Consider the following 72,089-nt stretch of genomic DNA (forward strand, 5'->3'; position numbering starts at 1 on the left):
AGAAGTCCAGTGACATTTTTTTAAAAGTATTGTATTGCCCCCCAAAAGTTATACAAATCCCCAATATACACTTATTACGGGAAATGCTTATAAAGGGCTTTTTTCCCTGCACTTACTACTGCATCAAGGCTTCACTTCCTGGATAACATGGTGATGTCACTTCCTGGATAACATGGTGATGTCACTTCCTGGATAACATGGTGATGTCACTTCCTGGATAACATAGTGATGTCACTTCCTGGATAACATGGTGATGTCACTTCCTGGATAACATGGTGATGTCACTTCCTGAATAACATGGGGATGTCACTTCCTGGATAACATGGTGATGTCACTTCCTGGATAACGTGGTGATGTCACTTCCTGGATAACATGTTGATGTCACTTCCTGGATAACATGTTGATGTCACTTCCTGGATAACATGTTGATGTCACTTCCTGGATAAAATGGTGATGTCTCAACCCGACTCCCAGGGCTGTGGCTGCTGGAGAGAATGATGGCAGAGGGATGCTCAGTGTTCCTCCAGTGCCCTGTGTCCCTCAGTGTCCCCCTGCCATCATCCTCTCCGGCAGCCACAGCTCGCACAGCTCTGGGAGTCGGGTCGTGACATCAACATGTTATCCAGGAAGTGACATCACCATGTTATCCAGGAAGTGACATCACCATGTTATCCAGGAAGTGACATCACCATATTATCCAGGAAGTGACATCACCATGTTATCCAGGAAGTGACATCACCATGTTATCCAGGAAGTACTATCACCATATTATCCAGGAAGTGACATCACCATGTTATCCAGTAAGTGACATCACCATGTTATCCAGGAAGTGACATCACCATGTTATCCAGTAAGTGACATCACCATGTTATCCAGGAAGTGAAGCCTTGATGCAGTAGTTAGTGCAAGGGAAAAAAGAACTTTATGTGCATTTCCTGTAATAAGTGTATTTTGGTGATTTGTATAAGTCTTGGGGGGGCAATACAATACTTTAATAAAAAATTTCGCCAGACTTCTCCTTTAACATTACCCTGATCTGACAGGAAGTGTTGTCAGAGGGGCACGTGTTCAGACTGTAATGCAATGGCTCCATTGCCTATCACTATTGTTTAGCAGAAATCCTGCAGCTGATTCTGAAGGACAGAGACAAGGTATCTGCAGAGTGGGAATGTTCTCCCTGTATTCTGCATGGGTTTCTCCGCATTACAAATACATGTGTAATTTCCAGTGAAACTCTCCCTGGTGGGCTGGTGCCAGAGAAAGAGGAATTAGACTGTGCGTCCCATCAGGGACATAGAGTGATGTGAATGGTAACAATCTCTGAGCAGCGCTGTAGAATATATTGGGGCTATAGAAGTATTAGCTCTTTCTACACTTAGAATGTAACTGATACGTTGATGCAGGAAAAAGATATTTTATTGCCTTAAAAGCCCAGTAAAGCGGCTTCTAGTCGTTCTCCATTATAAGAATTTACAGTATGTTACAATGCTTGGTAGATCAGGCCATAAAGGGAGCTAACACGCCATTTAGCGGTACGCCACAGCGGATGGATTCATATACATCATTGAGGATCATTGACATTGCAGTTTAATGAGATTAATATTCTCATCAGGAAGGACAATTTATCTTTGCGGCCGTTATTGGTCGTGAAACGTTACTATACAACTTCTGCATGAGGGCGAAAGGTTTTATGGAAGACATTAAATAAGTTTTATGTTTTCAACTGGGTTAAGGAGTTGCTGTTAAATAAAAAAAAAAAAAAAAATAATCTCCAGCCTTCCAGTACTTATCAGCTGCTGTATGTCCTGCAAGAAGTGGTGTATTATTTCCAGTCTGAAACAGTGCTCTCTGCTGCCACCTCTGTCCATGTCAGGAACTGTCCAGAGCAGGAGAGGTTTTCAGTTTCAATCTTTTTTTTTTTTTTTTTCATATAATAAATATTATAATTACAGCATGATATTAAAGCTGCATCAAAGATATTTGAGCTACTGTATATCATAGACAAAACAAGTCAGAAACAACAAATATAAAATAGCATGAGGTCTATATGATGTTTTCTCAATTGCATATTCCCTTAAAGGGGTACTCCGGTGGAAATCTTTTTCTTTCCGATCAACTGTTTTCAGAAAGTTGTATAGATTTGTAATTTACTTCTATTTAAGAAAAAGTCTTCCAGTACTTATCAGCTACTGTATGTCCTGCAGGAAGTGGTGTATTCTCTCCAGTCTGACACAGTGCTCTCTGCTGCCACCTCTGTCCATGTCAGGAACTGTCCAGAGCAGCAGCAAATCCCCATAGAAAACCTATCCTGCTCTGGACAGTTCCTGACATGGACAGAGGTGGCAGCAGAGAGCACTGTGCCAGACTGGAGAGAATACACCACTTCCTGCAGGACATACAGCAGCTGGTAAGTACTGGAAGACTTTTTTTTTTCTTTTTTTTTAAATAGAAGTAAATTAGAAATCTATATAACTTTCTGAAACCAGTTGATTTGAAAGAAAAAGATTTTCATGGAGTACCCCTCTAAGGGAATATGGAATTGAAACACCATAATCTTTTAAGGTATTTTAGGAATCAAGCAGGAGAGGTTTTCTTTGGGGATTTGCTGCTGCTCTGGACAGTTCCTGACATGGACAGAGGTGGCAGCAGAGAGCACTATGTCACACTGGAGAGAATACACCACTTCCTGCAGGACATACAGCAGCTGATAAGTAAGGGAAAACTTGAATTTTTTTAAATAGAAGTAACTTACAAATCTCTGGCACTTTCTGGCACCAGTTGATTTGAAAGAAAAACATTTTTGCAGAAAAAGCTGTTTTCCTATTATGCCCGTTTATCTGTGTATAACAAGACGCATGCTTGTCCTCAGAATTTAGAGAAGAGGAGATAAAGATAAGAGGTGGGTGCCCGTTCTATCAGGACATTTATCTTGTTAGATGATAGAGGTTGTAGTGCTGTCCCACTGAGTGACGGGAAGGTTAGAACAGATGGCAGCACATCAGGCTTTTATCTAGTGTTTTATGTTGTAAAGAATAGGGAGGGAGCAGACAGAAATCCCAGCGGTGGGGAGCGGCATGGGAAGAAGAAGAGAAGAAGGTGAGAAGAAGAAGAGAAGGAGGTTATAAGGTGAGCACAGACGGCACCGCTCAGGTTCTGGAGACCAGTGGAAAAAATAAGGAGGAAAACTTTGGATAGTAAAAACAAACAAACAAACAAACAGATAATAAAATGCAGCGATGTTCTGTGCTGAGATCTACGCAAACATTCAGTATTTAAATAGTAATAATAAAAATGCACATAAGAAACTTCAGATCTTCAGTAATGTTATCAGATTATTCAAATGGTATTAGCATCAATCTCTGTGCCCCATAGAGTTTTGCTGTATTACTGTGTTAGTCTATGCTTTGCAGTCAAGAGAATTATAATAATAATAATAAGTAATAACAACAACAATAACATAAATAATAATAATAATAATAATAATAATAATAATAATAATAATTAACAACAACAATAATAATAGTAATAATAATAATAATAATAATAATAATAAGAAGTAATAACAACAACAACAACAATAATAATACTAATTAGTAATAATAATAATAATAATAGACTAGTCACTTCTCTCCTCCTAGGTGTGGGGAAGTGGATAAACAAACCTGTTGGCATAAAATCATGGACTAACCCCATGCACACCATTTATAGTGATTGAAGCATGATACTGGCAACTTTTTCGCAACTTTTTATTTTTTTTTTTTTTTTTTAAACATCAGAAGATCATATGTAACTAAAAAAGTCAATGCATCTATGCCACCTAACATTCCTAATGTTCAATAGAAATTCATCTTTAGGCTATGTTCACACTACGTAAGTTTCCGGCCGTAGCACGCTCCGTGAATAAGCGGCTGGAGATTTACGTAGTTTGCGTACAATGGAAAGTATACGATGTACGGCTGCACAGTTCACACTACGTACGAACTTACGCCCGGATCGTATGCGGCGCCATAAAAAAAAAAAAAGGTTCTGTGGGGTGTCTGGGGCTAGCCGAAGATATCCAAGTAAAATACCGCTGTCAGATCGCTACGTACGCCGCTCGGGAAGCGTAAGTAGACTACGGGTGTAAGTTCGCGGACCGTACGTAGCCGGCCGCAACTTGCGTAAATCCCGGCCGGAGTTTTACACGTATATGTCCGGCCGCGAAAAATATGCGGTCGGACATATACATAGTGTGAACATAGCCTGAAGGTGCGTTCACACCTACAGGATCCACAGCTGATTTAAACACAGCATCAAATCTGCACCATCAAATCTGCTGCAGATCTGCTGCGGATCTTGTAGGTGTGAACGCACCCTTACAAGGGATATCCCAAGATAATTTATGACTTCTGGGGGTCCCACCACTGGGGACCCCATGATCACTACAATATAACTGGCCTAAAGCCCCCTATCCCCCCTCAATTTACAACCACAGATTAAATGACATTAACTCAGGCTGAACTCCCGGAAGGCATATGGCAGCGAGGGCGGACAGGGGAGGAGAGCGGCACACCTCCCCGGCAGGCATATGGCAGCGTGGGCGGACGGGGGAGGAGAGCGGCACACCTCCCCGGCAGGCATATGGCAGCGTGGGCGGACGGGGGAGGAGAGCGGCACACCTCCCCGGCAGGCATGTGGCGGCGGGGAGGACAGGACCGGAGGCAGACAGGGGAGCAGAGCAGCATACCTCCCGGCAGGCATACGTCGTTGCGATGGGGAGCAGAGCGGCACACCTCCCGGCAGGCATGTGGTGAGGTGGACGGGACCAGAGGCAGATGGGGGAGCAGAGCAGCACACCTCCTATTGGGACGCGGAGCAGAGCGGACAGACTGGGGGAGCAGGAGGCATGTTGCAGGGTGGGCCAGATGGGACTGGCAGCGGCACACCTTCCATTAGGTGTACGGCGGTGGGGGTGTATGGGGAGCAGAGAGGACAGGCTGGGGGAGCAGGAGGCGCATAGCAGGGGAAATGAGCGGAATGGGAAGCAGAGAGCGGAGGAGGCAGGCGGGGAGCAGAGCGGACAGGCCGGGGGGAGCAGAGAGGCGATACGGTAAGCGAACTCTATGTCGTAGGGGGAAATAATAAAGTTCATTCCATCATTTGTCTGAAAGGGGTCAGGCATTTGATCAATTCCCTAGGGAAATGATGGAACGGCTCAGTCATTTAATCATTTCCTGGGATTTGATCAAATCCCTGATTCTATCATTTCACTACAACATACAGTGTAGATCATATTAAAGTAAATAGGAATTGCTTAAATTGTGTCAAACAACCATTTGAACTTTTTTTTTTTGTTTCTTTCCTAACTACCTCTGGGAACCTCTAGATCTAATGATAAGGTTATCTAATGATAAGTTTGACTCCCAGAGATGGGACCTTAATATTTGGGTCAATTATACATATGCAGTGTATTTGCCGTATATGTTATGGATGGGGAAATTCCTATTTAGTGAAAAAAAAAACGACTGGAATTAAAATATTGTGATTGGTAGGTAACAAAAAAAACTGAGAATGGAATGACAGAACTTAAAGGGTTAATAAAAGCTGAAGGGATAAAATAATTCAAGAGGAATTATAGATCAAATTTAATATGGTTACTGACAAGTTTCATTCTATACACACACAAGTGACACAATAATTGCTTCTATAGCAAACAGGCAGCAATTAATACAGGTGGGATATCCACATACAAGCCTGAAGCTCAGGGCTCGGAAACACCACAGAAAATAACAATTATTGTTATTGTAGAGTTCTGTTGTTAGATTGCTTGGGGTTGTTAAAGGGTTTTTTGGGCATGAAACTGTATTCTTCCCCTTACTATTAGTGCTGTAAAAATAGGAAAGAAGTCATACTTACTCACCCTGATCCCTCTGCACTGCTGCCCTGTCCCCACTGTTCTCTGATTCTTCCTGCTTCCTATGACATTTTGTTCATACAGGAAATGGACACTCAGATACTCACTGGTTGGGGCGGGTCACCACTGCCACCACTGATTGGTGGAGAGGGCATATCCTACATGATCGGAACATCAGAGGGAGAAGGAGGATGCAGAGAACAGCAGAGGTCGGGCAGCATTAGGGAGTGGGACAAGCGAGTATGACTTTTTTTTTTTAAGCACCTTGAGGCATTTATATAATGGATCATCACTACTACCACCATACCCCCTTTTCCATCTCTCACTCCCTATACCCCTTGTTCATCATATGATCTTACTGATATTATAACCAGACCCCATCTGAATCTTCCACCTGCTGTGTCTGCTATAAATGTGTCATATTGTGAATATTGTAATATCTGTATAATGCGTCTGTTACTACAATAAAAAATATATTAAAAAAATAAATTGTGCCCAGAAAATTCCTGTAATTTGCCTTAGAATGTTAGTATGATTGGAGCACAGTATAGCAGTATCATGTGGGACTACATAGTCACTGTATAGTATATCTATGAGTTACTTGGCCAACCTATAGTTCGGTTCTTTGACCATATGGGGACACTACCGTGTTTCCCCGAAAATAAGACAGTACCTTATATCAGTTTTTGCTCTCAAAGAGGCACTTATTATTAAGAAGTCTTATTTTCAGGGGATGTCTTAGGCCGGGTTTACATATGTCCGGCGGTGCGGCGGCGTTTCCCTCCGAAAAGCGCCGGAGGGAAACGCATCATTGAACTGATCCCATTGTTTTCAATGGGATCGTTCAAAATGTGTGGCGGTGAATTAGTGGCCGCCGCATCGTCGGTGCGTTAGGACGCATCTTCAAGCGTCCTGGCGGACCGCCGCTCCGGCGATGCGGCGCCGCACCAATTCAATCGAATATAGCGCCAGGCAAATCTCTCCCCCTGTGTGCTCTCCCCCTCCTCTATAGTCCCCCCCTTGGTCCCCCAGTAGTATATCGCCACCCCTGTTTCTGCTCCAGTAGTATATAGCCCCCCTGTAGCCCCCCCAGTAGTATTTAGCTTCCCTGTGCGCTCTCCCCCAGTAGTATATAGCCCTGCTGTGTGCTCTTCCCTAGAAGTATATAGCCACCCATGTGCGCTCTCCCCCTCCCAATTAGCCCCCCTGTGCGATCTCCCCCTCCCATATAGGCCCCCTGTAAGCTCCCCCAATTAGTATATAGCCTCTCTGTGCGCTCTCCCCAATAGTATATAGCCCCCCATGTGCGCTCTCTCCCTCCCATATAGCCCCCCTGTGCGCCCTGCCCTTGTAGTATATAGCCCCCTGTGAGCTCCCCCAATTAGTATATAGCCCCCCTGTGCGCTCCCCCGCAAATCCCATTGAAAAGGACAGGAAAACTTACTTGGAAAAAAAATGTCAACTGATGAGAGCAACTTGTGGGAACTGATGGAAACTGATGGTTTTTAATGAAAAGAAGGATAGAAAAACTGATGGCAGCTGATGCATTTTTGGCATCAGTTGTGACATCAGTTGTGGTCAGTTTTTAGACATAAAACGCAACTGATGCAAACTTATATATGTAAACCCAGCCTTATTTCTCTCCTCCTGGTCTGCCCCTGGCTTTCCCCCCGGCTTCTCCTCGGCCCTCCCCTTGGACTCTCCCCGACTCTACCCCCTGCTCTCCCCCGGCTTTCCCTTGGAACCCCCCTGGCATACTCATCAGTGTAGGAGTACAGCAGGAGTGAAGCAGCAGTGGGAGCAGGAGCACACGGCGGGATGTGTCAGGTGACCATCTCCATGCTGCCTTACTTTTGGGGGGGGTGCCTTAGTTTAGGTTGGCGGGTGCCTTTTTTTTGGGGGGGGGGGAACCTTATTGTAGGCTAGTTGGGGTTTCTTATTTTAGAAGGATGTCTTATTTTCACCGTAACAAAAGGCATTACACGTGGCATCCAACGTAAGACCAGACCGGATGGCCATGAAGTCTTCACATAGTATTTATAAGACTCTATAACCCTCTTGTAATGCAGATATAATATGCCATAGATAGAATTTCAAGGGGCATACTGTAACTCTATTTATCCCTGAGTTCATATGATGGAGACAAAGGATAACAAATATGCCAGAAAACCAGCCTTGTTATTCTCCACCACATGGGAACACCTCTATAATATAGTTCCGTACAGAGACACCATAGAGCGGCACCCAAAGTTCTCAAGCATCCCCGGACCTCCATGAGGTGTGAGATGTAGGATTAGTGGCAGGCAGCATCTCTTCCGGCTATACAATACATTTGTCGTCAGTTTGCTTTGCGTATGCAGCTATTTTGATCAGGCGTTAATGAAATCTCCGCACCTTATGCTTCGCGAACAGCTCATTTTAATGAGAACCATACAGAATACTTATCTAACTATCCTTTGTGTTTAAGGCCATTGGCACAAAAACTTTCATTACAGGAGATCAATATACCGTAATTATAATTAACCCCATCTGTGCCCTGTGGTATTATAGTCTAATTCCTGCTACACACCAGTTTGCTTCCCCTATTGTCCAATACATACCTAGTGTTCAGCAGTATAGCACTCTAATGTCTGCTCCAGAGGTTTGGTATTCCAATCTACAGGGGTCACTTACCACATTTCTTTGATGTAACTTTCTTCATCACTGTCCTAGGCTTCTGTCTAGGAAACCCGAGGGCAGTAAGCAGCAATCCAACTCTTTGTACATTAATATTGGTTTGCTGTAATGCAGTGAGGAAGAGACTTTCAGGATCAGGTTCAGAGTGACTGGATCTGGGAACTCTCCAGTTCTCCTGAATCGGCTGTGATAATGAGTTTGGGAGAACTGCAGTGACAAAGGGGTTGCAGGCTGCCCTCTCTCCCTATTCAATTGTATCAGCAATCGCCAATATTAGTGAATAGCTGAATGGCAGGAGGGGAGAGCCATGTGCTTCTTCTCCAGCAACAACCTGTGTAAGCTCCGCCCCCATTACACAGGATGCAGACCTGACTAGAAGAGGTCAGAGCACCGGAGCACAGCAGGAGCCTGGACAGGTGAGATTACCATCATACCCTGTTGACAGGCAGGCTGCAAAACTACAATCCCCATCATGATGGTTCATGTTGGGAGTTGTAGTTTTGCAGCCTATAGCCACCCAGGTTCCAGAACTACAACCCCCAGCATAGACTGTTAGCAGGGCATAATAGGAGTTATAGTTGGGCAACCTGTAGCTTTCCAGGAGTTGCAGAACAACAACCCTCATCATGTCCTACTGGCAGTTGTGATGTGAACTGTAACTTTGCAAACTGTGGTTCTCGATGTTGTAGAACTACCACCCTCATCATGTCCTGTTGACAGTCCATGATCCGAATTGTAGTTTTGCAGCCTGCAGCTCTCCAGGTTGCAGAACTACAACCTTCATAATGCCCTGTGGCTCTCCAGGTTGCATAACTACAGTTCCAATCATGTTCTGCTGACAGTTCATGATGGGGGTTGTAGTTTTGCAACCCATAGCTCTCCAGGTTCCATAATTAGAACCCCAGCATGGTCTGTCAACAAAGTTGTAGTTTTGCAACCAGTGACACCAGTGTTTATTCTGCATTTGATTGGGGGGGGGGGGGGGGGCACAAGGATTTAGCTACCCCTCTGAGTGACAGTAATCTAGGGATGTATAAAGCATATCTAGCTTACTGTACTTGCTGCACTTTCTACTGTGCCCTATGTAATATAAGGCTGGGTTCACACTATGTAAAAAACACGGCTATTTCATACTAAAGGCCGTAGTTGCGCAAACTAAAAATAACGGCCATTGTTTGCATAACTACTCCCCTTAGTATGAATTACGGATGTGCTTTTTACGTAGTGTGAACATAGCCTAATAACGTTGCACGTTTTGGCAGAATATAAAATTGGCGTATGCGTTATCTGTATGCCTTCCTTTGTCAATGCGGCTTCTTTCAAGAAAACCCCAGGGCAGTCAGCAGCAAGCCAACTCAATATTTGTTTGCCGTACTGCAAGGTGTGCAAATCTAATAAAATACGGTAACACACTTTTCGTGGGTTGTATTGTGCCAACTTTATAGTTGTCATAGAATACATCTGTATAAAAGGGCTGGTAACTAAGACATTAAAAATATTTCCTTTTACTTCCATTTGAAGCTGGCCTAGTGTTGATAGCGTTGCCCTAGAAATCAATAGAATTGTAGGTAGGAACTGTAATATTGTGTAGCAGGGGTAGGGAACCTTGAAAAACTACAACTCCCATCATACCTGGACAGCCAAAGCTTTAGCTTTGGCTGTCCAGGCATGATGGGAGTTGTAGTTTTGCAACAGCTGGAGAGCCAAGGCGGTGGGTTTAATAGAAGGGCCCTTTAAGAACTTAATAAATATCATATCTAAGTATACTTTTTTAATGAAATAATTACCATAGAAGAAAGTATTTTCTTTCATTACAAAAACAAGAATGCTTTTCAATAGCAACCACTGTGTAATCGTCCGTACACAACACCATTGTCTTGTTAATGCTCTCTGAAGTCGAACAGTAGGCACTTGTTTTACGGCCCGCTATCTGGAGAGACGATGCTTCAATATCATTCTTTGATTGTTTAATAGGAAGCACTTTAGCTACTGGGCCTTTAATATAGAATAGTGAGAAGTCATTGTAACGTACCGAGCCGTGTGTGCCGCTCCGCTATGCATCAGCCCATTGTTGATTTGCAAACATATGTTGGATGAAATAATGGATTACGGCGATGTTACTCCCACATTTGTTCCATTACAGTTGGGATTTAAAAGACCTCCCGAAGAGCTCATTCTAAGCAAAGAAAATCTCACAAAGGTCGGTCGATGCCTTTTACATAAAAATAATGAGACATGACTAATCATTTATTCCCAGAGTCAGAGAAATTATTTTCATGAGTTTGCAAAGTTTCTTGATAAAATGACTGATTATTTGTAGAAGCAGAAGCAGAAGAAGCTTAAAGGGGTAGTTCACCCCAAAAAGTTTTTTTCAGCTTAACTGGTGCCATGAAGTGCCAGAGATTTGTAATTTACTTCTATTAAAAACTCTCAAGTCTTCCAGTACTTCAGCTGCTGTATGTCCTGCAGGAAATGGTATATTGTTTCCAGTCTGACACAGTGCTCTCTGCTGCCACCTCTGTCCATGTCAGGAACTGTCCAGAGCAGGAGAGGTTTTCAAGGGGGATTTGCTTTTGCTCTGGACAGTTCCTGACATGGACAGAGGTGGCAGCAGAGAGCACTGTGTCAGACTGGAAAGAATACACCACTTCATGCAGGACATACAGCAGCTGAAAAGTACTGAAGGCTTGGGATTTTTTAATAGCAATAAATGACTAATCTCTGAAATTCTGAAACCAGTTGACTTAAAAAATGTTTTTCCCTGCTGGAGTACCCTGGAGGGAACCTGTCAGATTCTATTCATGTTCCTAAGTGCTGACCGCCTGTCCATAGGCGGATATTGAGCCCTGTACTAAACCCTGCCCACTATCCCTGCCTACTTGAACTATCTACATAGTAACATAGTAAATAAGGTTGAAAGAAGACAAGAGTCCATCAGGTTCAACCTAGGGAAATCCTACTGTGTTGATCCAGGAAGGCGAAAACCCCCCACGAGGCAGACGACAACCGCCCCACCACAGGGAGAAACTCCCCCCCCCCCGACTCCAATGGCAACCAGAACAATCCCCGGATCAACGTATCACCGGAAATCTAATGCCCATAACTTGTAATATTATATTGTTCAAGAAAAGCATCCAGGCCTCCCTTGAACGTATTTAATGAATCGGCCATGACAACATCATGTGGTAGAGAGTTCCACAGTCTTACCGCTTGTACAGTAAAGAACCTGCGTCGATGCTGATGATGAAATCTTCTTTCCTCTAGATGTAGAGGATGCCCCCTTGTCATGATTACAGACCTAGGAGTAAGGAGACCACTACAAAGATCTCTGTACTGTCCATTCATATATTTGTACATTGTGATCAGATCGCCCCTAAGACGTCTTTTTTCTAGCGTAAATAACCCCAAGCTTGATAACCTGGTCCTGTAACCCACCCATTCCCTTAATGACCTTTGTGCACCCGCTCTAGTTCAGCTGTGTCCTTCTTATATACCGGTGCCCGGTGCTGTACACAGTATATACCATGTGTGGTCTGACCAGTGATTTATAAAGAGGCAAAACTATGTTCTCATCTTTAGCATCTCGGCCTCTTTTGATGCACCCCATTATTTTATTAGCCTGTCCTAGGAGGCAACCCCAACTGGGCAACATTCCCTGTGCTCAGGGCCGGCCTTTGGGGTGTGCGACCAGTGCGGTTGCACAGGGCGCATCACTCCTGGCCAGCTAGGGGGCGCTCTAGCAGACAGCTGCACATCTAACTGCTCTGGCAGACAGACGTTCTATCTGTCTGCCAGAGCGCCCCCCTAGCTGTCCGCTCACCCTCCGAGCACAGTGGTTGTTTTGGGGCGCTCCTAAAGTCAGTTCCGGGTAAGTCCCGGTAAGCCCCGCCTCCCGCTGATAAGCCCCGTCCCCGGCGCGTACTGCGAATACTGCCTCTCTCCTTGCAGAGTGCACTCTCCTTGAAGTGTGGCCATGAGATTATCTGGGTCCCCCTCACCATGTCCTCCTCTGTGCCTCCTCCTGTCTCCTTCCAGCACCCCATCAGTATCTCCACCTTACCGACCTCCATAGTGTTATGTGGACACTGATGTGGTTGGGGATCTCAGACATTAGGAGGATTGTACAGCATTAGAGAAACATGGCTGCTTTCCTCCAGCACACAGCGCCACCCCTGTGCACAGGTGACACCATATATTGCAGCTCCCTCCAGTCTCTTCTCTGGGGCTGAGCTGCAATATCACAAACAACCTGGAGCGGTGCTGTTTTATTTTTAAGCAAATTACATGAAATCCTTTGATGTTTCTCACAGCTGAGGGTTTGCTACCAGTACATGTACTCTATTCCCTGACAGACAGCAGAGACACTGGAAAGAACTGCAACTATTAGAGAGTTCCAGAACTTTTCATACAATAATCCCTTTAATTCCCCTCTGACCTCGGGAGTCTTTGCTGCAGTCACTCGTGACCCTCTCGGTGACTCTCCATTTAAATCAAAAATTTTACGTTAATCTCTGTCAGTGTGGAGTCATCTTCCTGTACGGCGGTGGCGGCTCCCAGGAGCTGAGGTACCGAGTAGCCAGGACGGTTCCCTGAGGAGCCATGAGGGGGCGATACTGAGAGCTCACTGATTGGTCACCAGGAGCGGCGATCTCCAAGGCCTGATGATAGACATGGAGGTCACGCAGCGTCGTTTCTAGGTTACGGGCTCTCTGTGTTATGGCGGGAGTCTGTGCGCCATGTTATTCTGTATGTGCTGAAGCCGCAACGTGTCTGCTGTGGTGCTGATACAGTATCTTATACTCAGTATGATGGAGGTCACCCAGCTTTCTGGCATCTTATACTCAGTATGATGGTCACCCAGCTTTCCCAGTATCTTGTAGTCAGTATGATGGAGGTCACCCAGCTTTCCCAGTATCTTGTAGTCAGTATGATGGAGGTCACCAGCTTTCCAGTATATTGTAGTCAGTATGACGGAGGTCACCCAGCTTTCCTAGCATCTTGTAGTAAGTATGATGGAGGTCAACCAGCTTTTCCAGCATCCTATAGTAAGTATGACGAAGGTCACCCAGCTTTCCTAGCATCCTGTAGTAAGTATGATGGAGGTCACCCAGCTTTCCTAGTATGTTATACTCAGTATAATGGAGGTCACCCAGCTTTCCAGCATCTTGTAGTCAGTATGATAGAGGTCACACAGCTTTCCAGCATCTTGTCAGTATGATGGAGGTCACCCAGCTTTCCCAGTATCTTGTAGTCAGTATGATGGAGGTCACCCAGCTTTCCCAGTATCTTGTAGTCAGTATGATGGAGGTCACCCAGCTTTCCCAGTATCTTGTAGTCAGTATGATAGAGGTCTCACAGCTTTCCCAGCATCTTGTAGTCAGTATGATGGAGGTGACCCAGCTTTCCTAGTATCCTGTACTCAGTATGATGAGGGTCACCCAGCTTTCCCAGTATCTTGTAGTAAGTATGATGGAGGTCACCCAGCTTTCCTAGTATCTTATACTCAGTAAGATGGGGGTCACCAGCTTTCCCAGCATCCTGCAGTCATTATGATGAATGTCACCCAGCTTTCCTAGCATCTTGTAGTAAGTATGATGGAGGTCACCCAGCTTTTCTTGTATCTTACACTGAGTATGATAGAGGTCACACAGCTTTCCAGCATCTTGAAGTCAGTATGATAGAGGTCACACAGCTTTGCTAGCATCTTGTATAGTAGGCAGTATAATGGAGATTACCCAGCTTTCCCAGCATACTGTATAGTACTCAGTATGATAGAGGTCACCCAGCTAGATAGATACTGTAGATAGATAGATATAGAGATACAAAGAGAGATAGATAGTCTATGTTACTATTGGGGTATCAACAGGGGGGGGGGGGGGGCGCCAAAAGAAAGTTTTGCACAGGGCGCCATCTACCCTAAGGCCGGCCCTGCCTGTGCTGACCAAATTCAGGGCCTGTCAGGGGTATAATAACCCATAGTCCTTGTAAGAACTAGCCAGGTGCGAATGAGCCATTAAAAAAAAAAAAAAAAAAAGAGAGAGAGAGAGATGTCCAAGAAACATGACCGGGTCAAAACCAGGATAGCAAGATTAGGAACCTAATCAGAGCCAAAGACAAAACCAATAAAGAAGCCGAGGTCAAAGACATACAGTTACACAGAGTTATAGAGTCGGAATCCGGGTATGGAGTCAGGTATCAGGTGAAGGGTCAGGAACACAGATTACAAGTACAGAAGAAACGGATTATGGAAAGAAGAGGAGGCTCACAAAGATGAGGGAGCATGGCCCCAGACTGCTGTTTGCATAAACCCTCTGATAGTTTTCCTTTAAAATCTCCCTGTGGTTATACCTTTAAAAATCTAAATCAGCAAGCTTGAAATTTACGTTCATTATTTTTTTTATTTTATCATGCTTTAAAATAAAGCTATACTTACTTGTAGAGGAACATACGGCTGACATCATACATTGGTGTTGCAACTCGGACTTTACAGTTTTATCATCATGAATAGAGATCTAACAAGTTTTTTTGATCACCACGTCATGGTCATATGGACAGCATTCACATGGTATATCATACTCACCTCTTATCCTGGGACCAGAGAGTGTAGCCCCCATGGAGGTCATCCGCCATTCACATGATGCGGTTGTTGCGGCATCTGCGAGGGTGCGAAGGAATCTCCTACAGGGAATGATTACGAGACCTATGTTTCCAGTCCCCGAGTCCGTGCTAATGGGACGGCTCACTTGACGATCCGGGTCCAGCTTATTAATACATCACATATCCAACGTGAGACGTACTCATTGATTTTTTCTAATTTATATGCCGTTCCACTTTCGTCTGAGAGGTTGAGATACTTTATTTTGCTGCCCATTACCTAGTTTGCAATGTATTACATCTATTAGATCTCTATACATATGTCATTTTACCAGTGGGCGTTCCTTTTATTGCCTGAGGCATTTCCATATTACGCATGCGCAACTCGTACGTACACGAATATACACGAGTTGCGTTCCATTCGAGCTTGCGTTCCACAACAACGTGGTAGTCTTTGATGGACTGAGCTGTATGTTTCCTGACACATCGGGTGAGCTATTTAACCTGATTCCTTTTAGACAGTTTATGATGCACTTTCTTTTCGTTATCTGAACACTTTCTGCACTGTTGTACATATATTTATTTGTATATACATACGGTAACACGGAGATATCGGGAGTGCCCTGCCCCTAACCACATGACTTTGTAACCTGTGTGATGTCACGATTGAATACACCTGATTATGATGATTTGCACTTTTTGCTATGTATAAATACCCCTATATGCACGTGTGTTTTAGTAGCTTGAGAAAAGACCACAGTTGTGGTCAGAAACGTCGCTGTTACTTTTGGGATGTGAATAAAGCACGCTGTTTACTTTTTGAACACTATACCGGAGTGCTGCTGCTTTTTTGGATTTATATACTTACTTGTATCCAGGTCCAGCCTCCTGAATCTTTTTAGTACAAAGAGTCACAGCTCAATATGTCAATCAATCACATGCCTTGCCTGTGACCTCAGATGGCAAGGACTTCCTGCATCTAGTGTCTTTTTTTTAAACCAGCACAAGACTAAAAAGCTTTAGGAGACTGGACCTGGATACAGTAAGTATAGCTGTTATATAACTGTTTTTAGGAGCCGGACCTGGATACAGTAAGTATAGTGGTATATATTGTATATATAGTGGTATATATAGTGGTATATATTGAGGCAATATGGTTTGGCCAAATTATATACTAACTTCTGATGTTGGTTTTAAATGTAGCTGAATAAGCTTCCTTGTCAGCCATGGGTGCGATGTGCAGCCATTTCTGTCTTTTTGACTTGTGCATATAGTATAGTGGTATATAGCTGCCTTCAGGAGACTGAACCTGGATACAGTAAGTATAGCTGTTATATAGCTGCCTTCAGGAGACTCGACCTGGATACAGTAAGTATAGCTGTTATATAGCTGCCTTCAGGAGACTCGACCTGGATACAGTAAGTATAGCTGTTATATAGCTGCCTTCAGGATACTGGACCTGTATACAGTAAGTATAGCTGTTATATAGCTGCCTTCAGGAGACTGGACCTGGATACAGTAAGTATAGCTGTTATATAGCTGCCTTCAGGAGACTGAACCTGGATACAGTAATTATAGCTGTTATATAGCTGCCTTCAGGAGACTGGACCTGGATACAGTAAGTATAGCTGTTATATAGCTGCCTTCAGGAGATTGGACCTGGATACAGTAAGTATAGCTGTTAAATAGCTGCCTTCAGGAGACTGGACCTGGATACAGTAAGTACAGCTGTTATATAGCAGCCTTCTGGAGACTGGACCTGGATACAGTAAGTACAGCTGTTATATAGCATGTTTTCAGGAGACTGGACGTGGATACAGTAAGTACAGCTGTTATATAGCAGCCTTCAGGAGACTGGACCTGGATAAGTAAGTATAGCTGTTATATAGCTGCCTTCAGGAGACTGGACCTGGATACAGTAAGTATAGCTGTTATATAGCTGCCTTCAGGAGACTGGACCTGGATTTCTGGTAAGTATAGGTGTCATATAGCAGCCTTTAGGAGACTGGACCTGGATACAGTAATTATAGCTGTTATATAGAAACCTTTAGGAGACTGGACCATGATTTTTGGTAAGTATAGCTGTTATATAGCTGCCTTCAGGAGACTGGACCATGATTTTTGGTAAGTATAGCTGTTATATAACTGCCTTCAGGAGATTGGACCTGGATACAGTAAGTATAGCTGTTATATAGCAGCCTTCAGGAGACTGGACCTGGATACAGTAAGTATAGCTGTTATATAGCTGCCTTCAGGAGACTAAACCTGGATACAGTAAGTATATCTGTCATATAGCAGCCTTTAGGAGACTGGACCTAGATACAGTAAGTACAGCTGTTATATAGAAACCTTCAGGAGACTGGACCTGGATTTCTGATAAGTATAGCTGTTATATAGCTGCCTTCAGGAGACTGGACCTCGATTTCTGGTAAGTATAGCTGTCATATAGCTGCCTTCAGGAGACCTGACCTGGATACAGTAAGTATAGCTGTTATAAAGCTGCCTTCAGGAGACTGGACCTCGATTTCTGGTAAGTATAGCTGTCATATAGCTGCCTTCAGGAGACTGGACCTGGATACAGTAAGTATAGCTGTTATATAGCAGCCTTCAGGAGACTGGTCCTGGATACAGTAAGTATAGCTGTTATATAGCAGCCTTCAGGAGACTGGACCTGGATACAGTAAGTATAGCTGTTATATAGCTGCCTTCAGGAGACTGGACCTGGATACAGTAAGTACAGCTGTTATATAGCATGTTTTCAGGAGACTGGACGTGGATACAGTAAGTACAGCTGTTATATAGCAGCCTTCAGGAGACTGGACCTGGATAAGTAAGTATAGCTGTTATATAGCTGCCTTCAGGAGACTGGACCTGGATACAGTAAGTACAGCTGTTATATAGCATGTTTTCAGGAGACTGGACGTGGATACAGTAAGTACAGCTGTTATATAGCAGCCTTCAGGAGACTGGACCTGGATAAGTAAGTATAGCTGTTATATAGCTGCCTTCAGGAGACTGGACCTGGATACAGTAAGTATAGCTGTTATATAGCTGCCTTCAGGAGACTGGACCTGGATTTCTGGTAAGTATAGGTGTCATATAGCAGCCTTTAGGAGACTGGACCTGGATACAGTAATTATAGCTGTTATATAGAAACCTTTAGGAGACTGGACCATGATTTTTGGTAAGTATAGCTGTTATATAGCTGCCTTCAGGAGACTGGACCATGATTTTTGGTAAGTATAGCTGTTATATAACTGCCTTCAGGAGATTGGACCTGGATACAGTAAGTATAGCTGTTATATAGCAGCCTTCAGGAGACTGGACCTGGATACAGTAAGTATAGCTGTTATATAGCTGCCTTCAGGAGACTAAACCTGGATACAGTAAGTATATCTGTCATATAGCAGCCTTTAGGAGACTGGACCTAGATACAGTAAGTACAGCTGTTATATAGAAACCTTCAGGAGACTGGACCTGGATTTCTGATAAGTATAGCTGTTATATAGCTGCCTTCAGGAGACTGGACCTCGATTTCTGGTAAGTATAGCTGTCATATAGCTGCCTTCAGGAGACCTGACCTGGATACAGTAAGTATAGCTGTTATAAAGCTGCCTTCAGGAGACTGGACCTCGATTTCTGGTAAGTATAGCTGTCATATAGCTGCCTTCAGGAGACTGGACCTGGATACAGTAAGTATAGCTGTTATATAGCAGCCTTCAGGAGACTGGACCTGGATACAGTAAGTATAGCTGTTATATAGCAGCCTTCAGGAGACTGGACCTGGATACAGTAAGTATAGCTGTTATATAGCTGCCTTCAGGAGACTGGACCTGGATACAGTAATTATAGCTGTTATTTAGCTGCCTTCAGGAGACTGGACCTGGATACAGTAAGTATAGCTGTTATATAGCTGCCTGCAGGAGACTGGACCTGGATACAGTAAGTATAGCTGGTATATAGCTGCCTTCAGCAGACTGGACCTGGATACAGTAAGTATAGCTGTTATATAGCTGCCTTCAGGAGACTGGACCTGGATACAGTAAGTATAGCTGTTATATAGCTGCCTTCAGGAGACTTGACCCCGATACAGTAAGTATAGCTGTTATATAGCTGCCTTCAGGAGACTGGACCTGGATACAGTAAGTATAGCTGTTATATAGCTGCCTTCAGGAGACTTGACCCCGATACAGTAAGTATAGCTGTTATATAGCTGCCTTCAGGAGACTGGACCTGGATACAATAAGTATAGCTGTTATATAGCAACCTTCAGGAGACCTGACCCCGATACAGTAAGTATAGCTGTTATTTAGCTGCCTTCAGGAGACTGGACCTGGATACAGTAAGTATAGCTGTTATATAGCAGCCTGCAGGAGACTGGACCTTGATTTCTAGTTAGTATAGCTGTTATATAGCTGCCTTCAGGAGACCTGACCCCGATACAGTAAGTATAGCTGTTATTTAGCTGCCTTCAGGAGACTGGACCTGGATACAGTAAGTATAGCTGTTATTTAGCTGCCTTCAGGAGACTGGACCTGGATACAGTAAGTATAGCTGTTATATAGCTGCCTTCAGGAGACTGGACCTGGATACAGTAAGTATAGCTGTTATATAGCTGCCTTCAGGAGACCTGACCCCGATACAGTAAGTATAGCTGTTATTTAGCTGCCTTCAGGAGACTGGACCTGGATACAGTAAGTATAGCTGTTATATAGCAGCCTGCAGGAGACTGGACCTTGATTTCTAGTTAGTATAGCTGTTATATAGCTGCCTTCAGGAGACCTGACCCCGATACAGTAAGTATAGCTGTTATTTAGCTGCCTTCAGGAGACTGGACCTGGATACAGTAAGTATAGCTGTTATTTAGCTGCCTTCAGGAGACTGGACCTGGATACAGTAAGTATAGCTGTTATATAGCTGCCTTCAGGAGACTGGACCTGGATACAGTAAGTATAGCTGTTATATAGCTGCCTTCAGGAGACCTGATCCCGATACAGTAAGTATAGCTGTTATTTAGCTGCCTTCAGGAGACTGGACCTTGATTTCTAGTTAGTATAGCTTTGCCTTAAAGCATGATAACAAAAAAAATACATCCCCTGCTGATTTAGATTTTGAAAGTTATAATGACAGGGACACTTTAAATTTACCCATACTAACACATAATACAACATAAAACTGAAGGGAAAATTATCATGATTATTTTTTTGTACAAATGCCAGATGTGATAGCACAATAGAGCTAAATCTGGTGTGAAATATGTTGTTTTCAATGTTTTGTAATGGAATATGTTCTAGAACCTTCTGGTTTCTCTTATAATTGCTCAGTGTGCTCCGTTCTCTTTTGATGGAGGAAAGGTCGATACAGATGTCTATGAGTAGGTGTTCTGGTCGCACTCCTCTTGTACACGCTGTGCTCTAAAAGCTGCGTTATACAGCTGACCTACAGCATAAAGCCCTGAAAGTGAAAGAAAGCGAACTAGTAACCAGCCTCACTACCGCGCTCGCTTAACTTCTCTGAAAGTCTCCAATCGAGAGGATATTGGGCCATTTGTCAGCTGCCTTTTACCAGAGTACAATTGAAATCTTCTTTCCTTCTTAGCATTATATAAAAAGCTCTTGTATATTCTTAATGCATCTCTCCCTGAATTATTAACAATAGACGCGCAGCAGACCTGACCTTGACGTCCCCCGGCTACTTTTATGGCTGACAACAATGGTATCCACACAAAATGGGGCTTTCTTTTTTATCCTTTAAGCCTGTAATATTGAAGTTGGCTTCTGTGTTACAACTTAGTTGAAAAAGCATCTCTTACAGCCTATCCTGTCTTAAAGGGGCTTTCTAGACCCACAACAATGGGTTAAAAAAATGTGATACTAAAAAACTTCACAAAAAAACAACAACTTGTGACGTGTCAAAAGTCATGATTGGTCGGAGTCTGAGTGATCAGACCGATACTGATCGGGACAATGAGTGGGGAGAAGTCCTCTTCTGGGTCTGTGTCATACGATGAGCCAGCTGCATAGTGCTATGGGGCAGGTCTATTTAGTCTATGTTCACACAATGTATAAACAACGGCCATTACTTGGCACTCAAAACAAAGGCCACTGTTTTCAGATCAAAAATAATTGACAATAGTTTTTTTTACGGCCATGGTAAACGACGGCTGTTGTTCAATACATTGTGTGAAAGAACGGCCGTTGTTTTTATTGACTTCAGTGCAAATTAATGCACTATGAAAAGAACGGCCTCTTAAGTGTGTAGAGGATTGCGGTCAACCTACTGATCGGTCGTGGTCTGAACACTCAAAGGCTATGTTCCCACAATGGTTTTTGCTCTCTGTTTTTGAAAAGAAAAAATTATATTTGTCACTTCGCTGTTTGGCCACCCGTCAGTGCAGTGACGGCTGTCGGTGCGTTATTCTAGGTCAGGTGGACCGATCGCCCTTTGTCTTTAAGTGAAAAGTTGAATAGTAAAAATGGCGAACGGATGGTGAATAAAAAAAAGTTGTGTGTGAACAACAAAAAATAATGTCCGGTGTTTAAAAAAGACATCTGAAAATAATTGTTTTGACGTCCGTTATTTTATATATTGTAAGCACTGGACATCCATCAATCCGTTGACTTCTATGCATTGCATGGAAGTCAATCAAATTGCGGCAAAACGGACGTCTTTTTACATATTGCAGTTAATAAAAAAAATTTAAACAGTATAAAATATAAATATATATTTTTATAGACTTTTATAGAGCATATGATTCGATTTTTTTTTTTTTTTTTCAAAGTACCATTTTGTAGCTATTTTACAGTCGTATTTTGCCTTATTTTTACTGTGTGTGAACAGAGTCTGAGGTGTATGGACTATAAGGGCTAAAATCACCTTTGAATACGTTTTTTTTAATTATAAAATTATACTGTAATAACAAGTACAGCAATACGTGCAGTTAACTAGGTAAAGAAAATGTTTCTTTTATGTTATTTTTTATAAAAATAAACCAAACACTGAATTTTTTTTTTTTTTTTTCTCATTTTTTATTTTTTTTTATTTTTTAATCTGAATCTGACTTTTATGCTGCGGCCCTGACTTGTGACACGAGCAGGGTCACCGCTGAGAGGAGGAGGGAAGCTGGGACCATCATCTTTTGTCAGTGGTTCATAAAGGCGGCCAAGGTTACTCTCGTGTCGGGCATTAAAGATTATAAACTATAGTAAAAAAAAAAGAAAAAAAGCCTGTTAATTGTTTTTTGTATTTTTTCATGAAAACCACCAGAAGCCAAGTTCTTTAATGTTGCTCACCGAATGCTCAATCAATCACAGTTTATTCCTTGAAAAATTCACAAAAGCTTCAGGTAAAGTACTAACTTGATTTTTTTTGTGTTCATTTCATAACTGTTTTCTTAGGTGTTGAGCGTTAGTAAAAAAAAAAATAAAAAAAATCTGTTCTTGATCTGGATAAAAAAATAATAAAAATAATTGCCTTTCATGTGTTTCAGAAAGTCCAACTATTAAACATAATCTTGTATCCTATCAGGGATTTATTAATTTGCTTTAAAATTTTTTTTTTTTTTTTTTTTTTTTTAAGTTTGGTGACTGTTCTCTAAATTTGGGGGTTCTATAATTTTGCCAGGGGTAGTATGTGTAATTTGTATTTGTGCTCAACCCAACAAGTTACCTGGTTTGGAGAACGTCCATTCCATTCCCAGTTCTAGGCAATGTTCACGAGACCGCAAAATGTTTGCAGTCTTTCTGGACAACTCTCAATGTTCATGATCATTATTTGTGGCCGCCATTGCCCATAGATGGCCGTCTTTTGGCACTAAAACGACGGCTGTCCAGAAAGACTGCCGTCATTTTCCTGATGTGGTAACATAGTTTTACACTTTGTAAAAACAACGGCCGTATTTCATAACAACTGCTGTTGTTGAGCAAACAATGGCTAATGTTTAAAAAAACAGCTGTTGTTGGCTCAACAATGGCCATTGGTATGATATACGGCTGTTGTTTTTACATAGTGTGAACTTAGTCTTAGGCCATGTTCACATGGCGCAAGAGACCGGCCGCTCTGTGACCCGGTCGGGTCACGGAGCGGCTGGTCTCTGAAAAGATCATCCTGGCCGGATGATCTTTTTGGCCGCAGGGTTCTGATGCGGGCGTACCTGTGCGCGCCCGCATCAAAACTCTTCACAGCACACTATAAAGCTTCCTGAATAGCGACCGCAGAAAACTGTCATGTCAGTTCTTTGTGGCGCCGCGAGGGATCCCAGCCGGAGTGTATACCATGTGTATACACTCCGGCCGGGATCCCATAGAAGGCAAGGCAACGTATGGTTTCATACAAAGTACGGCCATTGTTGCCTATTGCAACAACGGCCGTACTTTTACAAAAACATACGTTGTGTGAACATAGCCTTATTCTGTATCTTTTCTTATTATAACTAAGCTTCTGCCAGCATATGAAGAAATGAGCCAAGTAAATAAATGGATTGTTAAATTCTTTATTCCATTTCCATTTTTAAATAGAATTATTTTTTCTAAACAGCGCTAGCTTTATTAAAAAAACAAAAAAACAAAAATGATAACATGAAATTCAAAAGGTCAAGATTCAACTTTAAAACAAACTCTTCTTCGCGTCTCGGAGATATTTGTTCTTTGTAAAAGTCACTGTTATTTTTTCTTACGGGGAACATTAAAAAAAAAAAAAAAATGGAAAAAAGGCAATTTTCTTCCCTTTTACACTTGTAAAATAGAGCAATTTCTCCGAGAGACATCATTATTCACATCATTAAATATCATTACAGGAAATTTTAATCATAATCTTGGGCTTAATGGTATCATTACCAATAGGTGCTCTGATGTCCGACGCTTTGAATATCGGAGCCTTTGTAAGAGAAATAATTAGAGATGAAGAAATGACTTTTTGTTGCCAGAAGCATCAATTAGATGTGTTTTATCTGTTTATACCTCCTCAAGACTCCAACAGTTCTTCCCATAATGAATGATAATAGGAAAGCAAATTGATACAACGTAACCAGCAAATATCTAACATTTTGCCGACCACTTGAAATATAGGATTGGAACGGAAATTAAAAGGCTTTAGTCTGAACGCCGCTTACAGATCATATTGATCATATAGACTCATAGAACATTAGGCTGACCTATATTTCTACATGGCCGTGTTTTTATAATATCCAATTGTTGCTAATGGTTTATTCCACAAATTATCGCTATCGTTTTCTTTTGACAAATACATTTATGTAAAAAAACAAACAATAGGGCTGATTAATTTATTCCCCTCATTGAGAAGTAATTGTCTGGCGCATATTGATGGCCAAGGTCCCTTTTTTTCTGCATATATGTAAAATTACAATGGCAATGTTGTGCCTCACTTTCAATATGCATCTATGGGAAGACCTGGGACCCTTAAAAGGGTTTTCCAGCATTTAATTTTTTTTATATATATATATTGGTGCCCAGTTGGTAAACATAATTAACATGTTATACTTACCTCTCTGCGCTCCTCTGCTGTCCTGATGAGGTGTCACCAGTATCCCCTGCTATGCTACTTCCGGGACTATCTTGTCCCATCAGTGACAGCCAATCACTGGCTGTGGTGCTGTCCCAGCTAAGCCAGTGATTGGCTGAGTGGGCTGTCATTCCTTATACAAGTTAGTCTCAGATGTAGCGGAGTTGCAGCAACACAGCAATACCAGCAACACTGCACAGGGACACTGGAGGAGCACAGAGAGGTAAGCATAACATGTTTATGTTTACCAACAGGGCAGAAATATATTAAAGAATTTTAAATGCTGAATAACCCCTTTAAAGTGAAACCGTCAGATAGAAAACTCATCCCGCACGGCCTACTTGGTTTCGTCAGTATGTAATCCATTTGTGGAAACTGTCCAAGGTTGCGATCTTCTGAATTAAAAAACATAAATTGCTGCTTTGAAGTGTCATAGAGGTGTGGCCAGTGCACTTGAGTGTTCTGGCCACACCTCTATGACACGTCAGAGCCTTCTCAGCCCTCTCTGTTCAGAACACATGTATGCTTGACCAAGTATATAAATGAGGTGGGAGGGTCGACAGAGACAGCTTTGAAGTGAACAAGCTTATGAGGGTTTTTAAAAAAAATTAAATAAAAAAAATTCAATTATCTATTGATAAAGATATTTTACTACTATTTTTTTCCTGTTTTCCTTCTGCTTCTGATGAAAACTGTTTGCTCTGTTATCCTTCTTGCCTGTCTGGTGTACATCAAGCAAACGACTTCCTGTTCCTGTACACACTCTAGCTAGGAATTCAGCAAACTATATCTGCCAAGTTGTAGTCAAGAAAAATGAATGGGTAGAAGATGGGTAGAGTTGGCTGATTTCCTAGTTAGAGTGTATAGCAGGAATAGGTAGGGAATGGCAAGAATTGATCAAATAGAGAGGCATTTTGGATTCTAAATTTATGCTCCCATTTCCCAGGTGGTCTAAACTATAAAACAGACCTGATGTATATCTATTGAAATGTTATGTAGTTTCTCCTCCTTACCAGCAGAGGGTGCTAACCACTATTTGTTCTGAATTCCCTGTTGGTATGTTTAGACTCTCAATCATTGCAGGAGATACTCTATGGTGCAATTTGAACGGAGGAGCAGGTGAGTGTCCAGTACTTGTTAGTGAATGTTTGTAACACTTTTTATATGTTATGTGCACACTAAGTTTTATGTTTTATGCAGTTTTATGCAGTAATTAAGACGTGTATACGTCGAAGCGCGTCACATTTTTTTTTCATCTGTATGGATATTTTAACCCGAAGTGAATAAAAAGTGGTTATAAAAGGACGTCAACAACTTTTTTTGGACTAAGATGTAAGGTGACAACACAACAGACCGTTGGTCTTAAAAGCAGAAGAAAAGCATAACAGAAAAGTAGGAAAATAACTTTAATGTTAATTTATTTATTTATTTTTTTTTCTTTCAAATCAACTGGTGCCAGAGATTTGTAATTTACTTCGATTAAAAAATGTCAAACCTCTCAATACTTACCAGCTGCTGTATGTCTTGCAGGAAGTGGTGTGTTCTTTCCAGTCTGACACAGTGCCACCTCTGTCCATGTCAAGAACTGTCCAGAGCAGCAGCAAATCCCCATAGAAAACCTCTCCTGCTCTCCAGACTGGAAAGAATAAACCACTTCCTGCAGGACATACAGCAGCTGATAAGTACTGGAAGACTTGAGATTTTTTTATAGAAGTAAATTACAAATTTCTGGCACCAGTTCATTTGAAAGGAAAAAAAAATAGTTAAAAAAACATCTGACAGCCCTTATAGATCACATATAGATGTGGGGGATAATGTACATAACATAAACACTGGAAGATCTGTGATTGTATATGTAGGTCTCAATGGGGCCAAGTTTTAGAGAATATCTTAGTGTTAACATATCAAGCTGTTTTTGTGAAGTTTCTCAAGGCTGCAGTCTTCTCTGAACCCGTCGGTCATACCCATGAGATCCTGTCTGTATTTGACATAAAGGGCTGTACAGAAGGTAAACAGTATACAACAAGGCGGGAGGAATATATTAGAATGTAGCTGACGGCAAGGTTTGGCAAACAGCCCTAGGCGTTTCATTAGAAGTGAAGACGCAGGATACAAAGACCATGAGTAATGGAGGATTGTGAAGCACTAATAGAAGCTACTGGAAGAGACTTTATCGTAACTTCAATTATAAAAATGGTAGTGTGAATAACATATCATGATATCTCCAAATATTCACTGTCTATGGCCATGTAAAGCGACTACTACTGCTCTGGACAGTTCCTGACATGGACAGAGGTGGCAGCAAAGAGCACTGTGTCAGACTGGAGAGAATACACCACTTCCTGCAGGACATACAGCAGCTGATAAGTACTGGAAGACTGGAGATTTTTTAAATAGAAGTAAATTACAAATCTATATAACTTTCTAAAAACCAGTTGATTTGAAATAGATTTTTTTTTTTCTACGGAGTACCTCTTTAAGACCGTTGCATGAGTACTAAATAAAGTCTTCATAAATCTTCCCCCCTATTGTTTTGGCAAGTTAAACAAAATCTTTGTTTATGAGGCACACGTCTCCCCGTGTAATAGGGAGTGTGTGACCAGAGATTGATGGACATAAAGGGACATATGAAGAATCCAGCAACTGTTTTCTGTGGGCCTATCTACATGAATGGGGAGTCATGTACTGTAACTGACCCCCACAGTTTCTTCTTTTCATGGTATTATATAATGGAATGGTAAGCTTTGTACAATGTATGGCACTGTCTGTGCAGGTGATGGCCATTTTTAAAGTGGTTATCCAGCGCTACAAGAACATGGCCACTTTTCCCCCTGTCTTGTCTCCAGTTCGGGTGTAGTTTGCAACTAAGCTCCATTTACTTCAATGGAACTGAGTTTGAAACCCCACCCAATCTGGAGACAAGAGAGAGGTAAAAGTGGCCATGTTTTTGTAGCGCTGGATAACCCCTTTAAAAGACTATTGAGGAATCACTCTGGAATTTTAGTTTGCTCCTAGTGCAGCATAAACTATTATAAGAGAATAATGTAGAGGTTCATGTTCGCCCACTTATTTTAGCTAATATGGCAGTTGTAGGTTTTTAGCCGCCTTGATTCGTAGTTACTTACTGAAGTGATTTTCTAATGCTGCCAACTTTCCCCATAATGCCTCTGGTTTTGCAGATTGAAGGAAAGGAGTCTCATCACTGATGAAAGTCTGTGGGTGCTGTGGGTCAAGTTATCCCAGAGAGTGGGAGAAGTGGTCAGTGTCCATTGAATCCAGGCTTTGGGTGCTTGGGTGAAGTTAACCCATTGATATCATAGTGTGTAAAGTTGCTGTAAAGCCAGTGTGATGATACTGTAGGTATTATTTTTTATTTGATCATACACAGTTTTTCTTTGTTCTCCGTCCTTTTACCATCTTTACTAGAATAATGTACCAACAGCCATCATTGCACTGACAAGTGGCCAAACAGCGAAATGATGGATGTCATTTTTTCTTTTCAAAAAAGGAGAGGAAAAAAGTATTGAAAACATAGCCATTCAATGGCCGTTGTTCAATACACTGTCTGGAACAATGGCTGTTGTTTGCATTGACTTCAATGCAAATCATTGCATTGTGAAAAGAACTGCCGTTGGGGAAAATTGAAAACAATGGGTGTTCTTTTCATAAAAAGTATGGATTTACTGCCTTTTAATCGACAATGGTCCTAGTGGTGGTCCCTCCAAGAGAAGCCCTTTAAAAACATAAGTCATTCCTATATATATGTTGGTGAAAGGGGAAGTGTGGCCATTTAAAAAACCTGGCAGCTGGCAGTGGCAGGACCGGCCTTGGGACCTCTGCCGAGCTCCAGGATCTCATCTGTTGCCAACATCCCATGCCGGCTAATGGACTGGCTGCTCAGCCAGTCAGGGGGCGGGACGCCCCTCCAGTCACTGATTGGCTGCGTGGCTAGTCCATCAGGCATTTTCCCCTGAGGCCAGTCTTGCCGCTCACCACAGGCACAGAGAAAGGTAAGTTAGAACTTGTGATCAATTTTCCCCTGCCGGATGCCGTATTTTCAAAGTAGCCGGGCTTCTGCTCTTAGTGAGAGGACAGTTTTTTTCCTTTGCATTATGACTATATCCCGACAGATACGATATAATGATATATTTTTACAGTCATCACTCAGACCCATCCCCGCATTAAATTTTTTTTCCTATTAGCCAAACCCCGGCCGCTCGTTTTATCTGTTGACATCATCGCTTCCAAGCATCATAAATGCTTCATTATTTGTCTATTTATGGTTGAGAAATCTCCTTGTTATGATTTTACATTACGATCTTTAATAGCGTGGAGAACCCCATTACATTGGGCTCAGTGCGCTTTTATAAGACGTGAATTTTAATTATGGAGAAAGCTTTTAAGTTGGGATAAAACATTAACATACATGGTCTATCAAATAAAGAGCTTAATGAGAATGAGGAATAATAGGTGTAATATAATGGGTAATTATCAACTCTGTTTAGAGCTTAAAAAGTGTAGCTGTGTATGAGAGCCGCAGAACCGCCAAATGGATTCATGCGGAATCCCAAAGATAAACTGTGTGCAAAGTCGACATCTAACTAGATTGAAGGAGTGAAGAAAAACACTCACATTAATGACTACCACCGTACATGTCAATAAATATGTCAGGGATGAAGGAGACTTTGGGGTTATTCCTTTAAGGGAGTTGTTCACCAACTTTAAGAAATAGGGAAACGCCAATTAAAGTATAACTTTTACAAGGTCAATTAAAATCTAAAAAAACCCACAACCAACACTGCACAAACACCACAGCCGTGGTCTACTTCCAATATCTGTAATATTAACAAAGCTACGCATCAGCCCAAGTAGCACTACCAGAGCACCTCTGTTCCATTAAACAATCACATAAGTAGTATAGTGGATACTTTGGTAGGGTATACCAGGGTATTGGTTTCCAAAGGGGTAGAGCGGGGCAAGGGTTGACCTTTTTAGGGTGAGTGCCCCGATATACCCTGTGCGAGTAGGGGTAGTGGTCTGCACAAACTTGTTAGGGATTACTAGGGTGAGTGTACCCAAGACCTAATGGACTCCTACACCCGGTATTCAGGAGAGAACTCCGATCTAAGCTTACTCGTTCATGTGATGGCTGTTGTGGAATCCTCTGCCCAGTAAAACATTAGGAGTAGGGATGATCGAACATCGGAAAATCGTTGGTTCGATTGAACTCGAACATTCTCGAACCTGCCGCATTTGATTGCTGATGCCTTCCCGGTCCGTGCGGAAAGAGGAGACAGTCTGAGTAGCGCTTGGAATTCCGGGATACAGCCTAGGTAATAGACTGAATTCCGGAATTCCATGCAGTCCCTGGGCTGTCTCCTCCTTCCCTACGGACCGGGAAGGCATCAGCAATCAAATGCGCCAGGTCCAAGAATGTTCGAGTTCGATCGAACCTGCGATTTTTTGATGTTCAATCCTATTTAGTTAGGAGCACTAGAGGGCATGGCTACTGCCATACCAACACCGATACGGATGGTTCCCTCCATTGATAATCATTGGGGGGGGGGGGGAAGCCGGCCGGGGGCGGAGTGCCATGCAGGGGCTAGGCTATGGTCCTCAGCTGGCCTGCCCTTTCTAATGATTATTAATGGAGGGGTCCAGCTGGGTTGGTGCCTGGGGGTAGAAGGTTCGGGGTAAAGTCAGTAACCCCATCCCCAGTGCTTCTAACTGCTTATGGAACAGAGGATTTCACAACAGCCATCACGGGAACAACACTGAGGATGAAGGTAAGAGACATACCTTCCTCCTCTGCACCCTGTGCACAATAGGGACTTATCACTGGGGTTTGGTTTGTCTAACCGGCTGAGAGTTTCCCTTTAAAAAAGATTGTAATAGATTTTGAAATAGATGACATTGCTTATCTTGCATTTATGCAACATCCTATAACAGATCCGCCACTTACCATGTGTCATTTCTAATACTAGCGTCTTCTCATGTGTCAATGGCCTCTTGGGGGACCCCTTATGGACTAAGGCCCGTGTGTTACTGGCATCTTTGTACTTTCTATAGCTGGTTACAGCAGACTAGATGACTGCAGTCATGTACACTTACGTATTTATACACGATTACCCTATTTTTAAAGTCTGTGCTCATCTCCTGATCAGGCTCTATAACAATAGGTGGTTGAGCTCTGAAAGCTTCAGAATTGGCAATGGAGCCCTAGTCATCGCAAGGTAAATAATCTACTCTATCTACAACATTACTCCACTTTTTTCTGTACATTTTGGGTTTGGTTGTCAACAAATCCAATTACAATGTTTTATTTGGTAATACGATTGTAATTCTACACCCCCGCTAGCTCTTGGCATCACCCAAGGAGTTCTGCTGAACGTCAGCTGCTGATGATCAATGCACAATTGTTTGCTGGAAAAGATGGGATTTATGGAGAGTGGTCCTGCTTACAATAGATAAGATTGTCAGATGAAGACCCCATGGTCACATGATCCTCATAATCTCTTCTCTCAGACACAGAATACAATAATATCTAAAAATCCATATTGTTTTCTTACTAATTGTAACAACAAAGTAAAAAAAATTCCTGTAACCCTAACAAAACTTATCCTATAAGGGTTATCTGCTTAATAAAGAATGTATACTTACCCATCCCCATGCTCCTACAGCACCATGTCGCCACCTCATTCTCACAGGTAAGTATACCTTCTTTAATATGTTCCCGCAAACCCCTGTCCCCACTGTATTTTTTGTATTCTGTTGAGTTCTCCTTTAACATTTCTCATAACCAATGAAACATTATTTGTAAATGTGATATGTTGTATTGTAAAATTTTGTCTATAAATTATTCTATGTCATTTGGGCTATTTTATGCTCTTCTTTGTTCTTCTCTTAAAGAAGCAGTTCACTAAATTTTTTATTTTTTTTGCCCCCGGTAGCCGCTGGCGAGTATACTCACGGAAGCTGATCGTTTTTGCCGCAGCGCGGCTCCGTTACGGTCCCGCGGTTGCGTTCAAATCGGATGCGCCGGCGCTGTGACTCCTCTTCTCTGCCTTGTAAATTGAGCGCCAGAAGTCACTCAGAAATCACATGATCACCAGGACATCCCTCTATGACCCAGAGCAAAGGACCAGTGACAGACATCTGCTCTCCGACTGGTTGTCCCGTCCCGTTTATTTAGCCATTTGAAGCTATGATATTACGATCTCCGCACAGAAAATATATACGGACAGACAGGGAATTTAATTTTCATCGGGTGCATTTTTTATTTTTTACTATGCCAAAATACACAACATTGGTACAATGAGAACTAGGCGGCAGTGGCGTTTCCACGAGCTCGGCGCTTCGCTTTTTATGAATCATTTTATTTAATCTGGGAAGACAGATGATATTTTAAACTGAAAACTGCAAACAGATAAAATTCCAGTCAGTTGTTTAAAGTGATGAGAAAAGCACACTGTTCCTGACAGCACCTTTTAATCCAGTCACACAAATAGATTTCAGCAAGTTGTCTGGGATGAATTATCATCGGCATCACCAAGTAAGACATGTTCCACTTGTTTGGCTTGAAAAAAAAACAAAAACACCTTCCCTAATCATTATAAGGCAGAGGCTTGTGTGACACATGACGGTAGAAACAAATCAAAAAAACCAAAGGGGGTATGTGTGACTAGTGCCACTTTTATCGGTTGCATCCATTATTGCAGAACATTTAAAGGGGTGTTCCAATATTTGAATTTTTTTTTTAAAGTGAGTCAGGGTTAATTAAAAATGCAAAAGAAAGCATACTTACTTACCTGTCCCGCTCCGCTACAGCTGTCAGTTCCCAGACTGCCCCAATATCTGCTCCTGTCCTCTTCTTCAGAACTTCTGCTGGTGTGCAGGAAATGACTAGTGTTAAGAAGACTTGAGGAAACTGCCTGAGTTCGGAAACTTCTTTCCACCCAAGTTCTCTGCATTTGATTGCCGGCATCTGAAGAAATTGGATAGGAAAACATGGATTGGATCCAGGAAAACATGGATACAGCTATAGCCCATAGGCTGCATGCATGTTTCCAAGGAGGTCTTGAGTGGGGGATCCAACTTCTCCAGATGGAAATGCCAAGTGTTCGAATGTTGATTGGACATTAATAAACTGTCTTGGTTTGGCAACTCAAGGCGGTTTACTCAAGTCCGATCAACATTTGAATGCTCTGCATTTGCATCTGGAGAAGCTGATTGCCCCCCCCCCCCCCCTAGGGCTGCCAGGAAAACATAGATACAGCCATAAGCCATAGGCTGTATGCATGTTTTCCAAGACTCCCCAGGGGGGCAATCAACTTTTCCAGATGCAAAGTCAGAGCATTCGAGTGTTGACTTGAGCAAACAACTTCTTTCAACCTGAGTGCTCTGCATTTGATTCCTGGCATCTGAAGAAGTTGGATGCCATCCTAGGGCTGCCAGGAAGAGATGAGTACAGCCATAGGCCACATGTTGTGTCCATGTTTTCCAGGATTCACAAGAAGGGGCATCCAACTTCTCCAGATGTAAATGCCGAGTGTTCGAGTGTTGATCGAACCTGAGTAAACTGTTCAGGTTGGGCAACTTCTCCGAACCCAGACAGTTAACATTTACATCTTAAGAAGTTGGATGTCACCCTTGGGCAGCCAGGAAAACATGGATACAGCCATAGGCACAGGTTGTATCCATGTTTTCCAGGATTCCCTAGGGTGGCATCCAACTTTTGGAGACACAAATGCTGAGCGTTGGAGTGTTGATCTGACTGGGGCTCGGCAACTTCTCTATACCTGGACAGTTTATTCAAGTCTGATAAACACAAGAAATTACTGCTCGGCATAGACAGTGCAAGTGAAACAAGAAAAACAATATTGACATTAGCATCAAAAAATAACTAGAGGAAAAGTTACAGACTGTAAATTGGGCTTCTTCAGAGGGAATGAGAGGAGGTCACACTCACACTGAATGGAATTATTTCCAGAATCATTTCAAATATTTCTCAGAAATCCTTTTCATCAGCCGGGCTTTACAGAGGTCAGGGGGCAGCATCTAAAGATTAAGAGGAGCAGAAGATTCCAGCTTCAAATGTGTAGAAAGAACGGCAGCAATCTACCATCTGTGTATCGACGGCTTTCAGATATATTAAAGACTCGTCTTAAGATGTGTGTGAGAATAGCCTGGAATATACATGACTGCCCGGCTCCCCTACATCTGTTCTGCTCCCGGGAGAATCCGCACTCATTATGAAAGGTTTCAATCTGTGGAAACTGACAGTAAAAGTATTATAAGAAAAAAAGTGTAATTCTGGAAATATTTTTATTAGTAACAAAATAAAGAAGGAAATTAGGAATAAGGAAGGAAACAATTGTGGTTTCTTCTTCCAATGAGTAACGGCTGGAGTCGTAGATCAGCTGAACCACCGCTAGTGATGGTGTCAGCTGCACCAGGGAGCGGAGTCTAGAGAGCAGCTGGTCTTCACCTGAGCCCACTGCAAGGTAGGTCAGACCCCCAGGCCACTACCCTAGGTGGGCCAGGTGCAGCTGGAGACATGAAGGCAGAAGGCAGGGACACAGAAAGACTCAAGGCTGGAACCACGAACAGCAGGCACAGTGCAAGAACTACTGACAGCAGACGTGGGCTAGCTAAGACCACACACTAAGGGAAGTATGCAGAGGGCAACAATGGAGAAGCCAAGCACCTGAGAAACAAGGCCTCAGCTGTTTTGCACGCATGCGCGTTTCTACTGTCAGTAGAAGCGCGCATGCACGCGAAACAGCTGTAACCTTGTTTCTCAGGTGCTTGGCATCTCCATTGTTGCCCTATATGTCCAAATGTTTATAAACATGCATGAAAAGAAATAAAGAAGATCATGTCCTATGGTGAGTGCCCTTTCCTATTTTTCTATAACAATTGGGATTAAATAATAATAATAATAATAATAATAATAATAATATAATAGTGAAAATAGCAGGCAGCTATAGGAGTCACATGGCCATGATTCTCATGATGTCTCCCCATTTTATGAGGCATGATGGCCAGATATCTTCAATGTCATTTTTTATGTTTTTTAGAAGGCCGACAGAAATTTGCCATTTTTAAAAAACAAACAAACTTTTTTTTTTTTAAAACAGCACCCTCGGGGAAAAAAAAGTCCTGGCGGGTGGAGGTTGGGGGGGGGGGGGCTGTCACTATGAAGAACCTTTCTGAATGTAAATCCAATCAGTAATGCTGCAAGCCATTACAACTTCCCCAAGGTTCAGACTACCATGTAATTACAGGTCATAGTCTAGTACAAGTTTTCATTAAACCATTAAATCAAAGACAGTATGTAGCCACCATATCAGAGTTTAATCAGTTTTTCTCATACTTGGTCGTGCAGGCAAAACTAATTAATTTCTGTTACTTTTTTTTTTCTGTGATTTTGTATTACTTTCATGTTCAAGTGGAATTGCTGATTTTTTTTTATTATCTACTATGAATGATCGTCACATTTCTGTTGATGGACGCCGATGTTATTTTTTTTAAATAAAATGATTATATAGTAATAGCAATAATAATAATAATAATAGTAATAATAATAAAATAGGAAAATCATCTATATAATAATAATAATAATAATAATAATAATAATAATAATAATAATAATAATAATCAAACTCCCCCCTGCCTGCTGCCAGATTTTAAAATTGGCCGGACTCCTTTTACGATGACTTTGGTGTCAGCACCAAACCAACTGATGTTCCCATTCGGTTCAGACACAGATAGCTGACCGTCATTTCTTACGGGTAGGAGAAGATGGACCCAAGTCATGTGAGATGTAAATAGAAGATCCACTCGGGGAAGAAGAGGCTCCAGCATTACATTGTCATGAGTTAGAGCCAATAAGTATGTTTAAACACGTCGAATTTCTCATAATGGATATGCTTACCATTTGTTTCTAACAGTCTTCAATAAATTGTTTTTCATTTTAGACCTACTTTGGATATCTAATACTGGAGCGTCTTCTTCCTCAAGCAGATCTTCTATTGTAGATAGTAGAGGACCGTATCGGCATCTCCCTCCATCGCCCACCAGGTTTCTTCTGCCAAAGTCACAGAACAGTGATCTGATATTCCCATGTGTGTTCTTCCATATGCTGACTAAGGCTTGGGTGAGACGTACCCTGCAGCTCATAGCAGCAGATAGCGGGACAACAGATGGTTCGAAGATTTATGAGGATGACTTTTGTATTGCGCAGCGGAATCAGATTGTTGAAGGTGATTCGGGGAAGTGAATAGTTCATGTGAGCCATAAATAGACAAGGAAGAGGGTGAGACCGATGTGGACAGAATTATTAGACGGCATGAATGGGGGATAAATTCAGAAGCAAACAACAGCTAAAATGAGTACAGAGAAAGAAGACTATTGCCCTTGTATTGCCCTTTCCTTCCCTATGTAAGATCTTGACTTCTATTCTCAGATCTACAGAGTTTAAAGGAGAAGTTTGGCGAAATTTTTAATTAAAGTATTGTATTGTCCCCCAAAAGTTATACAAATCACCAATATACACTTATTACAGGAAATGCACATAAAGTGCTTTTTCCCTGCATTTACTACTGCATCAAGGCTTCATTTCCTGGATAACATGGTGATGTCACTTCCTGGATAACATGGTGATGTCACTTCCTGGATAACATGGTGATGTCACTTTCTTGATAACATGGTGATGTCACTTCCTGGATAACATGGTGATGTCACTTCCTGGATAACATGGTGATGTCACTTTCTTGATAACATGGTGATGTCACTTCCTGGATAACATGGTGATGTCACTTCCTGCACAACATGGCAATGCCACTTTCTGGATAACATGGTGATGTCACTTCCTGGATAATATGGTGATGTCACTTCCTGGATTAAATTGTGATGTCACTTCCTGGATAAAATGGTGATGTCACTTCCTGGATAAAATGGTGATGTCACTTCCTGGATAAAATGGTGATGTTACAACCTGACTCCCAAAGCTGTGTGGGCTGTGGCTGCTGGAAAGGATGATGGCAGAGGGATGCTTAGTGTCCCTCCAGTGCCCTGTGTCCCTCAGTGTCCCCAGCCAGGAAGTGACATCACCATGTTATCCAGGAAGTGACATCACCATGTTATCCAGGAAGTGAAGCCTTGATGCAATAGTAAGTGCAGGGGAAAAAGCCCTTTATAAGCATTTCCCATAATAAGTGTATATTGGGGATTTTTATAACTTTTGGGGGGCAATACAATACTTTAATAAAAAATTTTGCCGGACTTCTCCTTTAACCAACTAACCTTTAGAGTGACTCTGCCTCCTGCAAATAAAATCTGGCATTACATGTTGTGGCTAGTGATGAGCGAACTTTCAGAACGTTTGGGTTTGGCCAAACCCCAACACTGCACGTTTGACTCCCGGGGGCAGGAAAAGTTGGAGGCAGGAAAGTTCTTCAGCCACCAGGAGTCAAATGCCGAGCGTTCGGGTTCGGCTGACCCTGAACAACCAGCAAGTTCGCTCATCACTAGTTGTAACCAATGGCTGCACAGTTTTGCCAGTAATGCCACAGTTTTAGTGGCAAAATCATTAGCCCATTGGCCACCACATGTAGGCTTGGCATCGTCTGCATGAAGTGGCAACAACATGGGAACACATTGTGATATGGAGATATTACTCAGCCGGCAGGTCAGCGCAGATCATAAAACTCTAACAATTTAACAAAACTTATTGAGTTCATATGAGAACTTTAAGGACGAGAGGGAGGGAGATTTATGTACCATGAATAAAGACGTGGAGAGATTGAAATTAACCGAAAATTCCACTCAAACATAACTTTTGATATGTTGCTGCCTATGATGAGACTAACAATTCCTTCCATACTTGTTACTATTTATTGAGTCTCCTTCCCCCAGTTCTCAGCTGCTGCTTTCTGCTGAAAACACAAACACAAATCTGTGTGAGCTTTTCTCTTCATCTCCCCCTCCTCCCCCTCCCTTCTGAGATGGCTGATGTAATTGATTCTCTGGCAGGCTTTATCTGCACCATTGTAGCTTCTTTGTAATACTGTGAGGATTAATCACAGAGAGTCCATCAGCAACTTGTCCTCAGAATAATCCTCCCAGCATTACAAAAGAGCTACAAAGTTGCAGATACAGCCAGGCAGGGACTGTTCAGTAATAGCTTTATTATTTTATACACACAATCGTTAGTCGTCAGTTGTGCTACCTGTTACATGGAGTGATGAACAGTCGGCAGCTGATGATTTTGAGACTTGTCAAAAGACATGGATCAGATGATGATCAGCTCTTTGACTGATCAATGTCTTTATTACATGGTAAGATATTGGGGGAACTTGGCCAATTACCGCTCTGTGTAATAGGATCCTACTGTATGTCAGAGATTTTGATTGGTGGGGACCCGATTGCTGAGACCCCCACTGAATGCTAAAGCAACAGGGATTGGCTGAGCGCTATGCTCCTTCATTCCTGCTTGGTTCTCCTCAATTCATTGGATCTGCACACTGTTCACTTGACTTTCCAAGGAGAACCGAGCTGAAATGAAGGCTGCTGCCCTCGGACTTGTATGACAAGAAGATAGATGGATGCTAGCGCCATGACAGGTTTATATGCAGTGACACTTGTCACCTAAGTGAGATAGATGTATGGTCTATTCTGACCTTTGGGTAACTATGAAAAAAACTAAACCATATTGCCTACAGTTGCCTATGGACCTGTCTGACCCTGCGGCTTAGATCATAAAGAGATATTCTGGTTTAAAGTAAAAAAAAAAAAAAGTTTCAGTATAAATAAAAAAAAAAATCACAAAGCTTTGTAATATATTCTTTTAATTCTGTATCACGACCCTTTGTGTTATTGAACAAGAGCACTAGATGTGGACACCCAAGTATAGATCTTATTCCACCATTTTTATCCAATCTGAAACAAAGAAAAATGTGCAAATCATTTTTCTTCGTGTTGGTTCCATTATAGGTTGTAACTAAAGAGAGTGACCAACATGAGCAGCGAATTCTGACTAAACTATTATATGTGAACACAGTCTTAGGGAGAGTTCACACTACGGAATTCTCGCGGATAAACTCCGCAGAATTCCGTCGGCTGTCCGCGCGCCTTTCTGCCGGCTTCATAGACACCATGTCACTTCTTTCGGCGGATAGCAGAATACGCCAGCCCATAGAATGGTGTCTATGGAGCCGGCGGAAAGGCCCGCGGCCTGTGTGCGCTGACATACTGCGGAATTCCGCTGAGTTTATCCGCGAGAATTCCGTAGTGTGAACCCACCCTTACAGTGACTGATCTACTGCTGGGAGAATCTGGGGCGTGATACATCTGAGCCATTAGCAGAGTTTGGAGCAGTATCCACTCCCTTAGGTTACAGTTCAGCTGCAGTTCAGGTTCCAAACTGTAGACACTGTTAGATAGCATTTAGGTCAAGGAGACACATGGGACCTTTCATATATCTGTCTGTGCTTCCAGAATGTCTAAACATTCATCTTTTCTCCAGTGCAACAAGCCAAAAGAGGTGTTCCCATGCTCATGAGCTGCTAAGTGCCATAACACCACCTTCACCCTCCCCCCATTTCCTATTCCTGCTTCCAGCCAACTGTCAAGCAAACAGTCATAGGGATGGAAGGGGGAGTGAGGTTGTGTTCCAGCTTGACACAGTTCAGTTTGATGCTTTCATAGGCTGAGGAAAGTCATGGTCACTGGTCAGTCCTATTTCTCTTTAATCACAGGTTAGTCTGGTTGTGTCCTTTGTTAAAAACTGAGCAGGAGTCATTGATCCTGTCCTGACATTGTTTTACATTTTCATCCTTTTAAAAAAATAAAACAAAATATTTATTTTTCTGTAGAAATTTTGTATTTATTTATATTCAAGCATTTGCAGGACTGCTGCTCTTTTTACTACTATGGTACAGATGGAGATTGGAACAGCTAATGGACACTGCCATTGCATTCACAGGGACCTCTGTTCTCTTAACTGGTTGGATTCTTGGTGGACAAATTTTCATTGGGTTAACCCATTCAATTCTCATCATCAAACCATTTTCAATTTATTCCATTGGATCTATTTCCACTTGGGATGGTTCACACTATTTACACATGGTATACCAAAAGTCACACATTTTTAGTGTATCAACCCCCCCCCAGCATGAACCACTAGACATACTATAGAATATTGTTAATAACAACCCTAGAGTAGTATGGGTGTCCCCCCCTTGTGCCAGGGTGGTATGAACACAATAAATGTGTCAGTAACCATAAAGTCTGTTAAATATTTGCATCGTCCAAGTAAAATGCCTATTGATTACCATTGCACCGTTCCCTAACCTCAAACGTTGGCTTTATTGTATGCAAAATGCTATTTGCCAGTAAATATTTGACGGCAGCTGAGCCGGCCGCTAATAACACAAAGCAAACACAACACATACATTCTACTGGAGATCCGAATGCTGCTTAAGGTGGAACTATTATTAAACTGCTTACACAAGCAATTGTTTTAGCAAGGCCAGATATAGTGAGAAGCAGTAATTACATTAGCAAACAGTATGTGATGTACTGTAAAGGAGTCACGGCACCGGAACATTCTGTACAGAGTCTAGAATCCTGTATACAGATGATCAAAGACCTAAAGAGTTTGTGAACTCATCCAAATGCACTATTATATTTGTTAAAAAAAAAAGTCCCATCTGAATGATGGATATTTACAGTAGTATATCCCAGTGTCGGACTGGGGTACCTTGGCCCACCAGGGAAATTGATTCTTGGGGCCCACCCAACATATAAAGACATAATCAGCACCAAACCTTTCACGTTAGTACAGCGATTTTGCATAGAGCTGTGTATGTGAGCAGCAATACTAGTGCACTGCCAGTCACTTATACAGTTGTTACTGATTTATGCAGTTGTGGTAAAACTGCACCATTTAGGTAGAAACTTAAAGAGAACCTGTCACCTCCCGTGCCGGGTCAGAGCCCGGCCGACCCCGCTAGAGCCCCTTAAAGTCACCTCAATCCCAAAGTCCCGCTTCTTCAGCCGGTGCGGGGACGGAGATATCACCGTGGGAAGCCTGGTGAGCGCGGCTGAGATGAGTCCGACGCTCATAAAGAATGAATGGAGCAGTCATTCTCATCTCAGCAGCTCGCACTCCGGGCTTCCCACGGTGATATCTCCGTCCCCGCACCGGCTGAAGAAGCGGGACTTTGGGATTGAGGTGACTTTAAGGGGCTCTAGCGGGGGTCGGCCGGGCTCTGACCCGGCACGGGAGGTGACAGGTTCTCTTTAATATTGCTGCAAAAACACATGAAAAATGTCATGTGTGAACACAGACTTAGAAACATAAACGATGAAGGAGAAAATGTCCATCTAGTCTATTCTTATATTACAATCTCCAGCAGAGGAGACCAATAATGGTTTATTCTAGCCTCACCACAAGGTGTTGGGCTAGAATAAGACTTTTAAGGACCTTCATGAAAGGCATATCAGTGGTCATTAAAGCGTTAAAGGGGTACTCAGGTAAATAAAACATTTTTTTCAAATCTGTCAGAAGTTACAGATCAGTAAATTACTTTGTCTTCCAGTACTTATCAGCTGCTGTATGTCCTGCAGGAAATGGTGTATTCTCTCCAGTCTGACACAGTGCTCTCTGCTGCCACCTCTGTCCATGTCAGGAACTGTCCAGAGCAGCAGCAAATCCCCATAGAACACCTCTCCTGCTCTGGGCAGTTCCTGACATGGACAGAGGTGGCAGCAGAGAGCACTGTGTCAGACTGGAGAGAATACACCACTTCCTGCAAGACATACAGCAGCTGATAAGTATTGGAAGACTGGAGATTTTTAATTAGAAGTAATTTACAAATTCCTATAACTTCCTCACACCAGTTAATTTGAAAAAAATGTTTTCACCAGAATACCTCTTTTACCAGAATATCCCAGCCGGATGGTCTTCATCTCTGTTGAATTGTGATTCAGGCACACCCGTGTGCACCCGCATCTGAATTCCCAGATGCACACAATGGAGCGTGCAGCCGGAGCATTATATTATGAGGGGGGGCATTATACTACCTGTGTCTGGAGGGGGTGCAGTCAGATGAGGGGGCATTATACTACCTGTGTCTGGAGGGGTGCAGTCAGATGAGGGGGCATTATACTACCTGTGTCTGGAGGGGGTGCAGTCAGATGAGGGGGCATTATACTACCTGTGTCTGGAGGGGTGCAGTCAGATGAGGGGGCATTATACTACCCGTGTCTGGAGGGGGGGCAGTCAGATGAGGGGGCATTATACTACCTGTGTCTGGAGGGGGGGCAGTCAGATGAGGGGGCATTATACTACCTGTGTCTGGAGGGGGTGCAGTCAGATTAAGGGGGGCATTATACTACCTGTGTCTGGAGGGGGTGCAGTCAGATGAGGGGGCATTATACTACCTGTGTCTGGAGGGGGTGCAGTCAGATGAGGGGGGCATTATACTACCTGTGTCTGGAGGGGGTGCAGTCAGATAAGGGGGCATTATACTACCTGTGTCTGGAGGGGGGGCAGTCAGATGAGGGGGGCATTATACTACCTGTGTCTGGAGGGGGTGCAGTCAGATGAGGGGGGCATTATACTACCTGTGTCTGGAGGGGGTGCAGTCAGATGAGGGGGCATTATACTACCTGTGTCTGGAGGGGGTGCAGTCAGATGAGGGGGCATTATACTACCTGTGTCTGGAGGGGGGGCAGTCAGATGAGGGGGGCATTATACTACCTGTGTCTGGAGGGGGTGCAGTCAGATGAGGGGGGGCATTATACTACCTGTGTCTGGAGGGGGTGCAGTCAGATGAGGGGGGCATTATACTACCTGTGTCTGGAGGGGGTGCAGTCAGATGAGGGGGCATTATACTACCTGTGTCTGTAGGGGGTGCAGTGAGATGAGGGGGGCATTATACTACCTGTGTCTGGAGGGGGTGCAGTCAGATGAGGGGGGCATTATACTAACTGTGTCTGGAGGGGGTGCAGTCAGATGAGGGGGCATTATACTACCTGTGTCTGGAGGGGGTGCAGTCAGATGAGGGGGCATTATACTACCTGTGTCTGGAGGGGTGCAGTCAGATGAGGGGGCATTATACTACCTGTGTCTGGAGGGGGTGCAGTCAGATGAGGGGGCATTATACTACCTGTGTCTGGAGGGGTGCAGTCAGATGAGGGGGCATTATACTACCTGTGTCTGGAGGGGGTGCAGTCAGATGAGGGGGCATTATACTACCCGTGTCTGATGCTGCTGCTTATATCTTTATTTTTTGAGTTGGTGCAATAATTGAGAAGAAGTTTGCACTCTGGAGGTCCCAGTTGTGCAGGAGATCCGTGAGGCTTAGGCGCTGATCAGCTGATTCAGGATTCTCACATCAAAGATGATAGGAGTTGTAGTAGAAGTAACAGTAAGACTTTAATCAATGGATGACATTTTTTGTAGAAAACCCTCAATAGATCTGACAAAGAGGGTTCCCCTCAAAACGCCTCATCCATTGATGAAAGTCTTACTGTTATGTCTACTACTACTCCTATCATCCTACCATCACTCCTATAATACTGAATCAGCCGATCAGCCCCTAAGCCTCAGGGATCTCCTGCACAACTGGACCCCCAGGGTGCAAACTTTTTATCATCACATACAAATATATACACACAAAATGACATTTTGCAGACATACACAAATATGCACAACACCTTACATATATACCTACATCTAAGCATACTAACACACACACACAGACACGACAGACACACAAACATATATACACAGATACAAAAGCATGCAGATTATATATATACAGTAAAATATCTATAGTACTACATTACATAATATACACTATATACATGATAGATGCACACACACACACACACACACATGCACACACACACACACACACGCACACACACACACGCACACGCATGCATAAACACATGACACAGATGTACAAACACACACAGATTACAAAGACAGACAAATATACAGTTAACAAACTCACATGTTCAGCAGGGCAGGAAGCTCCATGGAGTCTCCATCTTTCCCTCCTCTTCTCCCAGCCAGGCCCGGCAGCCCGCAGCCTCTCCCCTTTCTCCTGTGCACCGACTGCACACATAGCAACAGGAGAGTCACATGACTGCAGAGGGGAGGGGGGATGGAGGGCCCTGCTGCTGCTGCTGCTGCTCTCGCATCTTCCTCATGACAGGTAGGAAGAGAGCAGGGCTGAGGCTGGGAGCGGGGACACACTGAGTGCAGGGGGAGGGAGGGCCCATGATTAGTTTACATTAAGAACGGGCCCTGATGCCGCCTGTTCTTTTCAGCAGTGTGGGAACAAGCAGGGGCCCCCTTGCGCTCCCTATCAAATGGTAGGCCCCTCTCTGGCTCAGGGACAGGGCCCAGCAAGGAGAAAGGAGGGGGGAGGAGGCGGGGCCCACCGGGGAATCCCCCGGCTCCCCGGTGGCCCAGTCCGAGCCTGGTATATCCTATAGCCATCCAAGGGCATAGACATCATGAAGATGACAAGAACTGCGGCAGCGTCCGTGAAGAGAGGAGGCCCACCAGTGGCAGAAGCTGTGATCGGGCCCATAAACCAGGGGCCCAGAACCCCCCTCATCATGTTAAGGTTGTCTACTTATACCTGACCTCCTAAATACAGCTCCAGTGCTCAGTGGGATATAGAGGTATGTGCAGCAGCACTGACAGGAGCAGGAGTGTCACTCAAGTTAGAGGTCATCAAATAAGAGGCTGCACTGACGGGAGCAGAAGAACTGGAGGGCACAGTTACTAAAGGTGTGCCGCTGGCGTATGCCATGGAGAATGCACAGATCGTGGCCACTGTGGTGTACGCCTACCCTAACCCCTGCTTGTCAGATGAGCGGGAAGGGGAAGAGCGACAAGGCAGAGACAAGGCATGGTTTTACATCTAGAGACGTAAATCAGGCAAAAATTTACACCTGGTCCGGAGCAGGTGTAAATTTTTGTGCAATTCCTGGACCAATAGCAGGTCCCGCTGGATTCACTAAGAGAGACAGAGAGAAGAAGAGGGGCCCAAGCCAAACTTCTGCACTGATGCCATGAACCCATCACTATGCCTCTGAGGTCCACCTTAGTTGAGTTGGTTCCTTTTGTTACTGGTGGAAATTTCCCCATGTCCCATATTTTTTGGGCTATACAGAAGCCCTGTAATGGAATGTTTCTCCACCCGGCATGATAAGTCACCACAGTGCCAAGGAAATTCAAACAGTTTCCCGCTCCCGGCATCATATTGATACAGCATTCTATTACAGGGCTTCCTCGTCCAAATTCGAGATGTGGGAATAAGCCCTTAGACTCCACTACCCTGATAACTGCATTGTCATGGGGTGGAGGCACCATTGTCATGGGGTGGAGGCACCATTGTCATGGGGTGGAGGCACCATTGAAAGCAAAGGGATAACCCAAACCAAGTCAGATGCCATAATAACCCAAAAAAAAAAATTCAAAAATAAATCTTATCCTTAACGTATTACCAAGACTTTTAGCCATCCTTTCACCATATAAAGCATCAGTAAGTCCCAGTAATATATAACATTCAATGCACAGCCGTGAATGTATCCCATACGCTCCTATAGCCGTTACCTTGGTCACAATTCCTTATAAATTAACAGAAAAATGAAACGGAAGATTAAAAATCATGTCCAGGTTATAAAAAGTAAAGGGCCTCTTTATCCTTTCAGCGCACAGAAAGATATTTAGTGTCGTAATACATTTTCTGCATTCCAAAATCCGATCAATAGTATCCAGTGTGGTTCAGAATCAATAAACCACAGTCAAAGTGACACTATAAAGGCTGACGGATAGAAAAAAACCCAGCAACCTCAGGGAACGGCTTCGGCTTCTTAATCTGGCCTTAAAATAGAATCCCTGATTCTTCCTGTGCTCTGCCTATCGATACACAAGGGCTGCCGCACAATCGGCACTACGCGGGATTTATTAGTAGTATTGTCGGATAATAAACTGCCTGATTTTATTAGATTTTATTCTCCGGTATTTTATTACAGGGAGCAGGAGGAGAATTTTTAGTAGATTATTTTTAATATATTAGCAGCAAGTAGATATTCTTATCGGAGGAGAAGTTAGTTACTTCCTCCCGCAATTGTGCGACACGCTTATATTTTTGGTATAGCCTCAGTCAAGCATGTCTTTACATAGGGTGAGGACGTTCTCTCACTGTGATTGACTGCCAGTGAGAACTCAAAAAGGAATGGGGTGATGGGTGACAGCATGATTAAAGGGGTAGTTTATTTTTTTCCCAAAATCAACTGGTGCCAGAGATATGTAATTTACTTCTTTTAAAAAATTTAGTCTTCCAGTACTTATCAGCTGCTGTATGTCCTCCAGGAAGTGAAGTATTGTTTCCAGTTTGACACAGTGCTCTCTGCTGCCATCTCTGTCCATATCAGAAACTGTTGATGTACCAGTTGATCTGAAAGAATTTTTTTTTTGTGACCGACCCCTTTAACCCTATGTCTGATTGTTGAAGACATTTTCATGTTCCAGGAGCTGAAATAGTTGCCTATATCGGTATAACTAATTACTGTTGCTGCGTGAGGTGAGAGACAAAGTAACGTTTTCATTTTTGGTGGGAAAAAGTTGATGAAAGAGCAAATCAATTTAGCACAAATGAGACTTGTTCGGAATAACACAACGAGCAAAACTCGGGCATGCTCAGTCTGTCCAAACCTAAGTATGTGATATTTGATTACCGGTGGCTGAAGAGGTTGGATGCAGCCCTAAGGCTGTCTGGCAGACATGGAGGCATGGAGTCTATGGCTGTATCCATGTGTTTCCCAAATCCATAGTGCTGCATCCCACTTCTTCATCAAATGACGATTAATTGGACAATGCTTGAGTTGCGCTCATCTCTAACTTCTACTACGAGCCCTACACAGTTGACCATCTCCTGACTTGTTGATCATGTTTTATACTGTACTACTACAACTACTACTACTACTACCCCCAGTAGTGGATTAAATGTACCCTGGGTCCCGGGCTGTCCTTCCAACCTGGGCTCCCTGTCCCCCCCACCCCCAGTATACAGGCGCACTGATGCTGGACCGTAAAGCGACTAACTCGTTCACATCACTCTCCTCACTATAAATGGGGCATGCACAAGATCTGTACGGTGAAAAGGGACATAATCCAGGAAGTGGTGTCCCACCACGGGTGTAACTAGTTTATACACCCCTCGCAAAAGCCTGTACTCTAAGTAAAAGTGGTAATGAAGTAGTACCTAAGTTTGGTCACTAGATGTCGCTAGTATATATTTCTTGTACCTATGTATTGCACAGCTGTAGTACTCAAGGGGTTATTGATTTTTGTGATTTGTGCACCAATGAGAGCTCCTTCCTCTTCTCCCTCTATCTATATTCTCCTTCTTTTTCTGCACTCTCTTCTCTTCTACTCACAGCAGGTATTACATATCCTGTAGGACAGTGTTTCTCAACTTCAGTCCTCAAGACCAACCAACAGGTCATGTTTGAGAATTTTACAGGTGATATAATTATAGTCAGTGCACCAGTAACTGCCACAGCTGTTCTTTGTATGGGATATCCGCAAAACATGACCTGTTGGTGGGTCTTGAGGACTGAAGTTGAGAAACACTGCTGTAGGAGGTTGTCACATGGGGACAGGAAGTGTAGTCACACACTGAGTCAGTCTTAGGCTATGTTCACACAATGTAAGTTCCGTAGGAATCACGTCCACTGTTACAATGGCCGTGATTCCCACGGAACTTACGTAGTGCTGCCCTCTCTAGGAACCCCAGCCGGAGTGTATACGGATAGTATACACTCTGGCTGGGATCCCTAGTGGTGCCGTAGAAAACTGACAAAACCCTTTCAGTGCACACTATGGAGCGAGTGGCTCCGGCCACATGCTGCATAGTGTGCTGTAGGGAGTTCTGATGCGGGCATGCATGGATACTAAATGGCGCTAAAGATCATCCGGCTGGGATGATCTTTTCAGAAACCAGCCATTCCGTAAAGCAAGAGGAACTGATCCGGATAGAGCAAAATCGCTAGAAGCCTACGTACTCTATCTCGCAGTGCGGGTGTAACCAGGAAACCTTGGCCACTTTGCTCAACCCAGGTAACAAGGTCTGGGGCTTGTCACCCACATAGGATGGGTCACCCAACACTGCGGAGCAATAGGTGGTGCAAAGTCAAAACACGGCCACAAGTATTCTCTCTACTCTCAAGTATTCTACTTACTCTATTTCCAAAATTTCCGCAGAGACCATTACTACTTGGATTGGGACTCTCATGACATCCTCCTCTCTACTTCTCTCTACTCACTTTACTTCTTAGCACGTCACCAAGCCAACGCGGCTATATTACCTGTCAAGCTCTCAGCACAAGTCTGTCAGTCAAGTCCAAAGTATATTGTCAAAACACAAGTCTACTGTATACTACTGTACCAAGTATTTCTAAAGTAAGAAGAATTTATTTATCGTAACAAAACTTAAACACTGACCATTCTGTGGGTGGCGGTACCAATAGTTCGGGTGGGTCACAACTCCACTCCGGAACACCGTGATAAACACCCAAGGGACCCTCCCACAGGCCGGCAGGTCACCGACCACTGGGGAAAGGGTATAGCTTGCCACTCTTAACTAAAAGCAGGTGTGCCTCCATACCTGTGCGCCCACCTGGCACTGGCGTCACAACAGTACAACATCTGGCTGAGCTATATCTCAACCAACCACCACAGTAGTGGCGTCACACAGTACCACCTAGTAAGTGACCGGTCGTGCCTTACAGCAGTGCATCACACAATACTCACCTGCCAAGGCTCCCGCTGTGCTCTGATTTTCTGGCCTCTTCTGGTCAGGTCTGGATAATGTGTAATGTAGGCGGAGCTAATCACTGCTCTGCTTGCATCAGACAGAATTTCCGGGTGGCAGGACAGGGAGCACATGATTGCCCTCCTCCTGCCACTTCAGTTGTATCAGAAGTTGATGCAGTTGAACAGATAGATAGAGCTGCTTGATACAGCTCAGAATCGTCTGTCACAACCAATCACAATTCAGGAGAACTGCTCTGCAGTGCAGCACGTTACTCCCACCAGAGGACATGATGTCCAGTACTGGACATTGAGCACCCTGTTCCATCCCCTCCCCGCTATGTGTAAGTTCACATAACAAAGATTTGACTGATTGCATCGGAGCCGGTGAGTGCGGAACTTGTTTTCTCTTACCTCATCATGTCCAGTACTGTACTGCACTATTGTACTGGGGCTGTTGCCAGTATAGGAATAATAATTGTCTATATATTTCTTGAAAAAACGAAACCTCTGGACAGTCCATGTCCACAATAGTTTCTAAGGCAACATCACAGACATACCGATGCACCGTCTACATCTCGTGTAGCACATTGCTTACTCCTTTGGTAATCCAACATCTTATTCCTCTATCCTAACCCTTCAGGGCATATTGCACCCAAGAGTGATTTTGAAGTGCGGGGGTGGGAGAAGGACAGAAGAAATACACAATATCATTGTATCTCCTTTGCAATGTGTCAAGTGTCTGCGGATAATGACTTAATCTCGGCAATAAGGAAGAGCAATGATTTGTTGTCTTTTTTTTTCCCCTCCTAGAAATACAGTGACCTTCTGGCGCATGTTGATCTCTGAGCTGCGTATCTGCTAACCTTGTAAAGTACGAGATCTATCGCAGTAATAGTAACCTCACAGCTGTCTGATATAATTATAACCTTTAAATCCCTAAAGTAATTCCATCTTCTGTTTGCGGTCATAAAAATGTAAAAACGATCATCTTAGATGAAGGTACGGGAAGCCAAAGTCAAGTCTTAGACCGCTGTTTCTCGTTCTTTGCTTCTGCCCTTTTGAACCACAGTGAACTCTGCCGGAATAATCTGGCACTCTGTTGGTAAGGTTTATAAATCTAATTAATTTCCACAATTTATGTAACTTTACATTGCAGAGAGATAAACATGGGAAATAATATCTGGAATACCGTTTTAGTTGCTGGTGCATTTGATCATCATACGAATGGCACCATCCTTGGTCCCTCTTCTATAAAGCACAATGGAAATTCTTGTTTAAGAGCTGCTCTCTCACCCAACTCATCCATGCAACAGAAAAAACAACAGAAACTGTCAGCACCCCTATGACTCTGTTTACAAAAAAAAAAAAAAATGCAACAGTAACCTACAGGTATTAAACAATAGTGTGATATCGGGTACACCAGCCCCACAATGGTTTTATCCTTACGCTTAAATACAAGTAACTCCAAGAAGGATACGTGTAAAAAAAAATTTTTTATTTTATTTCTAATCATTAAAATATATCACATAACATGAAAAAGATACAAATATTTATAAAAGTCTCCAAAAGTAGGTCCGTAGTCAGTAGGAGGTTGGTAAGGCTGTCATGTCCCTGCTGGAGGGAACTCTGTATATGTCCACAGATAACAATGCCACGTCCAGTCTCATTCACAGACAGTACCGACAATGTCTCCTGACCAATTAATTAAACCGATAGTAAAGGTGATCAAGCTACCACCGGACAGTTACCAAACCATGATCCTCTAGTTTAGAACTGTCCCAAGGCGAACAGACCGGCCAACATGCCCAACGCGTTTCAGTATCATATGTCAGATACGTCATCAGGGGCTAAACGGTCATAGCGTCATATACATCATAGATTTGACAAGATAAATAAGACATCACATTAACACATGATTCATGGCTAATTATACACGCCAGTAGTTTATATGTGTGTGATGCTGGTGTGGAGCGCTGCTGTGTCCTGTACTCACTGTACCGACGTCCAGGTAACCAACAGATATTTATCCCACCGTACGTGACTGATTGCGGGTACTGTATAATGTAAAAAAGTTGTATCAGTATGACCAGGGTAATATGTACTAATATGTATTGATTTTTATCATATAGTACTTACTCTGTCATGCTCAAGAGTCAACCTGGGTACAGACTCACATCTAGGACCAGTTAACCTGTAAGTGGATACGCATACATTGGTATTACCTTAATAATGTGTGCAGTGCAATATAATGCCTACCACTTGCAGCCGTAATAACAATAGGATTTTAGTGCTACTTACAGCCAGCGCTTCCTGAGGAGACATGCTCCCGTCCTCCTGTTTCTGCGGAGTCTCGGGAATGCATGCGGCGGCTAGAAGAAATAGCCGCCGCATTGGCAGTTGCGCGTCTGACGTCACAGCACTCGAAGTAGCGCGCCAGAACTAGGTCACTCCCCCCTGCACGCCCGGTGGGAGTGAACGGTCCCAGTAAATAAACAAAGGATCCGACTTCTGACAGTGTAGCGCTCTCCAAGGTGCTGCACAAGTGTGCGATGACAATTATGTCGCCACGTGAATAAACGGGTAATGTGATTAAAATTACTGGGTAATTCTGGAACCGCCTCTAGACATTATCAGTGACAGTTATTTTACAGATATGCCGATAACCAACTATATATACATGAGGATGATGTATATCTAGCATGTTAGTGTATAATAAAGCAGAATGTGCGTGTAGTGGAATATAACCGTGGTAAGTTATGTATACACTCGTAAGTATGTAGTATCTACAGTGTAGCATTGAGGACATGATATGGTATGGATCCTGGATAGCATAGATGACATGATATGATATGGTTAGGAACTTGGATAAACGGTAGGGGATGGGCCTATGATACCCTAATATGCCCTATCCTATATCCCTATGCCTATGTGGGGTGGCCGTCCTAAGAAGGACGGTCCCACTCTGCAACCTAGGGCTATCGAGTCCCTAGGTGTCCCTGTTTACTAGAACCGGCTCACTAACTGTTAGTAGGCCCACTAGGACCTTCCCTAGCTAACTCGTTGAGCCAGCATTCTAAACAGTCAAGGTGAGAGGTGACAATAGTGCCTATTCCAGAAGGGAGGGGGGAGGAGGGGTATTCTTTGAGGGGGGGGTGTGTTTTTTTTGGGGGGGGGGGTTTGGCGGCTTACTGCATCTGTTAATCATGTACGTACTATATGTAACAGGCAAAGTTTAGAGACTCGTTAAGGCCTCACGGTGCAGTGGTTTGTAAGGAGTAAATCCATCTGGTCTCTTTCTGGAGCAATATTCTATCAATATCACCCCCCCGGGGGGAAGGCTTGAGGCTCTCTATTGCAGTGAATTTAATAACGTCAGGGTTTCCCCCATGATGTTCATGTACATGTGTTGCCAGAGGTGTGTCCCTTTTGTTTCTAACATCTCCCCTATGCTCAAGTATGCGTTTGCGCCACTCCCTAATTGTTTTACCCACGTATTGTTTAGAACATTCACAAGTAGCCAGGTATATTACCGCTTTAGTGCTACAATGAATGAATGATCTAATCTCGTAGGTTTGCATGGTCTGTGAGCATGTGAATGATTTGGCTTTCTGTACTGATGCACATGCCCTACAGTGTCCGCAGCAGTAGGAGCCAGTGGCCTGCTGCATATGAAGCCAAGTTTTTTGCACCGCAGCAGGTGGCTCTGCGTCACTCTATCCTTTATACTCCTCCCCTTTCTGTAGGTAATCAGAGGGTACTCACTGACCACATCCCTGAGGTCTGGGTCCAGTCTAAGGATATTCCAGTGTTTTTTCAGAATATCCCTGACCTGCCCGGCCTCAGTGTAAAAAGTCCCTATGATGCGCATAAATCCCTCAGTGTCCTCTCTCTGTCTGGGATTAAGTAGGTCATCCCTCTGTCTTGTTTTAGCTGAGTTGTATGATTCCCTCAATGTGTAATCCGGGTAACCCCTCTCTCTAAACCTATTTCTCAGATCCCTAGCCTGTTTGTCAAAGTCTTCATCGTTGGAGCAGTTCCTCCTGATCCGGAGGTACTGCCCTTTAGGTATGCCCCTCTTTAGCGGTAGAGGGTGACAACTTTCCCACCTCAAGAGACTATTAGTGGCAGTTTTCTTCATGTAGATCGTTGTCTCTAGATATCCCCGTGACGTCTTTGTTATCTTGACATCAAGAAATGTCAATGTCATGTCGTCTATCTCATGTGTGAATGTGAGCCCTATCTCATTGTCATTGAGCAGTTCCAGAAAGCGAGTGAAGTCAGATCTGGTACCTTCCATTAAGATGAATATATCATCTATGAATCGTGACCATGCCATCACCATGTCGCTAAAGATTTCCCTCTCGTTGGTGAAAACTATGGTGGCCTCCCACCAGCCCAGGAGAAAATTAGCGTATGTGGGGGCACAAGGGCTCCCCATCGCTGTGCCCCTGAGCTGGTGGTAATACACCCCATCAAATAGGAAGGAATTTCTTGTGAGTATGTACTCGAGTAGACTCAATACAAATTCATTATGTGATTGCATTTGTGTGCCCCTGGTAGATAGAAAATAACCCACAGCCCTGAGACCAAAGCTGTGGGGAATGGAGGAATACAGCGCCTCCACATCTATACTACCTAATAGTGTATCGGGTTCCACAATCAAGTGTTCTATATTCTTAAGCAAATCCATCGTATCCCTTGTATATGATGGAAGGGCTAGAACAAATTCCCTTAGCACTTTGTCCACATACACCCCCAGGTTATGTGTGATGCTGCCGATGCCGGACACAATCGGTCTGCCCTTCAGGGGTGTCGTGCCCTTATGAATTTTCGTCAGTGCATAGAAGGTAGGGGTGATGGGTGCTCTAGGGAGGAGAAAGTTGTACTCATGTTCATCTATTAGGTCCAATCCCTTAGCTTGTTGTAGGATCTCTTTGAGTTCTTTCATGTATCCAGATGTTGGGTTCCCTGGAAGGACCTCATATGTATTGCGGTCCCTCAACAATCTTTGGCACATCTCAACATAGTCATTTCGGTTTAGGAGTACTGTGTTCCCCCCCTTGTCTGCTGATTTAATAACAAGTTGAGGGTGATTTTGTAGATCCTTTAAAGCTTGGCGTTCACTGTTGCTCAAGTTATGAAAACTATGTGTCGGTGTGAGGTGTCGGAGGTCCTTAGTAACCAAGTCCAAAAAGATCTCAATACTTGAGACATCCCCCACTGGTGGGGATTTTGTACTCTTCAGTTTACAATCTGTGAAGGGTCCGCTTCCACTAGGTCTTAGGTTACTGTCCAAGAGTCCTGTCAGCTCCCTTACTACTGGTAAGTCCTCAATAGAGATCCCTAGTTCCTGACAGTCTCTTCTATCCTTCTGTTTAAATACCTTGTGCCACTTAAGTTTTCTAGTGAATAGGTTCACATCTTTAGTCCATATAAACGGGTCATAATCAGTCGTAGGGACAAATGATAGACCATATGACAATACCTTGATTTGTTCCTCAGTCAGGGGTACAGTAGACAAATTAAGGACCTGTGTTTGTTCTATTGTCATGTGCGCTTGGGCCCTCGTGGGGGCTGCTGGCGAGAAGGCGGTCCATAATTGCCCTTCCCTTTTTTCTTTCCTAAAAAAGGCTGTGCAGAGGAGGGAGTATGTGATGAAGATGCCCCACATGAATTATTATTATATTGTCCAGTTATGGGTGGTCTGCTTCGAGATCTATTTGTGTCCCCTCTCGCTCTCCCGCCCCTCCTGGGTCCGTCCTTATTCTGGGATTCTAGGTCCGAGGTTTCTGTATCTGATGAAGATAAGTCCGTCTCTAAATCCCTCTGTTTTCGTTGTCTCTCAAGGACTGTGTAGGCCTTATTCTCCCTAAAATCTTGAAGATCCCTAGCAGACTGTTGGTGCTTCCTTTCTTTTAGATGATACTGGTATTTCTGTACAGTAGCCTTCAGTTGCGCTTCCTTGTTAGAAAATTCAGGGTCCGCACTAAATTTCAAGGCAATTTGTTTTTGTTCCGCTAGTTTCTTACTTGCTACCTCTAGGTTTAATCTTTCTTCCTCTAGCAAAAATGCCAATTGCTTGAGGGAGCTATTTGTGGCTTCGGCCTCCCACTTCTTTAGGACAGCAGGGGTTCGTAGCCTTGGTGCAGGTAGGACAGGATTGCGCAGTCCCCTTGGAACTATCCTATTTTTGATATAGTTCTCAAAGGTCTGTACTTCCCACCATGACCTTATGTGTTGCTTATGGCAGTATGTTAGTTCTTTAAATGCCGCTCTTAGAGACGGGGTATATTTGGGTTGAGTAAATGCTTTCTCTGAAAAAACGTCTTTTGCTTCCGTAAGCCAACTGTCAGTGTCCACAGTGCCGGTCACAAATCCAGCCATTCCCGTTGTACAGTCAAAAATTCCCTTCTGGAATAGGCACTATTGTCACCTCTCACCTTGACTGTTTAGAATGCTGGCTCAACGAGTTAGCTAGGGAAGGTCCTAGTGGGCCTACTAACAGTTAGTGAGCCGGTTCTAGTAAACAGGGACACCTAGGGACTCGATAGCCCTAGGTTGCAGAGTGGGACCGTCCTTCTTAGGACGGCCACCCCACATAGGCATAGGGATATAGGATAGGGCATATTAGGGTATCATAGGCCCATCCCCTACCGTTTATCCAAGTTCCTAACCATATCATATCATGTCATCTATGCTATCCAGGATCCATACCATATCATGTCCTCAATGCTACACTGTAGATACTACATACTTACGAGTGTATACATAACTTACCACGGTTATATTCCACTACACGCACATTCTGCTTTATTATACACTAACATGCTAGATATACATCATCCTCATGTATATATAGTTGGTTATCGGCATATCTGTAAAATAACTGTCACTGATAATGTCTAGAGGCGGTTCCAGAATTACCCAGTAATTTTAATCACATTACCCGTTTATTCACGTGGCGACATAATTGTCATCGCACACTTGTGCAGCACCTTGGAGAGCGCTACACTGTCAGAAGTCGGATCCTTTGTTTATTTACTGGGACCGTTCACTCCCACCGGGCGTGCAGGGGGGAGTGACCTAGTTCTGGCGCGCTACTTCGAGTGCTGTGACGTCAGACGCGCAACTGCCAATGCGGCGGCTATTTCTTCTAGCCGCCGCATGCATTCCCGAGACTCCGCAGAAACAGGAGGACGGGAGCATGTCTCCTCAGGAAGCGCTGGCTGTAAGTAGCACTAAAATCCTATTGTTATTACGGCTGCAAGTGGTAGGCATTATATTGCACTGCACACATTATTAAGGTAATACCAATGTATGCGTATCCACTTACAGGTTAACTGGTCCTAGATGTGAGTCTGTACCCAGGTTGACTCTTGAGCATGACAGAGTAAGTACTATATGATAAAAATCAATACATATTAGTACATATTACCCTGGTCATACTGATACAACTTTTTTACATTATACAGTACCCGCAATCAGTCACGTACGGTGGGATAAATATCTGTTGGTTACCTGGACGTCGGTACAGTGAGTACAGGACACAGCAGCGCTCCACACCAGCATCACACACATATAAACTACTGGCGTGTATAATTAGCCATGAATCATGTGTTAATGTGATGTCTTATTTATCTTGTCAAATCTATGATGTATATGACGCTATGACCGTTTAGCCCCTGATGACGTATCTGACATATGATACTGAAACGCGTTGGGCATGTTGGCCGGTCTGTTCGCCTTGGGACAGTTCTAAACTAGAGGATCATGGTTTGGTAACTGTCCGGTGGTAGCTTGATCACCTTTACTATCGGTTTAATTAATTGGTCAGGAGACATTGTCGGTACTGTCTGTGAATGAGACTGGACGTGGCATTGTTATCTGTGGACATATACAGAGTTCCCTCCAGCAGGGACATGACAGCCTTACCAACCTCCTACTGACTACGGACCTACTTTTGGAGACTTTTATAAATATTTGTATCTTTTTCATGTTATGTGATATATTTTAATGATTAGAAATAAAATTAAAATTTTTTTTTTACACGTATCCTTCTTGGAGTTACTAGTAACCTACAGGTGCAAGTGCAAGTGTACACACGCTAAAAATCTGCTTATAGATGTTAAAAGATGAGGATCACTGTTTGATTAAACAGAGTGTACCATGTCACCACATTACAGAGTGTACCATGTCACCATGTTAAGGTGTCCTCAGAGACATGGTCCCTACTCTAGCATTCTCACACTAGCAATGGTATCTCCTGGGATAAATTAGCCTACAATTGGGCAAATATCTATTTATAGCACTCACAAGACATGGGTGGAGTGCAAACCAACAGGAGGTAGCCCCCCCCCCACACACACACATACTACAGAACCTTACCATAAGCACTTGCACTTGTAGGTTGCTGTTGCACTTTTTGTTTTTTCAAGAGACATAATGTCCTCCTCAACGACCTGTGCACATTAGGGGGCTATCAGCAGGTTAGATTCGCCTAACCTGCTGATAGTTCCCCTTAAACTGTCAAGGCACAGCTTTCCTTTAAAAAGGGTGTGTCTTCATAAGACCATCTTACTACATATGGTAGCAGAACCAAGCTGACTCCATACATACAGCTCCAGTAACAAAGTTTACTGCATTAGGCTGGGTTCACACTATGTATATTTCAGGCAGTATTTGGTCCTCATGTCAGGTCCTCATAGCAACCAAAACCAGGAGTGGATTGAAAACACAGAAAGGATCTGTTCACACAATGTTGAAATTGAGTGGATGGCCGCCATATAACAGTAAATAACGGCCATTATTTCAATACCACAGCCGTTGTTTTAAAATAACAGCAAATATTTGCCATTAAATGATGGCCATCCACTCAATTACAACATTATGTGAACAGAGCCTTTCTGTGTTTTCAATCCACTCCTGGGTTTGGTTGCTATACAGCCTCACAAATACAGCCTCAAATATACATAGTGTGAACCCAGCCTAAGCATGTAAATCTGTTGCATAGTCTACCCCAGAATCTGGTCACAGCAAAAACTGTGAAAGGCTTTAAAACAAGCCTGGACTGGTTTTTAGGATAAAATAGCATAAATGCATATGAAGAAATATACAATGTATACATCCTTCCATCCCCTTCCCTATATCAATCTCCTCCTTGGTTCAACTTAAAGGAGATGTCCGGTTTCTGTTTTTTTCTTCCAGCTTCAGCATTGGGGTCCGCTGTCCTCCACTCAGGTTCTCGGTCCCCCGGCCGCTACTTGGTCTGAGAGGGGACCTGGCCGGCTCAGCCAGTCAGTGGCCAAGGTGGGACCTCACTTGTGTCTTTGTTCAACTGTACTAACTATGTAATATGATATCAGAACCAAGCTCAATGCATAGATATAGTAACAGGACAAAGCTTACTGCATGAACACAATATCAGAACTATAGCTAACAGCACAGGGTACTGATATTGCTGCATAGTAATTACACAGGTACTTTGTAATGGCACCCTTCTTTTTTTTATAAACGTTACTGTAGAAAAATATTGGTAAGGTAAAATTGAAAAAAAAAAAAAAGGAAGAAGGAGCAATTGAGAAAAAAAATAGAATTTTTAGGCAATTTACCTCTCGTGGTCAAACTGTTTTTTTTTTTTTTTTTTTTTTATATGGGCTCAATTTGTGTGGGCTCAATCTCGCTTATATTCTGGTCATCTGAAGGAATGGATAGCTTAAACTGATATATTAAAAAGGATACATCTACCATTTGGGGCACTTTCTATCAAATCCTGCTATCAATATTGCAATATTTTCAAATCAAAGGAATGAAGTCAGAGTGAAGGATCACCCACCTTCTACCATCTACGAGTTCCATATTATTTCTGCTCTAACTGCAGCCTCTATAAAAGCTTTTAATTGCTCAGGTATACATCCCGCTGTGAGACATGAACTACAGGGAAACCTCCTGCCGAGTAAAGGAAGATGGAATAATGACCTTAATGCTTCGATTCCCATTCATTGGGACTTATTCAAACATATTGTAGAAAAATCGATCCTCCCGGTGCTTCTTATAGACCCTCTCAGTAGTTCATTGTTAACAATTGATATTATCATCCAAATTTCATCCAAATAAGATGAAGGCAAAAGCCAGCCAATTGTCCGAAGCAAAATAGAGAAAGGGACAATCTGATCCATCTATATTGGCGATGTCCAAAACTCAACGGGTATTGGCAGTAGATTATCTGTTTTTTTATACAGCTTCGTTAAATCAACAAGCTCTATGTATTAAAGGGTTAATCCCAAACGTGTTCCGCACTGTACATGTATGGCACACAAACATAGGCGTGCTATGATGATGCAGACGCGGGAGCTATACTGAACTGAACCCCAGTGAGTATCGGCTGTTGTCAACATTTGCCTCTGTGTGCTAATAATTGACATCAGTGACCATACTAATGCCAGTCATTGCCGTATTTGAATTCCGTGATGAATAGTGATCACAATTACATGCCCCGTTGACCTGTCACGTTGTTGTGGCTGATTGGCATCTCTGAAAAAGCAATCTCTGGGTTCTGTTTGGTTACTATTGTGGTGACCCAAGAGGTTGCTAGTTGGTATTTGCAAGGGCAGGTGTTGCGGTACCGCTCAGGCACCTGTCATGGGGTCTGAGTGGTAAATGCCCTCCCTGGGTCCCAAGCATTAAAGTCATAGTCCCTGGTAGTGTGGTACATTTGAATAAGAACAGAGTCCAAGTTCTTTACCACTTGAGTAACTTTACTTGAAATGTTCTTAAAGGAACAGAAATGCTTTTGAGCACTTGAGATTGCCAATGATACCTTAGGATTGGTGACAGTTTCCGTTAGGTGACTTGTATAAGAAACATCTCTTAAATAGTTAGTTTGACTAGTCAAAGGATTAGGGGGCTAGCAAGGGGACCTATCGTTGAAGTACAGAAATCTGTCAGGGGACTGTAAAGACATGACTTTAAAAGACTTAGAGAAGAAGATACCCATACTTGCGGCTTATCGATACCCCCTCTTGCTGGAAGAGATCACAGAGTGCCAGAACCAGAAATACGGGCGCCAGGCTTAAACAAGAGACAATACCTTGAGGTTAAACAAGGCAATTAAGCAATCATAAGTGGAGCAATGTGGGTTTACTTGCTGCTTTCTCAAGCACTGTGGATAGTCCTGGTCAGCTAAAGGACTTCCTGAGAATACTTGAGGATCCGTCCTCCAGACATAGGCAGATGTAGTTCCCTTCTTATGGAAGTTGCCCCTGCTTTAGGTTTAGCAAGGCATAGTGCTGTGAGGTAAACAATCAGTCGGGGTCAGGCACCTGGCCACAAGGCCAGGCCCTGCAGGAACTCCTTCTCTGTACAGCAGATTGGATAAAACACTCACTAAGACTGATTAAGACCCAGATCTAACAAAGCTCCCTCTCTATATAGGCTAAGACTGGGATAATCCCCCATTGGTGGAGAAACACTTGAGGTACTTCCCAGATGTCACCAGTAATAGACTGAGGACGTGTGCACAAGTTGGCGATCAAACGTGTGGGCTTACAGTGTAACAAAATACAGGCAAATACATTAACCCCCATAGACTTCAATGTGCTGGCATAGATATAGAAAAACTCAGTCTAATCTAACAGATAGACCAATTGGAATGTCATGGAAGGTATAGGCCCAACCCTTCCATGACGGTACTCCTAGGGCACCCTACCAGAAACAGGGTATAATAACAGATCGATTAAATTACTATGCAGTGCTATTTTTAAAAAAAATTAAAAAAGTAAAAACACACAATTTTCAATCTTACGATAAAAAAAAAAATCTAATCATTCAAACATTCTTGGCATCAATGCATAAAGAAAAGTGTAAACTAGTAAAATCTTTAAAATCTTCTGGTATTCATCTAGCACAGTGAGTACCCAATAACAGAAACAGAAGTTTTATGTACCCCAAAATGGTAACACTAAAAAAAACACTCCACAAAAAAAGCTCTTATATCTCCACAGATGGAAAAATAAAAAGTTTTGGGTATCTTATTATAGTGATGAAAGGTATTTGAAAAATTAATAAATAAATAAAATAAAGATGTTTTCTATAAAGTGATACAATGTAATAATGCTGCTGTTATCATATTGATGCTCATGTTAAAAGGGTTGTTATCCAGCGAAAATGTTTTTCTTTCAAATCAACTGGTGTCAGAAACTTATATAAGTTTGTAATTTACTTCTATTTAAAAATCTCAAGTCTTCCCATACTTATCAGCTGCTGTATGTCATGCAGGAAGTGTTGTTTATTTACATCCAGACACAGTGCTCTCTGCTGCCACCTCTGTCCATGTCAGGAACTGTCCAGAGTAGGAGAGGTTTTCTATGGGGATTTGCTGCTGCTCTGGACAGTTCCTGACATGGACAGAGGTGGCAGCAGAGAGCACCGTGTCTGAATGTAAATAAACAACACTTCCTGTATGACATATAGTAAATAAAATTAAATTACAAATCTATATAACTTTCTGACACCAGTTGATTTGAAAGAAATTTTTTTTTTCGCTGGACAACCCCTTTAAGGTTAAAATGTAATATTTACTGCAAAACAAACTGTAAAAATCCCAAAAATGTTTCCCATTCCACCCCACAAATATATATATATATATATATATATTTTTTTTTTTTTTACTACGCTACATGATAAACAAAAAGGTGCCATTAACCCCTAGATAACCCATGACATACTGATACTGCATGAGCACCTGTTCCCAAAGGACCCGTGCTATACCGGTACACCATAGGGTCCAGGGGCTGTATGAAGCGAGCTCAGGAGGACAGGAGCCGTCTAAAAAAAAGAAAAAATGTTTTTAAAAATATGTCATAGCATTACCCCCCCACAGAGCTCTCTGCTGCCACCTCTGTCCATGTCAGGAACTGTCCAGAGAAGTAGCAAATCCCCATAGAAAACCTCCCCTGTTCTGGACAGTTCTTGACATGGACAGAGGTGGCAGCAGAGAGCACTGTGTCAGACTGGAGAGAATACATCACTTCCTGCAGGAGATACAGCAGCTGATAAGTACTGGAAGACTTAATAGAAGTAAATTACACTGGCAGTTACTGGGACCAGTTGATTCGAAAGAAAAAAAAATTAGGTGAACAACCCCTTTAATTTAACTTGTGTAATGCTTCCTTTCTCCTGAGGTGGCACTGCAGTAAAATGAGACACTCACTGCCAAATTCTACCACAGATCTTAGTTGAGTGGTAGGAATTAGATTAGATTATTTCTGAGGACTTTTTAACATTATGCTTAAAAATTGGGTTGGAAGGAACAATTCTATCTGGAATGTTACATATTCTTGACGGCACCTTCTCCCCAATGAGGATACAACACGTACAGTATCTCTGCAGTTACTCGTATGAATGGATTTGCATCTCTAATCACTTTTACACTTGTTCTGTCTTTTCATAAAAATCCGTTATTTGATTGACAATGGACGAACACTCCACAGAGCAGAAAACATAAATTTTTTTTTAGCTCTTGATGATCTAGACAAACATTTGCATTTTATATCTAAATAAGAATAATTACACAAAATCTTAAGTGAATCATATGTTCCATCTGTAAAATCTGCTGATTCTACTCCAGTCCAAGCTCATTGTCAGCTCTTCTATCATATGTGCTATCTATCACATTCACTGTACAAGGAATCGCCGCCGTCTAAAGGAAAAGCCCATAGAAAAGTGACTTATAGTAATGTGATTTGTCGTTGGATGACTTATTTGTGAATGTTTGTTATTCCAGGTTGGGGAGATCAGATGACACTGCTGGATTCCTATAATTCTGTGGACATCTGTAATATGAACCCAGAGCTTCCATCCATTGAAAACGCCTCTGAAGTTACATACAAGTTAAGGCTATGTTCACACGTCGTATGGGACCGGCCGTTCAGTGACCCGGGCGGGTCACGGAACGGCCGTTCTCTGCAAAGATCATCCCGGCCGGTACTGCAGGATAATCTTTCCAGCCGCAGTGTTTTGATGCAGGCGCATCAACGCGCCAGCATCAGAACTCTTATAGCACACAATGAAGCAAGTGGCCGGAGCCGTTCGCTTCATTGTGTGAACTGACAGGTCTTTCTGTGGCCGCAATTCACTGAATTGCGCCAGCAGAAAACTGACATGTCAGTTCTTTGCGGCGCCGCTTGGAATCCCGTCCGGAGCGTATACTATGTGTATATGGACCCCATAGAAGATAGGGCAGTGTGTTTCAGCGTACAGAGTACGGCCGATGTTGCTGATGGCAACAACGGCCGTACTTTTACGCTGTGTGAACATAGCCTAAATCCTGAAAGGGTTGTCTTACTATGTTAACTCCTTTTCCTATGACCATCTTGGTTGGGGTGGTTTCTGCTCACAAGCAGTTGGCTGATAAATCCATTTGTCTCATGGAGAAACTTAAATGTTTATCCTATCCATGTATTCCATTCATTTATATCAGGGATAGGGAACCTTCGGCCCTCCAGCTGCTGTAAAACTACAATTCCCATCATGCCTGGACAGCCAAAGCTTTAGCTAGGTGTATTGCTCCCTCGGAAACATCAATATGCAAAACAGTCTGTGGAGCCTCAGTTACGAGTCTGAAAACTTAGGACTAGCCAGATATCCCTGCAGGAAAGGACCAAGCCAAGGGGTGGCTCTTGTATGGAGACCACCAACACCACCATATTAAGTGGCCATTTAAGTCAATATCAAACTCAGTTAAGAGATATTAACCAGGGAAATCCCAAAGCCAGGTATCCATCCACAGACAACTGCTTTGGGGTGTTGCCCCTCATCAGTGTGGAGAAGGATTCTGGGTATGTGGAGGCATGTATGTAGTAGACCAATACGGCAAACAAATCACTGATCTCACTGATCTCTACATTGTATGGAGGAATAAAGATCTAAGTTTATATGCTGGATGCTGTCATCCGCTTCTGCTATATTGATCTCAGGGAGACAAGACAAAGAAGACACTATTGCCCCCTGGAGAAACATCAATTTGCAAACAAGTCAGCGGAGCTTAGGTTGCACAGTCCTTTCCCTTGCTGTATCTTATTATTTATTTATTTTAATACTTTCAAAAGATAAAGTAGTGGCACTCACCAGTGTAGATTTCTGCGAAGGTTCCTCTATTAATAACGCGTGGACATAGACAGTTCGGACGCCTGACAGGTGCAGGTTACAAGCTTGTTTCGCGCTACTGTGCTTCAACAGACAGGGGTCTGTTGAAGCACAGTAGCGCGAAACAGGTGGATTTTTGTGATGGATTTTCACTACCCTTTTGACGGTGCTAAACAATCTGGAGGTGGTTACCTCTCCCATAGAGAACACATGAACATTCGGCCGTGACAAATATTTATGTGCATGTGGAAGATAAGAGCACAAACTTTTGGCCAAACGATCATTACTGAAGATGTATAGGCACCTTTAGAAAAAGTTATAGTCTGCGTCAATGTTCTTAAGTGTAATGTTTTATCTTTTGGAGCTACACGGCCCCTGTCCAGTACACAATAAAAGCTACTATTTATTTATGAATGAGGTGACCGTATCATAGACCATGCCTGTTTTGCCTTTTACACTTTTCCCACACTAGTCTTCCAGTCCATTACTAATTGTTAGCTACAGAATTATTACTGCAGGGCCTTTCATACAAAAATAATAGACAAGACAGAGGACTACTCTGCAGATGTTTTACGGTTGGTCCGGTTCACCCGGTTGGCTCATCTTATATTAAAAGAACTGTAGAAACATATTTTATCTTCTTCCAACTATAGACGGCATGTCTCATCGTGAAGATTGGAAGACACTTAAAGGAGAAGTCCGGCAGCTGTCTGGGGCAGGGGGGAATATGATAATGAGTACAAACTTACCTCTCCCTGTGCCTCGCCGGGCTCCAGTATCTTGATGTCACGACCTGGCTGAAGGACTGGCTGCTCAGCCAATCAGTGACTAGGGCAGGATGCCGCTCCAGTTACAGATTGGCTGAGCGGGCAGTCCATCAGCCGGGACAGGCATTTTTGTCCCAGTCATGACGTAATCAGTGGGGGTCCAGGGGCCAGTCCCACCGCTCACTGGGGGCACGGGGAGAGGTATGTTTTTATTTTTTATCAAATCCCCCCCCTGCCGGCTGCTGGATTTTAAAAACTCCTCCTTTAATCGAAGAGGTTTGGAGCAACGTAACCTCAAAGTCCCATATGTAGTAATATACATATCATCCATACAAAGACCTGGGAAGGCCCGAGCCATCCATAACTCTATTTCTATGATTTACATAAACTCTTTGATACCCAGTAGTGATTTTCTTTTTAGCTTTTTATCTTCTAATAATAGCTCATTCATACTCTCCAATGTTGAAACAAAGCAATGTTTCCAGAGCTTAGAAGTAATTCTCTATCTTTCTCACTCATTTGTAGATTGCATCGGCTGTTCATCCATGACTGCCTTTCCTCCTTTTTTAGCTTTTCATAAATTAATCAAAACAGAAGTAAAGAACTAATCCTTTGGCATACATTACTGCCAGCAGCCCTTTTACATTACTTCCACAGCAGTGCTTAATTATAATACAGAGTTCCTGATGGTTTCAACACTTTCAGCAAGGGCAGGATTAAGGTCATATGATTGCACGTTGATGGCTGAACTATCAAGGGGCTTTTGTCTTGTAGACTGTCTATTGAAGAATGTTGGCCAGATTCCCTCCTATAAAAAATATTGCAAGATGTGAACAATGAAAACTAACTTTCTTCAAGAACTTTTAACAGAATTTTGAGTAAGCTTCCCTATCGAGTAACAATTGTTGGAGGTACAGTAGTTGTGCCTCCCTATAGTAGTTACTTGTGTTAAAGGGAAGCTGACATCACTTCTTTGCTACCTAAAACTTTGGCTGGTCCCTGTTGGATTTTGCCTGATTTTGCTAGATCTCTTGTTATATTAGAATAGACAGTGATCAATCAAGCCTAATGGGGTGGGATGAAGCAGCTGGGAACCGCCCAAATGATTAACGACAAGTTCCCTTTAAGTTTAATGTTTTATCATATCATTCAATTTATTAAATTTAATTCTATGATTAAGATGTAAAAGACTGAGTTTTATAGAAACATCTGACTAAGATGCCATTCCAGTCGACAAAGGAGGTGGACTATTGTATGGTAGCAGTCCATAGAAATATAGAAGAAGAACACCTGGTCCCCGTACCCACCTATTGGAGGTATCTCCCCTTCAAATCAATAGTGGACCCATAAAGAGCCTTGAATAATGGCTATTATATGCCAAGCATCTCTATTATAAGGGGTAGGCAATCCAAAACTATCACAGGCAGCTACAGTTTGGAGGAAAGCCACCTGTTCAAATATCCCTCGCCCGGTGCCGATAGGCTGACTGATCTAAGCATTACTGGGGCCAGCTGAACTACAGTAACACACCTGCCTGCTGATTGGCTGCTCGGCCACAGTTCCCGTCCAATCTCCGTTGCCACAGCAAGAAAGAGGTGGTCGCCGCTGAGGTGCGGACAGGTGCGCTCCTTACACTAGTTTTAAAGATGTTGCTGAGCATCTATATAACTGAAGGCATTATCCCATGATATGTTTGTAGTCTACTCAATGAAAGGACTAATACCATGATTTATTCATACTCTACCCAGTAAAAGGAGTTATCTCATGATTTCTTTGGAGTTTACTCAGCTTCCATGGAAATGCCATGATTTGTTAGACATCTGTTTAACTGATGAAGCCCTCTCATAATTTATTGGCAGTCTACCTGGTCATCCATGATTTGTTGGGAGTTTACCCAACTGTAGGAGTCCTCCTCATACACATGAACATTTGGCAGGGTCTAACATCCCTCATACAGTGCTGTAAACGTCACCTGGTATGTATTTACCATAAATATATGTGGATTGAATGGTCTCCCCTGGTTTGTTAGGGCTTCCTCCATCTCACTTTGCTTCTACCTTGCACTGAAAAAAACCATACTATTGAGTTAATTGGCTTCCTATAGAATTAAACGAGAAATCTGTCCAGACCCATTTTTTTTTTAGCAAGTGCCGAGGAGTGGAGTATAGAAGAAATAAAGTGCTCTTAACTTCCTCGCTCCAGCGCTGGTGGCTACACACCACCACTCCGGTCCCTGGTTGCCAAGCTGCTTCCTGGGACCACGCTATGGCCGCTGTTTGGCTGAGTGGACCACACATGTCACAACCCGGGTCTCGATCAGACCAGGAAGCGTCCGGGAACCATAGCGGTGGTATGCCGCCACCAGCACTGGTGCGGAGGAGGTAAGAATATTTTATTTCTTTTATCCTCCTCCTCCCCAGCTAAAAAAATGGTCTGGTCAGACTTCTCCTTTAACCATAATGTGTTTCCCATTTGGTACAGGGACTGATGTCCTTATACAGAGCTGCATAGTATGTTGGTGCTACGAATATAGGCAATGGGAATTATAAATTACACGTGTCAATATCCATACATATAGTAAAAATCCACGGCACTCAATGTTATGCAGAAGTGAAAAAGTTTATTTTACAGTGAAAAAGAATAATGTATACTCCGACCAATATGAGATACTATGCAATAGAGATCATAATAGTAAGGCAAGCTTTCGGCCCTTCCCGGACCTTCTTCAGGCTAAAGGATCTCGTGTGCAGTGTGTAGCTGGGGTCTCCACCAGACCCCAGCTACACACTGCACACGAGATCCTTTAGCCTGAAGAAGGTCCGGGAAGGGCCGAAAGCTTGCCTTACTATTATGATCTCTATTGCATAGTATCTCATATTGGTCGGAGTATACATTATTCTTTTTCACTGTAAAATAAACTTTTTCACTTCTGCATAACATTGAGTGCCGTGGATTTTTACTATTTGTTGGATATATGGTTGAAGAACCACAACCCACTGAGCACCTACTAGCGAGAGGTGTGCAACACTGATTTGCTCCACAAATATCCATACATAGACTACTCCGTCTTTATGTAGCTTTTAGTCACCCAATGATAAATATAACATAGTAACATAGTTAATAAGGTTGAAAAAAGACAATAGGATATCAAGTCCAACCTACAGAAACCCTATGTGTTGATCCAGAGGAAGACAAATACCCCCACAAGGCAAACACCAACTGCCCACCCCCCTGCCACAGGAAGACCCCCCAGACTCCAAAATGGTAACCAGAATAATCCCTGAATCAATGTATCACCAGAAATTTTTTGGCCATAACTTGTCATATTGTATGATGCATGTTCTAGGGAATTAAATAATCTGTCTATCCTTGTCCATTGGATTAACATGCGACTGGTAAATTACATTGGTCGGAACTTAACAAGTCAGTGATGTCAGTAAGCCAAATGCTTGTTCTACCGATGACGGCTGAATTAAAGTTGAGTTCTTGTAATGAACATGCGAGCGTGTTACTTTGGCCTAATTACATATTCATATGCAATTCATTAAGTTTTTAATCAGGGTGACTTTCCATGCTTGTTATTCTCTTATGATCGCCCAATGATTTCCCATAAGACGCTCTTTAAAGGGAAGACAGAAACTTCCTTGGGAAATGAAACCACATCAAATACATTTTCAGACGATCTCAAGAAGTTTTTTTTTTTTTCTTCTTTCTCTTAATTTCTGTTAGATGATAAATGACCAAAGTTCAGCTGCACGGCACACGATCTGTATTCAATAGAAGATAATCACTAGGATGTAAGTGGTGGCTCGCACTTCACATCTGATTTCAGCTCATCATAAGCTCATCACATTCATAGCTCTCGACATTGGAATACAATATTCTGGGAAGATTTTCTTATATGCCATTATACGGGGACACGTATATGCATTGATTGGGGGAGAAAAAAAAAATTATATTCTACTCGGAAGAAAGTAAAGTATACGTCTTACTCGCAGGGCGGGTTAAGAATTTAAAGCAGAAGTGGTTAAAAGCAGCAGTGTGACGTCCTTCAGGTTTTACAGTTTCGCCCACTGGATCCCATTACATCATTTATAAGTCTCCTGCTACATTTCAATTGCTTTTCATTTGGAGTCTCCAGTAGTAAAATATTCACGACCCATTGGCTGAATATGTAACGCAACCTCAAAGAGGCATCAAAGCCATAAAATTCACCATGGAAATGTCCTTAATGGGGTTTGTATGCCTTGCCCATATTGGCTGGGGTTTCCCCTGGGAATAGCCGACGATGATGGATGCCCCTGGGCAACATATTACTCTAAACACTCAAATGTGTTGAAGAGGAAAATGAATGTAGGCCAACGTGGTGTCGGTGGCACCCAGTCCCTAATAGGAAGAGACAGTTGTCAAGCTGAGGGTAATATGTAGGAGCTGCCTCCGGGTAGCTGGTAATTTGACTAAATTAAAGGAATTCCCAGGGACTATAACATAGAATGCATATTGAGGACTGGTAGAGATCAGCGGCATGGGAGGGACACAATTATACAGAACCACAGGGAGGTATGGCAAGAAATTAAAGGAGAAGTCTGGGCATTTTCAATATGTGGCAGGGGCCAGGGAGGATATAGCTATGAAGCATTGCTTACCTCTCTGATCGGTCCAGGAACCCCCGCAGGAAGGCATTTTCATGTCATTACAACTTGTGGGAAAATGGTCATCCTGGCTGATGGACAGCCGCCTCAGCCAATAAGTGACTAGAGCCGCTAATTCATCGACTGGCTGAGTTGACTGCCGGGTCATGAGATAGGCAGCGCAGAAGATCCCGGAGCCTGGCGGGGGTCATCCAGTGGTGATCCAGTGCTGGAGAAGCATGGGGAGAGGTGAGTCTGGATGGTTTGTTGTGTTCCCTCCTGCCCCTGGAGTTTGACATTTTTACTACTGGCCGGACTTCTCCTTTAACTTTATACCGCCTTCAAATCACGATGCATGACTAAATATATAAACATTTTGGAAATGGCATTTAAGAGAATAAAAAAAAATGTATTCACCTATCTTGGTGCCCAAAAGCCCCCACTGTGACGCCATCCGGCCCCCGCAGCACTGATTACTTCCTACTGCCGAGAGGGAGCTCTCCAGAGTCAATCCCAGCCAATCACTGACTGCAGCTGCACCCGGCTGCCCAGACAACATCTGTAACAATGGACCAACCACTAAAACTAACAAGTTAATCTTGTCGCATAATGGTCTATACCGAGATGTGTTAGGATTAATCTGTATTGCATTGACCACTAAGTATATAAAAAAATCTGTTTTACATAAAAACATTATTTATGCAATTTTCACTGCAGTCATTTTCTGATGACACATTCCCTTTAAGCCATTTTTTTTAGGATTTGTGATGGAATGCAACAGAAAAACCTCCATATGCCTGAAATCAGAGGCACATTGAGTCACGGTGAAGGCGACACGCGCACGTTACGTACATATACCGCCATGCGCAGGAGCCCTGGTTAGCTCTGCCTTATGAAATCTATGCACGGATGTTAATTATTAAATCAGCTTTACCTTTTATCGTCAGATCCAGAGTAAACAAGGAGAAGGTGTGGGGAAGGATGTGAAATGCATTAGAAAACCTGTTTGTTTGTTTCGTTCCTTTACCTTCTGCGATATTCCTCCCGAAAAGATCATTAGCAACTTTTAACATACATGACTCCGCCGTAATTGAGTTGTAAAGCGCGGCATTAGGAGTATTTTGCTTGTTCTGCTAATCATTTGTATAGCACATATCAGCTAAATGAGAAGGAACAGCTAGAAGCCTGCCAGAAATAAATATTCATTGGGTGCTTTATAATTCCCTTCAATAGACCCTGACAAAGATAAATAGGGGAGTGTATCAGGAGGAGAGGATCGGGGTTGGGCACTGAGCCAATATAATCGGCAGTATATGACACAGCTCACTGGACCGGCAGATTTATAATGGTCAATGAGAAGGTCGTCATTGGTAGCACTGTGTGGATAACCTACTAACCCTATAAGAACCTATAAGTGTCTCTGTCACCACTTACCCTCCACCCCTGAACCGCTGACACTCCTACCGTGTTTTCCCGAAAATAAGATAGTGCCTTATATCCCCCCCCCCCCAAAACAGGCACTATGTCTTATTTTTGGGGGATGTCTTATTTTACCACCTCGGGCCGGAGACAGGGGGACAGGGGGAAAGAAATAAGACATCCTCTCCGGATCTCTCTGGAATACTCACCAAGATTGAGGGGTCCGGCGTGTGTCGGGTCAGCGGCTGGCCCAGTGTGCTTTGGATCAGAATCGGGTCTGGCGTGCATCGGGTCAGGGTCCATTGTGTAATGGGTCAGGCATTGTTTGGACATGCGGAGGACATGGGGCCCGTGGACCAGGCTGCCTGCGGTACTGGTTTCGAAGGTCCACGAAGGGATCAGGGGAGTCCTGGGTGGCGGCGGGGAGTTGCAACAGGTGGCCTTATTTTCGGGGGGATGCCTTACTTTAGATTAGAGGCTAGAGCAGATGGGGTGTCATTTTAGGAGGGCGTCTTATTTTCGGGGAAACTTGGTAGATAGATAATGTGTAGTGTTGAGCGACTCTGCTTAATGGAGCATAGTGCTTGATCAAGCATCGGGATGTTCAGTCGAGCACTATGCTCAACCAAGAAACTTGTAGTGCTTGGACACATTAGAACCCTCAATTGAGTGCATACCACTGGAGTTATAATATACCTTGTAGTGAGGGAAGAGGAGAGGCACCTTGAAGGAGAGTGAGGCACCCTACCCTCTGCCGATCAGGGGGCACCTTGTTAAATGCTGGAGTCTCCCATTGATTTCAATGGGGTTCATTACTTGAGCTGAGCACTAAAGCATTGAAAAATGCTTGACATGAGTAATGACCATTTTAGACAAGGAGACACTACAGTATTGATGTTCAAAGTTGCATCATAACCCAGAAAATTAGTTTTATTGACTCACGTGTCGCTATGCCAAATGTCATAAGGAGGTTTACCAGTGAAGTGACAAAGCTAGGGAAGGGTCTGAGGGATCCTCTGAGGATGTTTCATCAGTTGAGAAACAAGCTGAGAACAGTTTATTGATTAAAGACCACCATTAGAACACTTGGCAACATGCTTGGTCTATCTATCTATCTATCTATCTATCTATCTATCTATCTATCTATCTATCTATCTATCTCCTATCTATCTATCTATCTATCTATCTATCTATCTCCTATCTATCTATCTATCTATCTATCTATCTATCTATCTATCATCTATCTATCTATCTATCTATCTATCTATCTCCTATCTATCTATCTATCTATCTATCTATCTATCTATCTATCTATCTAATAAAAAGAGGTTATAGCACTTACTTACTGTATATCTCCACAGCTTTGAGTGGAAACAGTATAATCCATGATCAATGCAGCCAGTATCATTTTCTATCTCATATTTATATAATTTATTAAGTATGTCATTTATATCTACCTGCAAACAGAACAGAAACAAAACAGAAACCAGCGGCACAGCAGTCCAATCCAGGTGAGTGCGGTGCACACAGCTTCAGGGTCAGACTTAGGGCCAAGTTGCATATACAAAACAAAGAACTGCAGCACTTCAAGTGTAAAT

General features: G+C 43.0%; 1 long non-coding RNA gene across 3 annotated transcripts; it reads right to left on the reverse strand.

The window, feature by feature from the left end:
- Positions 1-22,227: 22,227 nt before the first annotated feature.
- LOC138795135 (uncharacterized) lies at positions 22,228-43,804 on the reverse strand. 3 transcript variants are annotated; one of them, XR_011363583.1, is made up of 4 exons: positions 43,711-43,804; positions 33,651-33,739; positions 32,491-32,666; positions 22,228-22,362 (listed from the first exon to the last, which is right to left on the reverse strand). It is a non-coding gene; the product is annotated as an uncharacterized lncRNA (long non-coding RNA). The 3 variants fall into 3 exon arrangements; XR_011363582.1 differs by lacking the exon at positions 22,228-22,362 and adding an exon at positions 32,013-32,258; XR_011363581.1 differs by lacking the exon at positions 22,228-22,362 and adding an exon at positions 32,013-32,258 and having other exon boundaries at positions 32,487-32,666.
- Between the last annotated feature and the right edge of the window lie 28,285 nt (positions 43,805-72,089).

This window comes from Dendropsophus ebraccatus, chromosome 6 (assembly GCF_027789765.1).
Source record: "Dendropsophus ebraccatus isolate aDenEbr1 chromosome 6, aDenEbr1.pat, whole genome shotgun sequence".
NCBI lineage: Eukaryota > Metazoa > Chordata > Amphibia > Anura > Hylidae > Dendropsophus > Dendropsophus ebraccatus.